This window comes from Haemaphysalis longicornis, unplaced genomic scaffold (genome assembly GCF_048455015.1).
Source record: "Haemaphysalis longicornis isolate Haplotype H1 unplaced genomic scaffold, Haemaphysalis longicornis Haplotype H1 scaffold_5, whole genome shotgun sequence".
Classification (NCBI taxonomy): Eukaryota; Metazoa; Arthropoda; class Arachnida; order Ixodida; family Ixodidae; genus Haemaphysalis; species Haemaphysalis longicornis.
In genome coordinates this window covers 159649249-159710995 of record NW_027526385.1, presented here as the reverse complement: position 1 = coordinate 159710995, position 61747 = coordinate 159649249, and the positions used below count along the sequence as shown (strand labels likewise).

Below are 61747 nucleotides of genomic sequence, written 5' to 3'. Positions count from 1 at the left end.
ACCTTTTCGTTCGCTTGTCCGCTCATTCTACTTAGTTTTTTGCTGTGCTTACGATCGCTGACGTACTTCAATAGTTCGGAGTAGCCTGCCAGATCGTGTACGTGATCGGACACGATGCGCGGAGTGAAGTTCAGGACGCTACACGCGTTTGGTGCGCGGAAGCGTTCCATGAAACTCGTTCGCATGGCCAAGAAGAAGGTGGGCGCACCGCATCACTAACGATAGTGTCCGTGCTTCCAACGACGTATTTCCTGCCCTGTCTGTGCAAGACTTCGATGCTGCAGAGTGTGTCCGGCGTCTCGAGCGCATCGACCTCTGCAACCGCGGCCTCTGTCTCCGGTCTCGCATCAACCTCGACAAGCGGGAACGTATTGCGTATAGTTCACTTGGAGACACATTTCCTGACACGCGAGGAGGTCGAGGCAGCGAACAGACAACGTGCTGCTGTTCAAAACGAACTTGGTGCTATGCGGCGACCAGAGGAAGTTTCAAGCCACGGAGCCCTACCCTGTGCCCACCATCGTTACAGGTGAAGGTGGGAAGTTTCGCTTAGCGCAAATGCAAATAGTCCTGTGGTCCCTGATGCCCATGGAGCAGCATGTTTCATTGATTGCTGTCGAGGACAGCACTGCATGAAGCTATGCTGAGGTACAATGAGGGCTGCTACAGGGCTATTCGAGAAATATCCGCGTCTGTGGGGCTCGTCACACCAGGCCATCTAGCCCTCCAGCGAGCTGCTGAAAAAGACGCCCTGCGCATGAACAAGGCCAGCAAACGAAAGCAGGAGAAGATGGAAAAGCAACAGAGGAGGAAGACAGTGCGCCAAGACCCCTCTAGCTATGCTGCGGGGTCCTTTTAGAAGTGAAAATGAGTACACAAACTTTGAAGGCCGTTTTCTCAAAATGAACTTTTTCCCTTTTGTGACTGCTTATCCCAGTGATAATATCTCAAGAAGTGCTTGTCAGATTTGCATCCCGTTTTTTTTTATTCTGTTCCTTAATAAATTTTCTAGGGCAAGACAAGCCCGTTTTCTGAAAATTTTTGTCTCTTGATTTTAAAAAAATCAAAACAAAATCATGTTTGCATATTTGATCAGCAACACTAATTCTAGTGCTGTGCTAAAATTTTTCTGGGGAAAAATTTAGAAAAAAGGGTTCTGTCTTGCCCTGGGGTACATATTCAGGAATAACCATAATGAATTTTATAGTCGCAGCACGCTTGGCTAATTCTCCAGGACTGGGATAAGAAGCCCATACAAACCACCATGGTATTCCCTCATAACTTGAAAACTAACCTACGTAGCTTGATGAAACTTTGCACATTTTCTAATGTTGGTGCTATAACAATGCCCTGAAAATTTCATTCAGATATCTCAAGAAACAAAAAACTTAGCCTTCAAGGGTAAGCTCCCCCCTTAAAGAAGCTTATCTTAAAAGCAAAAAAAAGATGTACTGCAAGTGCCCCCTACAACTACTCAGTAAGTGTGCCAAGTTTTCTCTTCCTGAATTATAGTTATCTCACAGTAGAGCAGTATTACGCTTTGTGTGCTTCTTACAAAGCGGCTTTAAGTGGCACGCAATGACTGCGTCTCAACGCACATTATACCATGTTCAGTGAACCAATTATGAGGCTCGCCGTAACCGCAAACCAATGTTTTTAGAGCTACCAACCCAATGTCACCATTTACACTGGTGTGCAGGTCACACAGGCTTTGAATAAATTGCTATTAAGCAACCTGTAATGCAATTGCACTCCACCCGCCTACTTTGAAAAACCTGTAACCCAACTAATCCACACAACTCATTAATTCAAGAGCCTGCTGTACTGCCTCAAATTTAAAAGGACCGCAATGCTATATCTTGAGCACAATTCATCTTCGTGCTAGCTGCAGGCACCACTCCATCCACAGTTGCACTTTCATCATTTTCAACTGGTCAATGCAGATTGCCACACCAAACATCTCTACCTCCTAGTTTTTCTGTGTTGTCTCAAAGATCATTCTGCTATTCCCAATGAAATTTTCTACTAAGAAAACCTCAGGCGATCCATTTACACAGGTCATACACCTTTCAAGTGTTCCTTAGAGACCTCTTCCAGTTTTTTGTTTTTCCATGCGGGTGGGTTCAAGTGGGGCAAACAGGCAACTGTAAGTGCGCTTTTGCCAAACTAGTTTTGCGTGAATTAACCAAGGTTTCCGCAATGCCTTCCTTTGCGTTGCTCTTTGAGGATGAGTGCTTGTCTAGTAAAAAGAGAGATCTCATATAGATTCCTACAGCTACAAACAGCAACAAAGTTTTCTTGACCAAACAAGCACCCACCTCTTCTATGTTCCCCCTCTCCCCCTGAGCCCCCATTCACTAAAGAGCTATTGGGGATTGCAGTTGGTATGGAAATGGCGGCCAAATGCCATAGCAGAGCATCTGCAAGCCTTCCGCTAGTCGAAAAGCACTAACGTCCTTTCTTACACAAGTTTCTCTAAGCATGGCAGTATTATGAGTGTTCCAAGACCTGTGCAAAATCACCCCTTGGCCTCTGCTGCTCTGAGAAGCACAAATTGATATTAACGCCAGCTTTACCTTGATAATCATACGAGAACCAACACAAGTGGTGGATGTGTCTCAAGCACTATTACAATCAGACTTCGATTAGACTAACCACTGCAGACTGGCACGAATCTGCCTGAAAGTGGCACAAGTACAGAGTGTGACAGTGTACAAAGAGTTCAGGCTAAATTCGAGCTTTGAAGGATAAGAATGCAGAATATGATGGCAGGTGTGTTACGTGCATGCACACCTTTTCCCTCAATCCGCTCTGCACAGGCGATGAGAAGTTTCCCCTCTCGAACACTGGATTCGCAATTTCACTCATCAGAAGGATCTCATTATGATGACGATGATAATGAAGATGAGTCGTAATGCAAGTAGAATCTTCGTCAAAATTTTCTAGGCCACGCCAACAGCTTCTACGCTACAGAGTTCAAAGGTTCAAGTATGACCAAATCTTTTATGACCGTTAGAAAGAAGGTTGCTTTAGTCAGCAAAGTGGAATAAAGCGTTTTAGTCCCACTAACTGGGTAAGACTGAATTATTTGCGGTCTATTAACACCCGGCATGCCCTAGAAACTTTTGCCGACTGTAAATCCTATTCGCTAACACTGTAACGAAAGCAGCAAGATATATATGAATATGTGACGTGGGGGAGGAGGTGAAGTGCTTGCCTGGACAGCCTCGGCAAGCGTGGTGGCGTCTTCCCCGTGGGGGACCGTGACAACCCCTCCCGGTCCCCCTCCGTTGGACACGTCAGCAGGCAAGGTGGGATCCAGCCCTAGGCGCTTCATCTGTACTGCCAGGTCAAACAGGTAGTCGTAGCACTCGCACCTACGGGCGAACATAACAAGATTCACCCCACCCTGTGAAGCTGCTACACCACTCAGCCCCAAATACCGTACTTACCCGATTCTAACGCACACTTTCTTTCCGGAAAAATAGGCCGAAAAATCACACGTGCGTTAGAATCGGATACGAAACCGAAACTGCCGAAACAGCGGAAATTTCGTCCCACCCATTGACATTGCCTACTCAAGATGGCACCAAAGCTCTTAGCAACGATTTTTCGGGCACAGGAAGCCTAGGCGCCTAGGCTTTTCTATCGGCATTCACACAAATCGTCAAATCGTTCCACTTGCGGGCTTGATAACAGCAGTGGCAGGAGCGGCAATGAAGGTGCACCGCTTCCACGAGTGGCTTACAAGTGGCGTTCAAAACGAGTGGTCGGCTGAAGCGTGCACCTATGGAGAAGCTCACCGGATGGGCGTGCGGGGCATGGGCCACGATCAAAACAATATAAAAAAATCCTTGATTTAAAAACAATATAAAACACGAAAACAAACAAAGGCTGCACCTGACTCAAGGGCAAGGAATTGGCTATATGCGGTGTTCAGCCATTAGGCCATCCTGACTCGGGAAGTTGCGGGTGTCCGTCCGAGCACAGCATGAAACAATGCAAATGGTTCAACCCATCCATTTGCCAAGCAATCGGTAATCAAAGAACAGCATAACAAACACTACTCACATGGTCTTGGCCCGTTGCCAGGAGTCCCCCCAGACGTAGACACCATGCCTACGGACCAGCACTGCACAGGTGTCTGGGTACCTCTCCATGGCCAATCGCATGCTCTCCTGCAAGAAAAGTGAAGGCTGGTATCTCAAACTGCCACCCATTTTTTTTCTACAGCAGCCGTCGGTGGTAACACAACATGCTCCACTGGAAAGCAAAACTTTGAAGGATTGCCGTGCTTTTTGCTCTACAAGTCTTGCCTTGTTTCTGAAATCAGGGGCAGTGCAACTAAAGCGCTATCCATGGAGGAGTTACAACTCGTACAAGATGTGAACTGGCAGTAGAATTTTTCAAAACGATGGCTAACATGTGGTGGGAGTTTTGCACTGGAATTACACTATACGATTGGCTCTGGCTGCGTTATAATTCGCAGGCGGCATGGTAGGCAGCTGAAAAAAACCATCTCATGAGACGTCTTAAGCGGTAAGCATCAGAACGATGCAGTGGCCACTACCACAGTCACAAACATAAAAGCAGAAATGTTAACAAGTGCAAACTGTAGTTTTCTGAAACACTGGAATATTATTGTAATAAATACTAAGCAATTAAAGACAGAAGTGAAAGCAGGCTCACAAAGACTAAATGATACAGAATGTATAAATTAAAGAACATGTTTGTTTCCTAGTGCATTACAGTCGAGTCACTTTTAACAATATCCAAGTGCCAAGGAGATCCCATCGTTTTAACAGCTAATTTTTATAAGCGGGTTGCAAATAAAAAAGGCAACACAGAACTTAAAACATTTTATTTGGACACAAACAAGGTTGTACAACTACTTATTTGCAGAAAAGAAGCCATAGTAGGTGGGCTTTGTTTGCTTCTCGCAAAGCACCTACAAGAGCACTTGTAGGTGCTTCACCTAGCTGAGCAAAAGGTCCTTGGCGACAACGAAGACCCTGAGGGACTGTATCATGCGTTGGGCTTCCTGCGAAGACGCTACCCGAGTAGGCTGCACAACCGCGTCGACAGAGTTGTCACTGTCACCACTGTCCGCAGCCTGTATCTGCGCAACGATCGCCTCTTCAGTGCGGCACTCGGACGTTTCCAAAACATCGTCCCTGACCTCCCTTCCGCGGAAAGATGGAGGCAGAGGCACCCAAAGCGGTGTGCACGTGACACAAAAACTGAATGTGCAAGATAACATTGCTAGCTCACGAGCGGGTGCGGGGACGATGCCAAAGCGGCAGCGCCGAGAGGAGGTTCGGAAGGCAAGCTGCTCGCCTCCTCCTCCGCTTCCTCGTAAGCCGCGCACTCAACTCATTTTCCAAGGGGTGGAAGAGATGAGGCGCATCGTGGCTCATGGTGCATACCGGTGGCCGGCGATAGCTCACATTGTTGATGCATGCTGTGACTGGATTCAAACGTTATATCCGATATTTATGCACTGGAGCATTGTAATAAGCAGTTTATTTTGCCATAGAATGCGCACAAAAGTGGACAGTGCCATAGCTGTCATCATTATATTTAATATGTTGTTATACATGGTATTGCTATCAGACTCGACTGTAGTAGGCATACAAGTAACCCTGGCATCACTTCCTTAGTTTGGACAGCATAGCAGCCAGCATTGCTGTTGACGTTGATGCTGTCTTGGCAAAACAATGTTTCTTGCGTGCTTTGTTAGAAATGGAACAAGGCTTAATATGCTGCTATCTGCTGAAATAGCAACGTATCCATCTAGACAGGGACACTGGAACGCAGCCTCGCTGTTTTAGTTCTTTAGTTCCCTCCAGCATCATATGACAGGGCACAAATTGTCCGCCGTTGCCATAAGTGCCTGTCTAAGTCTGGTTGGCAAAGCGCCTCTGAAGCTGTGGGACCATAGCACCTTGCCTGTGGCAACAGATCACTAGGGTTAGTTTTGTTAGACTACAACGGGCACACTAGTGTAGCCTCAGTGTAATACAGCCAATGCATACTGAATTACACTGGATGCACTAATGTGGCCCGTGTAGCAAAATATGCATCCATGCAGCCGGTGTAGGCAACAAAAGTAGCCCTACTGGTGCACTGCAACAGGCAAAGAAAAAAAAAAAAGAGGTATTGCACGTGCCAGTATCCTTCCACTTGTTTTCATTGCCAGCGAGATCCACACGCATATGGGTTTAAGCATGAAAAAAATGGAGGGGGTTAATTGATTAGTCCTTGCCCTTAATTACCGTTTTTGATGTTTTTTTTTGTATCCGCCCTTTTCAGTTTTTGTAGCTGATGTCTCACTGCAAAAGGGGTGATGAGATTACCGACAATTGCACACATGTTGGCACCACATTCAGGAGAGCATGCGCACATGTGTTTAGCACGCGACTGTTAGGCTTCTTTCACAGTACTAGAAACCACGCGCTCCCCTGTTCGCTCACTAGTAATACAGCAAAACCTCGTTACGGCAGACATTCACGGGACCTGGAAAACATGTCACTTGTAACCACGGTCTCTTGTATGCAATGTTGCAAACATGCAAAACATAAGAAAACCAACTAAACCGTTTTAGTTCAAATGTCTCTGATAACCACGTCTCTTGTAACAGCATTTCTTGTAACGAGGCTTTGCTGTAACTAGATAGTACTACAGTGTTTGTCGGAGGTTCTTAGGCCAAGCCAAAAATTCCCAGGCTGCAAAGAATCCAAAGCAGAGGCTTTGCTGCTGAGCCCAGTTGGATGTTGTGTCAGAAATGGTGAACGCATTTGTGTTTGCCCTGTCCGTGAAATATTTCATTTGCACTATAAGAGCCACTTCCGAACATTACACGGACAGGAAGGGGGGGGGGGGGAATAGTTTGTTGGACAGGTGAGATGATGAGGCAACACGTAAACAAAACTAACAAAAAAAAATCTCATGTATTTCTTAAAAGCTATTGCAACAACTGAGCTGATCTCTGACACTTACTGCACAAATTTTAAAGGATCTTTTCACTGACAGTAAATTCGAGCAGTTTGTTTGAGACTTCAGTACCAATGGGCAAGAAAGATAGGTTAAAACTGTTACTTGAGCCTTCTAAGCTGTCTACATTGATAGAGTGAAAGAGGAAATGCAACATTCAAGCCAGCATGATGATAACTGTTGTGCATGAGTGAGCAATGTTCGAATATAATTTATGTAGAAGGGAAAGTTGAAAAAAAGTTATGGCACAGTGCAAGGTTGAATGGGGGTCCCATTCCAAGGTATCAAATCTAGTGAAGAAAATCTTAATTGCTTCTAGGGAGTTACAGTCGAACACAGATATATCGAACATCTGTACATCGAATTATTATCTATATCGAACAGTCTGAGCATCCCCTTGGAAACATTATGCGAAAGTATACTGCTGTAGTAGGCGTGTATCGAACTCCTGATCGCAAGCACATTCAATAAATTGAAGTCTGCTCTTCTCCTGATGGTATGAATGTGATGATGATTATGACTTCTTGCGGGAGAGGCCGCGCCTGATGAGATGGATGGAAACGACTTTATTGATAGCCTGGAGATGAACGCTTCAGAACGGCGCGACGTGGGCCTCTACGCCATCCTGGTGGGGTCCTCTACCCGGCGTCAACTTTTGCTACTTCTGCGGTCCATTGCCCGCGAAGGCGCCTCCCCATTGGCGAAAGTCGTCAAGCTCCTCCCACTGCCGTGTGCGTCACGCATCATTGACCGAGGCACAAGTGATTCAGGCGTAAAAAAATCGCACGTGCAACGCCGATGCGCACGAATTGCGTGCAAAAATGCGACATCACAAAGTTCACAAAGCATCATGTGCTGCCAGGCAAGTGCCAATGGAACTTTCATAAACCAAATCTTTTGGAATAAAACACAGTTGTGTGTTGTCTTCATGGACATTTTACGGAACATGCCCTCTAAGCGGTCTGCTCAAGCATTTCACGCCACAGCACTCACCTTGAGGTCCCGTTCGAAGGGTGTGTTCTCGATGATGGGCACCACCAGCTCCTCATCGTAGCGGTAGCTCAGTCCCGACTGGCCCTTCTTGATTCCCTGCAACCATTCATGGGAGCAACCTTGAGCCACTCAGCAACATTGAAAGCCCGACCGTGCTCTTGAGCCACCTCAAGCGCTCGGAGGCAGTAACCACTCGTAACATCACATCGGAACCTGCACCACTACTTTACACGATTTCGAGACAATGCCAATTAAAATACTCCTCAGTTGAAAAGCGGCTGCGACTGCAATCAGCTGTCATTGTGCGTTGCAGAGTCTGCAACATAGTGCTTGGGAACGCAAGAAATATGTGATTAGAATAGGCACATTGAAAAAGAAAGGGAGTCACAATTTATAATTTTCCTTGCTGACAAAGTTAGGAGTCCACTATGTAATGCATGCCTTCAGCACTAACCTGCCAATTCTCCTACAATCTCCATGCACTATCAGCTCATGCAGTCATCACGCCACCTAGTTCTGTCCGACTTACCAACATACAAAATTAGCAAAATGAAACACCTCCCCGAAAGTAATTCACAGCCCAACATGTCCGAACTGTGCGACTGTTGAAGCTACGTAGTCACGGGTTGAGCCAACAATTCAAGGTTGCCTCTTATATTTTTTCTTTTAAAAAGATTTCGCCCACAACTTGTCCCGTCCTAAACAAAAAATTAAAGCCGTTCCACTCAATGTGCAAGCTGGTTGGAAGTGCAGAGCAGTGATTCACCATAATGGGTAGTTGCGCTGTTATCCCCTCACTGCTACCACCCAATGCTATTCAAATTTCCCGCCTTCGCATTGCTCGCGCCCCCCCCTGTCTGAAACTGCGCAGCGGGAGTTCTGGTTCTGTTCTTTTTGTGCTTGCTTTTCCTCCCACACATTCCGCCGTTGTACTGCCCCTTTTTTCCGCTTGCTATCATAAAGCCAACCCAACGAGCGTTCCTAACTAAATGAATGGGGGGGGATGCCGGTTAATTACGTATATTTTTCCTCAAATGTGCCCACAGTTTTCTTTGCGCTAAACAACGCGGAGATGCATGACAAGCGCCAGTGGTTCATGAGCTTTGAATGCTTATGACTATATAAACGGAGGCTTTCAAAGCCACGACGACAGAATGCCGTGTGGCTCTACGTGGGTCCAGCGAGTGAGCTACGATGACAAGGCGAGCCCCTGAAGTGCTCTGCACTTAATAATCTCAGCCGCAGACATGGGTCAGCCTCCCACCTTGATCATCTCCTGGTGGGTGATGCGGAACTCCGGACCTGGGTACAGTAGTGTTGCAAGAACTGCTGCCTTGGAATGGGTGTGGATCACTGCACCAGCCCCTGCAAAGGCGGGACAATATAGAAAGTTTAGACCAGCACTTGCTGAGTAAGGCTCTGCCAAGAACATTAGTGGCAACCGCCCGACAGAACCTCTTCACTCACAAAGCCTACCTCCAGCAAGTGTACTTCACCCACACAAAAGTCAAACCTAGCTTAATCATTGAGCAAGTTTTCACTTTCGTGTAAGTGCAGCCCTCTTTGCTTAGGCTTTTCTTTTTGACAACAACAAAACTCCACTGAGTTGCAACAAGCTGCCACCAGCCGGCAAGCTTGTGGTAGTGCACTGTTGAGATTTGCGGTGTGTGTTTGGGATAGTTGGTAGGTCGCAACCAAGCAAAAGTTGCACCGCAAAAGTTCACAAGACAGCATGAGAGTGCGAAGAATGAAACAGATGCAGTTAAACCTTTCTATGCAGCCGAACCTTATTGTGAACACTGATACAGCAAAATTACTGAACATGACGAAGAAAATTTGAAATTAATTTGGCATACTTGCCAACCTGATTCGTAAAATTCATAAAACCCGCAGACCCGCGGGCACTGCACCTTAATTTTTTTTTTTTTAAGTTTAAGAAGGTTTATGTTCTGGGACAAGTGTCCTCACGTTTTCACAACCATAACTGAACACCGCCAGTATTGAACAGTAATGATCCACTACTGCACTGGCCAGGAGGAACAAATTCTGACATGTAGGCTTTCAAAAACACATGGTAGTACTGTCGCGGCTTTGAGCCCGTTATTCCACTGCAAAGCAACTATCACTGTCGTACCACAGGTCGTGCTGCATCGGACGCAGCTGTCATACAAAGAGTGATGAGAACACGCAAACCCAATTGGCCCATGAACAACCTGCTATAAACAGGCTTGCCAAGATGGCAGCGAGTACTTGATACTGAGGCGTGGCCCATCCAGAGAAGACAGTGGATGATGACGATAACAAGAGCACGTACAGCCTTCTTGGGCACCCGGCGCAAGGTACCACAGTGTTGTTTTAATACATGTTCCCGCTTTTTTTCTTTTTTCGAAAATCCGTAAAATTTCAGGCAAGATTCGCAAAATCTTAAGATGTGTCTAAATTCAGACATTTTACAAAAAATTCGGAAGAGTTGGCTGGTATGGGTTGGTTATGCTGAACATCAATGAGCCTTGCATCATTTGTAAAGAAATGGTATCTATAATGAATTAATTTTACCGCATGGCCAAAAACTAATATACAGTGTAGACTATTTATAACGTAACCGCTTATAGTGCGGGACCGGGTATAACGCGGGTTTTTGCGACCACCGGTTTGCCTCCCATAGAACTCAATGCATAAGCATACCGCTTAAGATGCGGTTGGCCGAAGCTCAATACCGTTTATAGTGCGGTTTTTCGGCGGGTCTGCTGATCGACCGGCACAGCTGAGGCATCGTTTTAGGGTAGCAAAAGAAAAAAGAAAGGATGAAATCGGCCATCTAACGCAGCGTGCACCCCTTGCCCTCCTCTAACGTAGACACCCAAAGAAAAAAAATAGGCACCCTTTAGTTCGTGCGCACCTGATAACCACAACTGACCTTGCTTGATGCATCTCGGAAGATAGCGACAGTCTCCCCATCCGCGCGAGGCAAGTTGATTTTATTAATCGTGAACCGCATGGCCCGTTTTCGCGCACGAATCGTCCACATCAGCGTTGCGCATGAGGTTTTTTTTTTTTTTTTTTTTTTCGTGCTCGTGTCGACGATTCCGCGCTCGCGGTGGCTTCTTCGCGTGGCAGTGGGAGGAGCCTGACGACTTGCACCAATGGAGAGACGCGCACCTAATGGCGGGAGATTCGAAGCGCTCCGAGCCGGCTAGCCGCGCCAGAGATGTTTAGGCTTACCACCGCGGTATTTTTTGATGGGCGCTTTCACAAGCAGCGTGGATGGCAGTTTATATTCCACTTTTTGCCCACATTATTAGCTCCTTTCTTGCATGAGCATCTTCGCTTGCGCCCCGTGCGGCATTTTAGCGAGCGGTTAGAAACGGTCGCTGGAACTTACTGGAACTGCCTGCACCGCTTCACGGCCAGTGCCGACGCCATGTTGCAGCCTTTTACCGCGCCGCCCACACCACGCCAGTTGTATCCGCGCTGGCGTGCACTGCACGTTTTCGCGATATCAAATCTACCACGCGGTTCACGCTTTAGAACGTTGTTGCTGATAAGCCACCGCTCTTTCCCTTTCCGAACATTCGAGCCGCGCGAAGCCGAAGATTTCCGTTGCCCTGATAAGCAGACGCCTTCGGCGTCGTGAACACAAGGTGGGGTAAAAAAAAAAAAAATCCCGCTGGCGATCTTATCACGTCTTGCGGCATCTGTTCATAGACGCTAAAAATGCAGCCATGGTCTCAAAACAAACACAACGGAAGTTAAAGCCGCGCTCGCCGTTTGTGAGACTGCGCTTTTGCCCTGCAGCAGCGGCTGATGTTAAAAATAAAACGAAATATAGACCGTGCCTTCGTTTTTAAGTGCTGTGCGTTTCAGTGATGATAAATATAGGTTGACTTGAGAGATAGGTGGCGATGTGGTTGAATTCGCGCGTGTTTTGGTTATAGTGCGGTACCGCTTATAGTGCGGATTTTTGCGGCTCCCGCGACATACGTTATAAGCGGTCTGCACTGTTACAAGCAAGTGCGCAAAATCGGAACAGTTTTGAAGAACTGTTCCCTTAACTGAATATTGGCCTCACACTTTGTTGATTGCTCTTAGAATACAGTTAAACCTCGATGTAACGAAGTCGGTAAAATTCGTAATTTACTTCGTTACATTGAAATTTTGCTACATAGAAATTCGCGGTTATAATGAAGTGTTCATCCCGTGAAGCGTTTCCTGAAAAAGAAAACGTGGCGCGCAAACACGGCCGGCGCACTGTTTGTTTCTATCGGTGCTTAATCGTCTACGCGGGCATCAGCGTGATCCTCATGGAGCGTTTTCTTCCCGCAAAAACGCGCCCCGCAAGCCACAGGCGCGCTGACGCAGCCGCGGAGACCACCCGCGCGATGCGGGTAGCTCCAGCGACCGATTCTAACCGCTCGCTGAAACGCAACTCGAGGGGTAAACGAGAGGGGTATTCGAGAAAAAAAGCGGATAACGTGGGCGAAATTTTCACTGTAAAACGTCATACACGCCGCTTACGAGAGCGCCCATCAAATATCCTTCGCGGCGGCCTTATCGTCTAGCCAGCCAGCATCCCCGAGCGCTTCGAAGCTCCCGCCGTAGGGTGCGCGCCTCCCCATTGGCGAAACCATGGCGAAACTGGCCAGGCTCCTCCCACCGCTGCGCGCAGCGCGAGTCACTTCCCGCCGCCGGCACGCAATCGCGGACGCCGGTGTGAAAAAAAAACGCGCGTGCAAGGCTCATACAGATTCACAAATGCTTGCTGGGACGACGAAACCCAACAAGCATGAGCGAACTTGAACGAAGTGCAAAGCGGCGGCTTGCGGCGGCGGCGGCAACGCCAGTGGCGATTAGGCTTACCACCGCGGAGGATATTTGATGGGCGCTTTCGTAAGCGGCGCGTGTCACGTTTTACAATGAAAATTTCGCCCACGTTATCCGCTTTTTTTCTCGCACGCCCCTCTCATATGCCCCTCGAGTTGCGTTTCAGCGAGAGGTTAGAAGCGGTCGCTGCAGCTACCCGCATCGCGCGGGTGGTCTCCGCGGCTGCGTCAGCGCGCCTGTGGCTTGCGGGGCGCGTTTTGCGTTTTTGCAGGGAGAAAACGCTGCGTGCGGTTCACGCTGATGCCGATTAAGTCGTAGACGATTAGGCTCCGACAGAAACAGTGCGCCAGCCGTGTATGCACGCCACGCAGTTTGTAGGCAAGGGACTTAATCAAAGACTCCGTGGCTGGCTGCATCCGCGGCATTGGGCGACCCGTGTCGCCGTTCGCGTTTTATTGGGACCCCATTTCGGCGCTTGCGTCTCCCAAAATCTACTTCTACAACTTAAATATCGTGCCTCGTTCTCCATGAAACTTCGTTACATTGAAATTCCGGCAAACGGGACTTCGTTACACAGAGGGTGAAAATACATGGTGTGCATACACTTGAAGTTACAAAAAATTCAGTGGTTCGTTACATCGAGGGTTTCGTTACATTGAAGTTCGTTACATCGAGGTTTAACTGTATGCAGGAATACTTGTTTTCCACTGCAGGTGCAACATGGGGGTGTGGGTAATATGCAAGGGTGGGCTACATGTACAAAAATGAAGCACCTACTTGTAATGTATGACAAGGTTTAAAATAGTGCCCTTTACTTCCATTCCATTACGCATGAAAGCAGCATGCTGTGTGCTGGGCTCAACTTCTCTTGTACCTCTAGTAACTTAGGTGCCTGCTTGCATAATGAATGTCGGGTGTAACGAATGACTTCTCCCACCCCAAGTGATTTTCAGTATATAGCGAGGCCTCCGAGTATGTTTGTGTCATTCCCCTCCGCATTACTTGTCCCTACAACCGGCGTTCATGCTATGAAAATCAGTACCTACTCAAATAGACCTCAACTTCTCAAAAATTTACCTCTCCCCGTTTTTTGGTGCCATTCTGTCACGCTGCACTACGATGTTCACCCAACTATGGTCATCCACCAGCACAGAGTTCCTAAGTATACACCAGTTGCAAAACACCGCTTCAGAATCCGGGCCATGCGAGCATCTCTGCTTCCTTGTTGAGGAAGAGGGGAAAGTACAATGGCACGGCGCCTAGCTACACACAAACACCGAACTTTGACAAACGTTCACTCAGCAACACAACTCAATAAAATGAAGCTTGCTTTTCGAATTTGCAAACACTACATGAGGCAATGATTATGAGTCCATGTTTTCTTCCCTTCATGACTCCCGGCAGCAGCCAAAGCTCTTGGGTACCACTCCAACTCGCTGTCAACAGATGGCATTCCATTCAACTTGCCCCGTGCTTGCACCTGTACAGCCCCAGTGCAGGTGAAGCAACCACGATCCTGTGGAGCCTATGGGGAGTTTCGCAACTGGTGTATGCTGAGCAAGTCTAAGTGCAGGGTGGAGGTGGCACCCCCCAGGGCTCACCCCTCAGTGCGTAGGCGTTCATGAAGAGGGGCGTGCACTCGCTCTTGCGCAGCTTCTTGTGCGGGGGAGGCCCCGCCAGGAAGCGCTCCTCCAGGTCCTGCACGAACAGGTCCTCGGGCGCTATGCGCTCCTTCTGCACCCCCGAGGGGGCAATGTAGATCTCAGACCTGCAAGGAGACAACAGGAGAGGATGCGATAAACAGGGTGGGTGGGTGGGTGAGGTGCAGATGGCGAGAACAACGCCACATAGTATTCTACTTCCAGGAACACCAAGTCAATTGCTCCTAACAATGATGAAAGAGCATAGGGTTGTGCTCCTCCTGCTTGCAAATGACTTCGCCTAAAGATAGCATCTAATACGCAGCATGCAAGTGTGCTTCAGAAAGGTTGATTGTTGACCCTAAAGCTTGACGTTGGTCGCTTGAGAAAACAACATTTACCGCTTTGAAAACAGTGCGGAAAACATGAATAATGTAGGAGACAACCACGACCAATGAAATTTCAGAAATTTACTTCTCCCTGCCTTTTACATTATAACGCCATGCTCCTTCAGCCACAAATGCCACACTGCGATCAACCTGCAGTATGATGCTGAGTCGTTTATGATGATTTACCAGTGCTATGATGACTAACTCAGGCGGCAACACAATAACCACACGTTCATATCTGTGCTTGTGGTTGTCTTCTACTTTGTCCAAGTTTTCTTGCACTGTTTTTCAAGCAATAATTGACTGTTGGACCAGTTGGAGAAGCGCTACCAAGAATAAGAGCGCCAAAATCTCGACACATGGGTGTTTTTGATTTTCGCCTCCATCAGAAAAGCAGCCATCACGGCCGGGATAAAACCCTCATCCTTGAACTCAGCAGCACACGCCTTAGCCACTGAGCCACTGTGGCAGATAAGTGCACTACAACTCGTCTATAGTTCATATCACAAGCTAGCTGCAGCACTGTGGAGGCTACATTGTTGTCCCCCTCAGGGCGCCTAACTCACCACGAAGGAAGCGACAAAAGGCGCCGGGGTCTTGCAGTGCCACTTGCCGAGAGGGGAGAAGGGAGTGCCCTTTCAGGACCCCCTTCACGGCGGATTAGGCGCCCTCAGTGGGCGCACTATTGATAACAATGTAGCCTCCACAGTGCTGCAGCTAGCTTGTGATATGAACTATAGGTGCTTCCGCAGTGCAGCTACACAGCTGTTTGCTCTGTAGGAAACTAGATCGGCCCAACGGGCTGTAGAAAGAAGAACGCTACGGGTCACGCTTAGCGATAAAACATAACTGTGTAGATTAACGAACAGACTTGTGTTGAAGATGTTCCAGTTCAAGCCATTAAGTGGAGAAAATAAATGGACTAGGCCAGGACACGACACGCACATGACAGATGAAATGCAAGGTCTCGAAAAATCTGAGATGGGCAAAGAGGGAGGTCAACGGTCACTGACCCGTGCCGAATGCTGACCCCACCGCCCGTGCCCGTGACCCATCCGAGGTCGTAGAACTGCCGGCATAGCTCGGGGATCAGGTTGCGGGGGTGCTCCTGCACAGAAAAAAAATACACATTACGCAAAACATGAGGAAACGAGGGCAACAATCTCTGTCCGTGCAATATACCAAGGATGTCGCTGTAAGATGGCTGTAACGCACACACCCTCCACAAATGACCCCTAAATTCCCATAAACCCTTACACTGTTGGTACTCCTACCCTCGCATTCATGGCGCAATTCTCAATGAACACCGGTCTTGCACAAATAGTGCAGAGCTGTGAGTCTGCTTCTCTCGCCGGCCAATGCTCTGTGTCGAGAACCTTTCCGGTTGAACAGCATTTAGCTCAGATTGAAACATGAGCACACATGCCTACACCCTCAGAAACACATGTCCAGCTTCTGGTCTTAAACCACCACAGAATCCCGCTCTCAAAATGGGCCTAGTCTTTCCTTCCGAACAAGGCATTCCTCCTCCTCCTCCTCTCCAACATACCGAATAGAATACATACATAGAATACATACAAATAGAAATACATATTTTTTTTCTTTTACGTTAAATAACTAGTCTTTAGTAATACACCTGAATCCAGCCAAGCAAGAAAGCATGTTGTGTTATGTTGCAACAAACCATAAAATAACACAATAAAAATTGAAATTTCACATCATTAGGCAAAATTGACGCCAGGGCCCGTTTGCCCGCACGCATAAGTTCCCGATTAAGTTCCCACTTATGAATAAGGCGCCAATAAGTTGAAGTCGGCCATGGCAAATAAGTCGGTTGCCAGAAAACCCGACAACGCTACCTTAACCGAGCGTTTGTATCCGTTTCGGGCAAACGAATTATTACCTAGACAGCGCTAAAGTCTTAGTTGAGAACTTATTCCCACACTTATCGCGGTTGGGCAAACGGGCCCAGCAGTAGAAATGTGGTGAAGTGTCAATTTCGAAGTGCATTCCAGTATACAAGCGATGCCATCCAACAAACACTCAAGGGCCACCTATGTGATTTTGTAAACCCATAAGTCTGTTTAACAGCAAGCGTGTTTAGCAAATCATAATTCTTCGCGCTCGCAGTCAAAAATACCAAGAAATTGCCGATCAAGCGCACCTGAGAGCGGGCCTAGTTGCGACTGCCTAGCAGTTAGCAAAACCAAGAACATGCCTGGCGCTCGTGTGTGCATGCCTCACGACGACCGCCCAGCGTCCCCTGCGTATGTTTGTCAAGCCAAGCATACCCACTTAGAGAGATTGGCCAAGATTGGCAAAAAAAAAAATTCCAGCGTTTGCCATAATTGTGGCAACACTCGCTCGGAACGAGAAAGACACGTCATAGCGTACATCCTTCCAAGGTGATGTCCAATGATTATCACTTCCAAAAAAATGAAAGAAGCTCATACTTATAGCAACAATCACGGAGTAAAGGTCATTGCGGCAGCAAAGAAGCAAATTGGCTGAAATCGTGGACTTAACCTTCATGATGGTTGTAAAGGTTGCGTACAGCTTCGCTACTCTTAAGTTTTGCGCGTTAGTGTGACCTTCATTCATTCTTTCTTTATTTTCCTTAGTAGCACGCGGCTGATTGCCTAAACTATTACTGATGGGTGGCACCACCAGCCACTTTGTTGTTTGTTTTGCTCCTTATTTTGCAATGTTATCAGAAAAGAAAATTGGTGACGCTGGAATCAGCGTGCGAGATACTGCAAAATGCCGCCTCCAATCCCACTTGTTTAAAATGCACTTCAGGAGACCTCTGACCGGTTGATTGATTGTAGGGTTTAACGCGCCGACGCAACGCAGGCGATGAGGCGCGCCGTAGTGGAGGGCTCCGGATTAATTTTGACCACCTGGGGATCTTTAACGTGCGCCGAAACCTCGTACACACAGGCGTTTTTGCTTTTTGCCTCCATCAGAAAAGCGGCTGCCGCGGCCAGGAATCAAACCCTCTGACAGGTCATGTAAAGGGCAAAGAACATTGTCCTTTATCCTTTTACATCATTATCCTTGAATTCGCAAATGCAAGAATGGTTTGCGAGTCTGTCCAGCCAATTTGCATGTTTCTTATCCTCATCCAATCAAGGCGCATTTAAAAGCGACTATCCCCTTGCGACATGCCCCTCGCGAACATTGGCGGATACAGAGGGGGGGTCCGGATGTCCTGACCCCCCCCCTCAATTTGGGAATTTGTACCCCCTAGAAGATGACCCCTGAGGTAGTAGAAAAAGTCTAGTTGAATATTTTTTTTTCTATTTCTTGTATTTGCGGTTTGAAATATTTCAGTGAATAAAAAGACTACTATCTTCATCCTGCTTTTTATCATCATCATCATCATCACTGGTAGAAGATGACTCCCCCCTCAGAAAAAACCTGGATCCGCCCCTGCTCGCGAACTTGGTTGACGTCAACTACGACACCACACTGCCCACAAGGTGGAATCTAGAAGACTGCAAGTGTGTTTACCCTATACAAATGAACATGTACAAGCAAAAAGGGTATGTGTTCACCACAAACTACGATGAGATGAGTGTTTCGAAGACTACGATAGAACCTTGCTGCAAATCAGCACGACATAATTGCGGTAATTCATGAGGTGGTCAAAATTCCCGCGTTTTCAAAGCATGTCTTGCAGCGCTCTTATACAGTTGCCGCACTGCACATCCCCGATGCCTCTCCAAGGATCAAAGAACAAATCAGCGCTTATAGTGATACCAGCGAGCCACAAATGTGCATGCATCAGCAATGGTGCTCCGATAAGCTGGGACGGAAAGATAAATGTTGCAGCGGCCGCCTGCTCTGTACGTTCCAAGCAGCCTCACCGCTCATGCCGTTCTTATCTCGACATATCTAACTCGCCGAGCAAGAAACGCAATCACCGGCGATTCCTCCTCGGCGTCGCACAAAATGCGTACCGTCCTAGCAATGAAGCTGCGCGCGAAAGCGTACGTACAGTGCGAATCGATGTAGCTTCTATTGGTGACTTCGGTGCGCAAAAGCGTCGACAAGAGGCCGTTAACTAATAGCTGTAAGCCCATGCCAAGCGCTCCGCCACACTCCTTATCTCACGGAGTTACTCCGGTGCCCAAGTTGACCCCCGCTGTAGCGCCCGCGCGGGCGACAAAACGCACGCGCGCCAAACATTACCTTTTCGGGCACATCTTCGGGAGCTTCGGATGGCATGACAGCTATTACTGGTATTGTAGCGGCGAACTATAAAAGTTTCACTACGTAAACAAGCGCGTACTCGCGCAACAATGCGAGACTTCGCCGCACTCGCGCCCGTGCGATCGCGTATTGTCAGCTGTTCGCGGTGCGGATTTTCGCGAGCCGCATCGCCGCACTTCATGATGCTGATAGCAGCAAAAGGTTTTGCAGATGTGGCGCCCTGGAGAAGGACGGGAGAGATCATAGACTTAATATGATGGCATACGTGCGTACGAATTTTAATGAGCGACGACAATCAGTGGTGTTTTCACCTCCGATACCTCCGACGACTGTTTTCTGCTGAAAGAACTGCGCGCGTTTTTTTTTATTTATTACTGCACTCTTTATGACTGCACTTTACAACACTACCGACAGAAAAATGGTAAAACAGTGATTTTAAAAGGAGATTTGCTAAAAGTTCTTTTTCTGAAGTTAATATACAGTCCCGTGATAGAGACCCGTAACGAAGATTCCACACTGTGGCGGCACATGCATTGATATGCATCGTCTGCTAACGGCGGAAATGCCTCGCGCAACGATTTACTTCCGCTGGCGCGGGCAATTCAAACATCGTTGTGGTCGACATCGGTTCGCGTGGCGCACGCGCCTTCAAAGCTCGCTCGCCGCGGCGATGCTCCCCTTTTACAGCAGCAAAAGAGCGTTTTCTACGAGTCCTAGCAAACCTTGGCTCGTGATTCACTCGGAACAAAAAATCTTGGAGGGAAATTAGCGCATCAAATAAAATCGCATTGAGTTAGAATTCCTTGCAGAGCTGCCAAAAATCTCCATCAGTACCCATCCTCTCTTTTAAAGACGATAGTATTTCTTGGGCTGCTTAAAGGAGCCATGAAGAGAAAATAGAACTTCATTTAATTTGAAAGAACTAGGATTCAGCATCTCACTCAGCTCCATTACAGCCACAAAAGATGTTTTTTTAATGAAAAAAAAAAAAAGCAGGAAGTATTTAAAAACTTTCAAGTTTTGCGCCACAGTGACATGTTACGAGCAAGAATGACATCATACGGGCCAACAATAAAACAATTTTCAGTGCGTTAACTGCACGTCAGCATTCAAGTGATGCGGTCAAGTGGAACTATAGAGGCCCCATTGCAGACGTCCAGTCATGTGTCGTCGCGACAGGTCAGTTAGGCGGCCGCCAATCGCACAAACAAGGTTCCGTGACGTCATAGAAAAGTTGCGGGAAATTGGCTAGGGGGTTGCGACTGCTTCACACGTTTTCTTTAATGTCTCCGTTATTTTCCCGAAGATTACGATGATATTAGTATCATTGTTATTGGGACTAAGCAGTCTTTCTAATAAACCCAACTTGTATTTTGTCTTCATGGCTCCTTCAAACGCAGAAATTTTGGTCTGTCTGTCCGTATGTCTGTCTGTGACTCGATTCAGCCAGCCGGCCAAAGTGAAACAGATTCTGCGCAATAGCGGCTACAGCCAAATCTAAACATCTGAGTCCGGTGGCAATGTTCATACTTGTCAACATTCTTGAACAAGAACAAGCCATTACGCAAATATGTGGCCGAAAATCAATACATGAGTGCTATTTGCAGTGTCCCTTTATTAAAAAAATTATGGATGCTTGGTTTTTGCGATAGCAAATAAAATACTACAAAAAAATTATTCCGTCGCTTCCATTTTGTCCGCGCCACTATAACTTCTGGTGGCATCTTAAAGGAGCACTGACACCAATTTTCGGCGTTAATATTATTGCACAGTTCGCTTCCTTCACTCAACAGAATACCCTGACTGAAATATGAGCGGCCTGCGACGCGAAGAACATAGTTCAATTGCATCGCATTTATCGCGCCGACGGAGCAGCGCGCGGAGCGGCATTCAGCAAATTGACATCAGCGTGACATCACTCCAGGAGAGGAAAAAGAAGTGACGCGACAGCGCTCGCCAAAAACTCGTGACGTCACTTCACGCGCGCGGCCCCACGAGCGGCGAGCGGGCGCAACACCCTCTCAAGCGGGCGCCGGTGACATCCGCACAAAGCGGTGAGGTCAAACCGGGAGGCTGTCATATGCGCCGTTCGGGATGAAAGCGCGGGAATTTGAAACAAACGATTTTCAGGCCGTTCAATTTAATTAACTATCGCGCGCTGAAGTATTTGAAGTGCTGTTTCAGGTTCGCCAGACCATTAAGCATCGATAAAAGCAATAAAAGTGTAACATAAAATTTTCGTGTCAGTGCTCCTTTAAGAAACCAAATGGCAACAGTAACGAAAGGTTCCACTAGATAGGTTCCACGTTCTGCTTGGAACGCACATGGAGTAGGGCAACGTGGTTTATAAACGTTGAAGTACGGTACCTGGATTCATGTGCGTCTCCGCCGTGTGGCAGCGCTGGCTAGAGCACAGCACGGGCCTGATTTTAGGGCCCGAGCCCGGCCCGAGCCCGCTTTGTGAAGCCCGAGCCCGACCCGGGCCCGTAACACCGAGCCCGGGCCCGGCCCGGGCACGGCCCGGGCCCGGGCATTCATAAGTGAGCCTAGCCCGGGCCCGGCCCGGGCCCGTTGACTCAAACCCAGGCCCGGCCCGGGCCCGTCGACTCAAGCCCAGACCCGGCCCGGGCCCGTCAACTCAAGCCCACGCCCAGCCCGGGCACGGTCTTTTTTTTTTTTGAGCCTACGGAGGGCCCGCATGTGTGTGACCAGGCCTGGTCTTCGACGTTGAAGAAAATTAGTTTATTACATTTGGTCGAGTGTCTTCGTAGCGGGAAATCAGACGGAGAATCTGTCTGTACAAGCACGCCCTGAATTGTAACGAAAAAAAAGGTTTAAAAGTACACATGGTTTAGCTCACAGTGTGACTCACACCGTCTGCAGTTCACGCCACATGGGTGTAATAATAGCTTGTATTCTTACACGAAAGACACCATCACCTTTGATGACCAGACTCTCGGCAACTTCATGTGGTTGTTTCGGTCACAAGTTGGTATTAATGAAATTTCTTGCTCTCCATTTGAATCGACGAGTATGTGCGTGCGTTGAAATATTTTCCCTGGAGTGGTTGTTAAGCGGTGGTGCTTCTCTAGCACGCGAGTTTGATTTCCAGCCACGGCAGCGGCATTTAGATTGGTTCGACATCTAAAACACACGTGCACAGCTCCAGGCTGGCTTAATTAATTCCTTCCCCTCTAGGGCATTCCTTGTAACCGTATCTTTGATATGTTATACACCAAAAATATAAAATCTTGATGCAGTACATGAAATGTCATTAAAGTTACAGTATAGTGACTATCAGCCCTAGCAAAACACGTTTTTAAAACAATGTGTACAACTAACACCAAGAAGCGCGTAAAAGTATACTCCGAATATTCAATTTTATGCTGTTTTCTACACTTCACGTCGGAACTATTAACAGCCGGGCCTATGAATTCAAGCCCGAGTGCGGCCCGGGCCCGTGGCGTCGAGCCCGAGCCCGGCCCGGGCCCGCGGCACTGAGCCCGGACCCGGCCCGGGCCCGCCGATAATCGACTTCGGGCTGCCCGGCCCGGCCCGCGGGCCGGGTCGGGCCCGGGCTTTCGGGCCGGCCCGGGCCCGTGCAGTGCTCTAGCGCTGGCATCGAGGCACCCGACTTGCAGTAGTGGAAGGCGGTAAATTTAAATTGACTCGATCAAACCTCTAGCGTGTTATCTTGGGAAGAACAAGACGGGAGAGGAACAGCACGAGAGGTGAGCGGGAAAGAGAAGGGAGGCATTTACTTGGCAGGAGCACCAGTCGACTGTTGTCTTCCGCCAATATTTGCAACAAAAGGAGCAGATATGCGGCCATTTCTTTTCCTCCACGTCTCTTGTATTTGCACTACACTAAGCCATCATCACTGTTCTGTTATGTTCTTTTTACATATTGCTATAGATTTTGCCAGGGGAACAAAGGTGTCAACTTGAAAAAAACTTGTTCTGTAGAGCTGCCTGGTTGATCTTTTGTAATTACAGTTCTAAATACAGCGAACAATGTTAAAACAACAACAACCAATGCCGCCATTACACGTTCACCACTCAATTGCCCTGTTATGCTTTCTACATAAATATATTCATAGTACAGTTGAACCTCGTTATAAGAGACATGGATGTAAGAGACAAATGGGTATAAGAGACACTATTCACCCACATGGTTGGCTGCCCTATCTTTCCCATTAAATTGACCTCTTTTATAACAGACATCGGATGTAGAAGATTGGTTATAAGGGACAGGTGATCCTGGAACTTTAATCAATAATCTCCCTTGTAACAGACATTTTAACTTCAGATGCAGAGCCACCGGTCACTAATTGCAGTTGCTTCCATTCTGGAAACACAGGTGGATGAGAAACGCCTGCAGTCACTATTTATTATAATTTCAGCAAACACAAAGTGGTTCAGTCAGCTATGAAATGACAATGAGAAGCCCTGCCAATGGAAATGCATCTTACAGAAGTGGTTGAAGCTTACTGCCATCCATTGGAGCGCGATTGCACATGCGGGCTCTCCCACTCACGTAGCTCCCAATCAAGAAGCATCGCAAATGTTGAGTCCTGCAAGCATAATGAATAGCCTGAGCACACAGCGGAAGAAGCTGTGCACCCTGGCTATTCATCAGGCTTGTGAACTCAACATCTACGATTCATCTTCCACAAACAGTGAAAGAAGAAAAAGCTTGTAGAATCGGTTGTAAAAAACAGTGTAAGTACAGTCATGAAGCAAAGAAAGATTCAGAACTGTTTCATAAATTCTGGGGGCCAAACATAAATTAGAATGCATCTTTTGAAACATACTGTAGCGTTATTTTGAGCTTGTTTTAGTCATACGGTGCCCACATTGAACCTAGGGTCTGATTAGTAAGTGAAAACATGGTTCCCTGCTTATAAGAGACATCTCATATAAGAGACAGAAACTGCTCCCCGGTACGTGTCTCTTATAAAGGGGTTCAACTGTACCAGGCTTTCTTCACTACCCCTAACAACACCATTGTGCGTGTCCACACGCTTACACAATTACCATAACTTCACTCGCACCAACTGAAAAATAAAGCCATTCAACTCATCAGCACTTCCTAAGGCCATATCATTGTGGAACAATCTTCCCAATTGTATGACTGTATCAGTTCTATCACTGATCCAGCTTCAATTTGCGAACATGTGTGCAACCATTGTCTATAGCACTAATATCACTTTTTTCTCAGTGATGTTTGCGCAGCTCTGCAAACTTGCCTACATTCACACTCGTTTTTGTTGAAGTATACCTGCACTGCTCTCGCATTTTTTAGTAGCCTTTGTATGTGTGGCGATATATATTCTTAGTGTATATGTGCGTGTATTATACACCTAGGCCTTTCGATTTTGTTTCTTAAATGCCCCTGATGTACCTATAAGTTTTTTTGTTTTCCCAGTTTTCTGTATATCGGCAAGTGTTTCCGTTATTTTTTATTTTGTGTGCAAGCTGATACACCTGGTTTTGTCGCTTCTATTCCAGTTATCATTCTGTATTACTTTCTGTGTACTTTCGTTGTTGTTGATCACCACCCTGTTATTATTTTGTTTGGGCCCCCTTTACTCAATGCTCCCTTTGAGCCTGTACGGTATCATAAATAAATAAATAAACAAATTGAAAAATAAATAAATAAATAAATAAATAAATAGGTCTCCCCATTTGTGCCTCTAGAAGGTTGTCTATAGATGGGCCTAGATTTTGCATTAGAGCAGCTTTAACATTACAAGGGCTTATTACAGAACTTGCGCTTTTTCAAGAAACAGAGCCCGTAGATGCATGCCAAAATTTCGCTCCATGGAACTTGCAATGTTTGACAGTGTTATTTTGAACCAACCGCCATGTACGAATGTGCGCAATTGGCATTGGTAGCATGCTTCCTATGTAGCAGTGATTTATCCCTCTGCAATATATACATCAATCCATATGCTGTGCACTTTGTCCCACTCTTACCAAGTTGTCTTGAACACTTACTATAACTAGCAGCCATGGCAAATAAAAAAGTTTAAACGACAGTCCTTGCCTTCAAAATATGCATTTGCAGTGCTTGTCAAGTGAGGTACGTATATGCTTATGGTACCTTTTTTCTTTTCTATAACAGGCTCATTTCCTCCCACAGCAAATAAACATTCCCGCATCCAGCATACCCAGATGTCCTTTTATGGAATCTTGTAGATAATGTTAAAAGGTCGCAGAACACCTTATGAAAGGCATGTAAAATCAACCCATAAACCCAAAGTAGAGCCTGAACAAGGGAAACACCACGTGGCAATGGGCTCCACACAGCCACATAGACAGAATCAGCGCTTCATAAAGTGCAAAATGTACATGGACGGCACCTTCTAAGTTATTAAGAGGCTCCAAACATTGACTAATGAACATTTTGAACCTGCCGCCGCTGCGACTGCACTATAACTAAACATCAGGTATGCGCAGCTGAAGTGACCACGTGTGTTTAATGTGACGGGCCTTTCTTAGCCTTTTTATTTGCCCGTGTTGAACAGTTCTGAGAATTTCACAGGCAGTCCAGAACTGCTATCGCAACAACAATTCTATCCGAAAAAAAAAAAAAAAAATGCCATGGCAGCTTTGAAGCAGTTCTGGGCAGTATGAAATGGCAAACAAAAGACACCGCCTGTGCCGTTAGGAGTGCTTTTTTTATTCCTCGACAAGCTGCAATGCTGAACTGACCCCCCCTTCTAGTAATCTAATCTTAAAGGGGCAATGGAAACAAAATAAAAGTTCTGGGCCACCACCAAGAGAAATGACTGAGCGATTTTAATGGCGGAGTCTACGTAGTTACTTTGATTGTGTCACTTGAAAGTGGCGCCCAGTTAACACACTAATAACTGTGTTCTTACTAGCCCATATTACACCATTCCTCCCCATATTCCGTCACTTTAGTGTGAAATTGAAAAGTTTTTCAACATTTCTCGCAGTTTTTTTGGTTAGGGGGGGATATTTTTGTTATTTTTTATACTGGGTGCTTCAGATTTGCACATGAAGTGTATTTTAGCATTCTGAGCAAAAACATGCAGCCAGTTTTCATCTATCTGGTGTAAAATCAGAGTTATGCAGCATGTGATGCTGTTCCGTTTCGGGCAATTTTTTCATTATCTACCTATGATATACTCGAATACTTTTTGTCTATTTGTGCTCTAAAAGGACCAGGGAGGGCAACTATACTACACAAGTAACTTTAGCATTGTTTCTGCAAACACTGTAAACCTATCGGGTCATCAATTGCCAATGTTTTCATACAACGGACGCCATAAAATCTTGCGCTAGCAAAATTATTGTGGATTTATTGCACTGTTCAGTTCATAAGCTTTCAAATGCAGCAAGAATGATGCAAATCTAACCAGTACATCCCAAGATATTGTTCCCGACAGTTAAAAGCTCTTACGGAAAAAATTGTTTCTGAGTAAATAAGGCACAAGTTTGGAAAGATGGGCAAAAATGGTCAATTAGGTGACTTCAAATCGTTACACCTCTGTAAATACTTATAGTACAGCTATAAAATTTTGCAGGTATATTCTTTGGGAGCTGTGGACTGCAAATAAAATTAATACAGAAAATAGATTTCTTGGAAAATTTTTGGTCCTCAAAACCAGTGTCCCCCCCCCTTAAAAGACATTTTCATGGCTGGAATTTAGCTGAAAAAGTTGCCAAAGGCTAGTTTTTCCTAACTACACAAAGTTGTATTTCATCTTCACGGCATTCTTAAGCCCAATTTTATCTGCGGCAGTAACCCCAAGTTGCTTACCCATGAAAGCTGCCACACAAGGTGTTATTTTGTGCAAAGAACAACAACCTGATAATGCAACTTCTCACTCCACAGGGTGTGACACCTGCATTCTACAACATTGCTGCCAGAACGACGCATAGTACACGCTTTTACAGTGCACTGGCCCATTTGCTGTAGTGTCTTTAGTTGGCTGTTTGTATTCAACTTCTTGCATAAATTTGTGACTTGCTGGGTAGGCTTGTCACAGTAAGTGTAGGCGGCGCAAACACTGCAAACGAAAGCACTTGACTACAGGTGCGAAAGGGACGATCACCCATGTTGTCAATGAAAACAGAAGTCGCCAAAAGACAAATTCTAGTGGGAGTGCATGCAATACCAAACTGCCGTGAAAGCACCACTTTTCTGCCTTTAGCACTGCTTTCAGTAGCGTTAACAGAATATCGGCGCCATCCTGTTCACTACGCAGGGACTCCATTGTACACAGCAGCTTAATGTACCCTCATATGCCACACCCTGTGAAAATTTTGAGCAGTATCAACAAAGCATTCGCATAAACAAGTCCCAAGATTCAAAAGATGCTAGCACGTTACAAAGATGATCAACGTCGTGATTTCCCTTTTCTTTTTGTAATGTTTATGCACCTCATCTCCACACGCACAAAAAAAGGCAGCAGCAAGTAAAAAAAAGAAGCAATAGAAGCACCCACATACAGTATTTCAGTTACAACACTAAGGATTACTTCACCTCCAGAAAGAAATGAAAAGAACACTGTCATTATCCATGGTAAGAACCTCGGTTCCAAGAACGTGTCTACGTACAAACAGCACAAACAGGCTTCATAAGAAACTGTACCCGGGGAAAACTTTCTGTGGTAATACAGTCAAGGCTACAGAGCCGAACCACGCCGTTTCGCTGCACAGCTGGATGTGGTTTAACAACCATAATTTGCTAGGTGCAACCTAAGCAATAAAACACATACAGTTTTTATTTTTTAGCCTTTGATAGACAATGTCACTAAATTATTAGCGAGAATATGTGAAACAGACAGCATTATGTTTTAGATTTTCTGTCTTTTTTTTTTTTTTTGTACTGCGGTGCTCGCCACTGGCGCTGCATGGATTCTCTTTAGAAAAAAAAAGCATGGCGTCATCGTCGAGCCGGCCCATGACAGCAGCTCCATTTCCGTTTCCCTACTGCAGCTCATGATTTATTTCGGGCATAGGATTTTCAAGAAGCTTGAGGGCCACAAGCTGTTAAAACACAAACGAAGCAAGTTGTCTACAACGTATACGCCTGAGTGAGACTGACGCAACCAGGACTCTCCGTCGTTTCAGCATTTCATTCTGTTAGCCAGCTTGACGATGTAAGCGAGCGTACTGCCGCACAGCTCAAGGCGGATGTTCTGAGTAGTACCCTGAAGTCCCCAAAGTGTAAGACAGCTTTTTTTGGCGACTGGAAGACCGCCTAAGGTTACCAGAAAGTCCAGCGGTACAATAGCTTCACCCTTCAGCGCACTGAACGCGATCCAAACGGGATTTGACTTCGCGCTGTAGTGTGTGCGTGCTGCTCTTTTGGTAAACTGCACCCGCTATATGTAAGTACGCTAAACACAGAAGGATCACTGCCCATTTTGCAGCCCCAGAAGAGTTTACAAATATCAGTGCATGCCTTCAAAACTGCAGCGCTGACAAAATTCCCGTAATTTCTGGACGGTTTAGAGTTGGATGGTATCACCCACGGTGTAATTTATTAAATCGGTCCGAGCGCTTTAGTCAAAAAGTTGTCTTGTGCTTAGAAACAAATGAAGCGTGCAAAGAAGACGCCAATAGTATTCCTGCGTGCTCGGTGATCGTGGTTCACCACACTCAGCCACGGAGCTTATGCAAAGAACCGAACTGTGAAGCAAATACTTATCTGTCATGCTGAAACTGAAACCAGTTTATCGGGAACTAGTTTGGCGCAGTAACATAAAGCAGATAGCTCCCCCCCTCTTCCGAGTAGCTTTCTCTCCAATGCCATAAAAGTTATCCCCAAGTATAGTGCACCTGCATTACATGCAACAGTTCTTCATGCTTTCTGGCTTTAGCTGCTACTGCGAAACACACATCAAGAGGAAAAAGGGTTGAAATATAGTGACTTCGTAGTGTACATAGGTTGACAAATTTGTTGCTCAAATTTGCTTTTATTTGTTTTATTTCACATCTAATTTTCACTAGAATACACTTTCCATAATTCTAAGTCGCTTAATTGGAATTTTCAGTTAAATAGAAGTCATGTGCTGGCCCTGGCAATTTTACACGCTCAATAATTCGAAGTCAAAACCAGTGAATCAGTTAATTGCAAGTTATTCCGAATAAAAAGCATCAAGGCGATCGTCCTTTTTTGCTCATTTTTGTCGCACATGTGTTTGTATGTATCCACCGTTTTCTTTTCGATTGTATTCTTGTTTTTGCATACCTGCATATCAAGTTTGTGTTTTAGGACAAACCAAAAATGTATCATGTTTTAAATCTGTGTTAAGTGTATGTTATGAAAGTGTATGATGAGTTTTCCTCTCGTTGTTTCCGATGACATTTGTGGGGCAGAAACCCCGTCAAGCTACGTTTTTGTGGCTTTTTTGTTTCTGTCCTGGCATTGTTTTTATGAATGTAAAAAGAATGCTGAATAAAGTGAATTGAATTGAATAAAATTCAATGTTTGTAAGCGCAACAACAGGACCGTGTTCTGCACTGATGTCCACGCCATCACAACTGAGGCAGTGCAGAGTTGATCAAGAGGCAGGCCAGTTGAGACACGCGCCAGCGCATGCATCTCCCTGTTTTGAAGTTCTCAGCTTTTTCTTTTTTTCCCTTCGCATAGCGCCACGTGAACCATTTGTGCAGTGGACGCTTCAGGTTTCTATTTTGAAGATAAGTTGCAACTACCATGGCCCTCCGTGCCACACAGTCAACTTGGGGACAAAAGTCGAAATTCTCAATGGAATCAAGAGGGGAGACGTGTTGCGGACTAATAACGATGCTGCTATTGCGCCTTTTGTTTAATTCAAAGTTCAGTTAAATCAAAGTTTTTCGCAGACCCTATGGACTTCGTATTAACAGGAGTCGACTGTATATATTGTGAAGCTTTTTCTTCGTTCTTTGCTTATTTACTTGTTGTCTACTTTTTTTCCTTTGTTTTTCATAGAAGTGATAAGTGTGCTCTAGAATGCGACCAACTAATGTGCAGTTCCCTCAAGCTCTTTTGCCGTTGCTTCATGCACTGTCAATAACAACGTTACCATTAACAGTAAACAAATGGAATAAATGCCACCCAGAACAAAGCAATCGGCTGACCTGCCAGGAAGTGACGGGCGCCGGCACTTGCACGACCGGTCGGGTGGCTGTGGCTGCGTCTCGCGCCCTCTGCTCCTGGCTCTTTGGCTTGGCTTTGCGCTTGGGCATCGGCTTGATCAGCAGCACGGGAAGCTCTGTGCCGCTGCCTCCGGCCGGGGCCCCTGGTGGAACAGGACGGGAGAAGGCAGCGTAAGAGTTGCAGCCGTGCCAGCGAGAACCGCCCTTCTCAGCCTAGTTTTTACCCAGGGAATCTAACTGAGGTGATTCCCATTGAACTGCCTGATTTTTCATGTTTTGTCCTGGAACAAAACATGAAAACGTTGTTGTTTAGGATGCTGCTGACATTAGCTTTGTCACTCAATGGGACACTTAATGTTCTTGCATTAAAAGTAGGAGTGTGCGAATGCCGAATGGTAACTTTAAATTTGAATATCGAATCGAGTACGGAAAAAACTCCGAATATCGAATCGAATATTGGATATCAATTTTTTTTACAGGCCTCGATTTTTCATAGGTCTTTGTGCAAAAGCAGAAGCTACATCGTCGCATGTTCAGGAGGCATGACGTTCTTCTTCGACCCAGAGAATGCACTTTTCAACTCGCATCGGCGGTACTCCAGGAATCCGGAATGGGCACGATGCACAGTAAAAAAAACTTGCTTTGCAGCTGCAGTAGTGCAATTATACGCAACGGCTATACAGCCCCTCACAACTCAGAAGTGAACACTTTGCAGGCATGAACAATGGGATGCGAAAACACGGCACAACCACAATCATGGACCACGATGAGGCACTTTCTTGGAAGCACATGAACAGCGTGAAGCGTGAATAATACATAGCGGAAAAAAAGCTCGCAGTACAGTCGCTGTGAACAAGCCTGCGCTATCCACTGTGGTCTAAAAAACAAGTAAACACGCAGTAACCCTACACGAACTGCATTAAAAGCAGCCACGACCGCTTTTGATTCTAAACTAACGGAAGTGCTGTCGAAACGGCGGCGGTCTTTACCGGAAGCTGCCCTAACATGCAAACATATGGTCGCAGAATTCAAAATGGCGGCCAGATTCGATGGCGACGGCTTGAAAAAAAGATCTTATCGACACAATCGCACATTACGCCGTGAAGCGGGGTAACATTTATGGCCTCTGCAAGGCGCACTCGTCGAAAGCGCGATTTGGATGAAACTTGCCGAGCAGACAGTGAAGCAGCAGTGCGTTAGGGTGCGCCGACATCTCTCGCTTTCGCAAAGCCAGGGAACCTTTGGAAACTGGAATAGTAGATATTCGCGAATCGAATTATTCGCGGGGGTACTATTCGGTTCGCATTAGAGTATTCACACACCCCTAATTAAAAGTGAAGTCTTCTGGAGAGCCCACAGCCCATCTTATATAGAAAGTTACCCTTTAGGTAAAGATTCCTGTGAACTCCGAACTCCTTTAGGTGAAGATGCCTCTAGATTCCTCTGAATTTGTTGCTATGGTTATGATGGTGGCTATGATGATGATGATCGGGTTGCCATCATGTACGCACAGTCAAACTCCCTAAAGACTTTTGGGCGAGTCGGTACTCCATCGCAGTCCTGTAAAGCGCAAAACTTTAGACGAAGGACAGAGAATGTTGACGGAAACGAGCACTTGCCATCCTCCTTTGTCTGGATTGTGGGTTTTACATGTCTTCAGGCCATATTCTTGCCTAGAACTCAGCATACGTCTCACTCGACCTCGCACTCAAGTGTTTTTTGCATCTCCCCTAGATATGCTTTTGTCAGACACAGTACATGCCTGCCAGGTTCCCCCGAGATGGCATTAGGGAAATCTGACTGGGGGGGGGGGGATCGAAAAATTAGTAGCAGCAGAGTGGAATAATTTACACGCATTTTCAATTTAGTTACACCAGTGTGGGATCTGAACTGCTTCGTTCAAACAACTAATGAAGTGTGCATCCCTGGTCAAGTGCTAAATCTTTGGTGGGGCTGATGCCACCTTTTTCAGGAAGTCCTGGTAATACCATAGAGCGTAACAATGTTCCCACCTGTGACTCCTTGCCAAAAGAACGTGACTGAGGGTTGTGTTAGACAGGATAATGATGAAAAAAACTTCATCACGCAGAATGGAAGGTGTTTCTGCAGCTCGCCGGTAGGATGGGTGCTCGAAACTGGGTGCAATTTTTCTTTACTACTCTGAACTGCCTCTCACCTTTAGCGCTTCTGTGGTACTAAGCAGTTTAACTTGTGCGCATGGCCGACTACACTTTTTCACCTCTTCACTGATAACGATGTCAATTGCTGTAGGATTGTCTTAGACTGTCGGGTAGCTTCGGCACAGTGAGGAGACCAGACTGGGAGAAAGGTTTGACCTGACACGGGTGTGCATTTGGGAGGTTTTCGTTTCGGCCGTACAGGCGTGCAAAACAATCAAAATTCGAGAGTCTCCCAGACGATTTGGGAAACCTGGCCGGTATGCACAATATCTCTGGCCACAAGACAGCCATCCTTTTCTGATGGAGGCAAAAAGCGAAAACGCCCGTTTGGAAAGACTTCAACACACATTAAACACCACCGGGTGGTCAGAATTAATCCGTAGGAGCCCTCCACTACAGTGCGCACCATGGCGCCGATGTAGTTTCGGCCCGTTAAGCCCTACAATCAATCAATCAATCAGACAGTAGTTTTGCGCACCTGTGGGCATGCTGCCACCCCCGTTGGAAGATGAAGATGTCCCTGACGCCGACCCATTGCCGTTGCTCATGTTGGCCTTGGCGTCGGCCAGGGCCTGCTGCCGCAGCTCGGTCATGCGCTCCTCGAACTTGAGCCGCATGTACCGGCGGTCCTTGGCGAGCCGCACATTGGCCGACCGCTGGACGTGCGCCTGGATCAGGGGCAGGGGCAGCTCGAACAGGGACTGCATGTCCCGCTGCACGCTGTGCGGGCCCCGCTCGGCCACATAGCGCACCACCACCTCCTCGGCCAGCGACTCGGACAGCAGCGCCCGGCCATTGCTCAGCAGGATGCCCTTGGACGGGCGGCCCAGCTGCTCCTGCAGGTCCACCAGGTCTGCAGCCGGGGGGCAACGTTATTGACATCAACATCAAGGCAGCCTGTCGACACTCAATTCCAACCACAATTACTCAGAATCATGCAACTTGATCTGAGGCTCCAAATCACCTCACTCCTCCACCCAGGTCTCTCTCTTCTCCAATGTTCCATTTCGTTATTGGTACCACCAACATCATCATCATCAGCCCGATTGTGTCCATTGCAAGATGAAGGCCTCTCCCAAAAATTTCCAGCTACTTGTGAGTTTGCCAAATCCATTCCTTGCCCCCAAGTCTTTTAAAGTTCATAGCTCTTTTGAGTACCTGGTCTTCCCCTACATCAATTACAACCCGTTGGTAGCCATTCCATTTAACGGATGGTCTACCTATTGTCGATATTCCTTCTGTTAGTTCCGTTGTTCATTCCTTGTTGCTCCCCTGTTCCACATGCCTGATGCAACTCCATTTTTCATGCTACTTGGCCCCTTTATGGTCTTTCGGCATTTGTTAGACCGTTTACTGGTGTTGCAGCATCAACTTCTCAACTGGTGAGAATGGACTGAGTAGAAAGGTTGTGGAAGAGAGTAGTGGAAGAGATGAAGGATGAGAAGGAGGTAGTGGTTTACCCACACAAATGTGTCCCACAACAGGAAGAACATGCTTGTGGAATTGCATCAACCGTTGTGGGGGACGGTTTCTGATTGCATTTTTTCATATATAATACAAGCTAGGCTGGCTCCTACCCAAATTCATTTCCCCTAACTGTGAGACTTGCACGGAAGCTAATGACTATTAAATGGACTAGTGTGCAACACTTTTTCAGTTCTTTTTTTTTTTTTTTGAAATCTGGGACGCTTGCAGAAAGCCGACCAACACAACCAGTACTTAGATTATGGGGTCGCGAAGTACCCCAGCCAAAAATTATAGCTGTATGCCCATCAGACAACTTGGAAACTCGCTCAAAAGATTTTGCCCCCTTTCCCGGTCCTGACGTTCTTTGAACATTTGAATTACGCCATTACAGCTTTCTTCAGTTGGAGCAATGAACACATTCAATAGCAACTTTAGAAAGAAAGCCAAAAAGGCAAAGCACAAATGGAAGGCATATCTGCATCTAATCACACAGTGCCGCCCTATGCTGTTGATAACTCTACCTTTCACAGTGCTTCCGGACGCAAAGGAAACAGTGAGAGCGTTTATCGCAAGTGTTGTAGAGCCCTTTTAACGATTAATGTTGCCCAGCAGTATGTATCAGTCAGGGTAAAGGATTCCCTTGTATAGATTGCCAGTAATGTAATGCCATAAAAGGTGATGTGGATAAACAAATAAATAAGTGAATAAAATGGAAAGGTTTCACTAATCAAAGAAATGGAGGCAGTTTTGTCCTCTCAGAACACTTATTTACATTCTAAGTATGTTGGGACCGCTTTCTAACCCGTCCCTTCCAAAGCGGAATCGAGCCTGAAATTTCCTTCACTATTTCTTTGCTTACTGTAGACAAACACAAAGTTTGTGAACTGAGGCTGTGCCTCCAGCTACTGTGATGCTTTGTAGGCAAGATATGGTGCTACCAGGCCACAACTGAAATAAATTAGTTCCTATGTTTTGAAAAGCATATACTAAAGCTGAGAGCTTTTCTTTCAGAAGTCTCCACAGGGAAAAAAAAAGCATGTACTTTGAAAATTTCTGCCAGATATGGTGCAGGCAGATTTCTTGTAATCTCACAAGCAGTGGGTGGCGTCCCTGCTATCCTACTCACTTTATCTCATGAGCCTAGAGATTGCATAGGAAACATTGCTCATGCATTGATGAATCACTGGGACCTTCCCAGTGAGTTCTCATGGCATCCAGTTTAAACTGCCGGGGCAGTGAATAGAAAAAAATTTAACCAGTGGCAGATATCATTGAAGACAGGGGTGGCCTCTAGAAAAAGTGTCAGCCTTACAACTTGGCACAAAATTAATGTCAAAAGTGTTAGTTTCACATCCAGTAGCCTCCAAATGAGAAAATAAGCCTGTGATCCTACGCGCACATTCTTGCCTTCTAACAACCGTACCACGAGGAGTCGCACAATTTTGTTAGCTTGGGATGTCGTTCGCACCACAGCAAAGATGTATGTATTCATAACACAAGTTCATGATGTGCAACGGTCAACCAAGACAAGATTTCACGCCTATCTCCAAGTCAGAGTTTCCCACAATACACCTACTTTACTCAATGGGCTGCAAGAGGAAAACGTTTATAAATGAGGAAGAAAACGGAAACAGCAGTTGCATCACTTTGTTCCTAATACAACTGACACACCAAGCTTTGCTAGCACATTCACGGCATCATTTGCCATGACACAAGAGGATATGGAGCCAAATTTATAAAGCGAACGCTTTCTTAGTGTGATCTCATTCCGTCAAAAAACTAATGCATTTCCTAATAGACCCGTTGGTCGACGGGAAAGCTCTGAAAAAATCTCTAGACACACAGCGCGTGCGCAAAAGAGGGCTTCCATTGTGTCAAAACTGTTACTAGAAAATCGCAAAAAAGGAGCACTTCTCGATAAGACGATACACGCATCGATCCACGAAGAATGAGTACAATGTGTACCTTTATCTCATAAACCATCTATTGGTATACGTTTAGATCGTTCATAGATGCATTTGCTTAGTGCGCGAAAAATCATCGAAAATGGGCTCGTTCTGCGTTTGCGATTTGGGTTTTTGAAGGTTTGACGATCAATTGAACGCACTTTAAGCGAAGGCTTTGATGCACTTTTGGCGACAGTTTTCATCCACTTTTGACGCAGTTTTGCATGTGAGAAAGCTTTCAAATACTTCTCTCAACTTTCTTTGGGAAGGGTTGGTAATTTTTTTAACGTCAGATTTGCATCAACACAATCGGAAGCTATTTTGGAGAGGTCGTAATCAACAGTCACTGATAGTCTTCGTCGAATGCAAGCAGAGCCTGTTGAGGGTGTTAGACAATCTGCATTGAGAGTGAGCAGTGTCATTCGCACCACGGGCACGCAACAACCGTTTTTTCAGTTTAATAGAAGTCATTTGTGAGTTTCTAATCAACATCCTGGCGAATCAGCCAAAGAAATGTGAAGGAATACATCTTTAGTGCAACCGCAAATCTCGTTTGCTGCACCTGCTCAGAGCAGCTTTTTCTTTTCCTGTTTACAAAGTAAAAGTGAATTTGCCGAGCGAATTTAGTTTGAAGAAACCTTTGTAATAAGCAAAATTCTATCAAATTCTCCACCATCCCGACGTTAGGATAATTGCAAATAAATTTCAGTTGTTCACTCGAACCATTCAACTTTCCACATCGAAAATTTACGTCCTACGAACAGTTTCTGCGACACAACTGCATGTCGTAATCATTATTTTTTTTTAGCATATCCCAATTACAATCATCATTTTTGGATGACGAGGGGTGTGGTAAGTCCTGCAAGCTACCGAATTTATTCTGGGCGACGATACATCTTAGCAAAACACAAAGTAAATCGAGCAAGAATTCAACAGAAACCAAGGGCTACACTTTTGTTAAACGCCTACACTTTACACCAATAGTTTTTTTTTTTTTTTTTTCCACGTCAAGAACGCACGCAGGTAATTGCGGTCGTATTTGCGGTACTCGACCCACCAAACTGCGATTAACAAAAGTGATGATACCATAAAGGTTCTTTGGGGCTTAGCTGCAAAGTACTTAACTCTGACGCTGCTGAAACGGGGCGAGTAAGGGGTCAATTATCTTTTAAGATCACAGCCCTAGCAGACGGCTTGCGCGATCGAGCGTGTGGCGCACGCATTTCGCTCTTGCTGACGGCGGTAGTTGTATATAAAGCCCCCCGCTATCGTGAGGAAGTACTTCAGTGATATGTTACTGCGCGCAATCTGTCACGATTAAGGTTGCCCTCAAAACATTTAATGCGCGAAATCAACAATACTGTGGCCGCAGCACGCACTAAATAGCAGACGCTACAGCGAGTCTCCCGTGATCAAGGTATTAGGTTTAGCGCCGCGCCGGCACCAAAGCACACACTCACCGACAAACTCTCGCCCGTGCGTTCTCCAGTATTTGCGGGCTTTCTCGCTGACCGCGAGGAGGCTGGACACTTTTCCACTCTCGAGCTTTTCCTCCATGAGCAAAAGAATCTCATCGTAAATGTCCTCGGCGATCGGAGGCTTGCAGCGGTCGCGAAAACGCGCCACTCGGTGCGTCACAACGGCGTCCACAATCTGCGCCATTTGGCGGTAGTTTCTCTGCTTTTTGCTTGGCCGCAGGCTGTAACTTGACATTTGCGACACTTTACGGCATGCTGAAATGGGGGCACAGTCCTCCAAAGAACATATTTGACTCTGCGTGAAATGGCGATAGGTTTAAGGACACTGCACTGACGCCGACACTGGAACATGTTTCCTTATTTGGCCGCACCTGAGCTCGGAGCGCTACGCAACGCACTTCTTCGGATACGTTTCTCGCTGCCTCATTCCCTACATGGAGTTTAATTGGAGTTAATTACGCTTCATACATAGAAAAACGAATACGGGGACGTTTTATGCGCAGTAGTTATCGTTTTTGCAATGTACCAACTAGCCCAAGTTTGTGTTCTTCATACATTCTATACAATAATTGTATGAAACTCTATGCTGCACTCATTCAGGTGGTGCAGCACTCGATATTATTGCACAAAAAAACAAGAAAAACCCTTATAGTTTGCCCGAAAGATAAAACAGGTACTAATGAAAAACTAAAGTCATATTCAGGCACTCTCAGCAATGTACTCGCGACCAAGCTTACTTCCGTCAATAGCGTTGCAAGCAGACTCAAATTTTAAGGGCAAAGGCTGCTGCACCCCGGGGATCCTTTCCCCCGGGGTGCTCCAGCCTCGCCCGATCGCGGCTGGCTGGAGCGCCCCACGGAAGTGACGTCACCTGTTTTTTGTTATTATTTCTTGGATTTGGTCGTCGTTGTTGATCGCCGAAACTACAGGTTTTTCCGCTCAGTTTAATCCAATCGCCATACAATTTAATCCAAGCGCCAGTCAATTTAATCCAAGTGCCATCTAATTTAATCCAAACGCCATCTAATTTAATCCCGGTGCCAGTGAATTTAATCCAGCTGCCAACCAATTTAATCCAAGCGCCAACCAATTTAATCCAGCTTTTGGAAGGTTGTTCAGGGGTGTCTTGTGCGGCATTAAGCGAGCGTTGCGGGCTTTGATGCGCGTGGTGTGATGAAAACGTGGTGTTCCTTGATGTCTTACGTGCGAAATATGATATGCGCGTAGCCTAATGGACATTTACTAACATCCGCAGATCAGGAGAGTGGTCTCGTTTGATCCGTAGGTGGCGTGGTGTGATCGTCTGCGAGATCGTCAGAAGTGTCGTCTGCTCGCGTATTGTTACCCCAGCAGATTTGCCAGCGTATTTTTACGCGAGCAGACGACACTTCTGTCGCCCGCAGGCGATATTTCTGACGATCTCGCAGACGATATTATAATTCGTAAATATTGCTTAACACTGCATAAAAAGCATTAATGAATTTTTACCAACGAAAAGTCTTAAAGCATTGTTACGCAATTAAGGAGCAGACGATAATTCTGACGCGAGTTACACTACGCTGGCAAGTCGGGTGGCGTAACAATTTTGGAACAGACGATATGTCTAAGAAACTCGCACACGATCACCACACGCCACCGACGGAGTAAAAAGACCGCTGTCCTGGCCTGCGGGTGTTAGAAAATGTCCCGAGGAAGACCGAAGAAAGCGCCGGGTGAAGGAAAGAAGAAGTACAACTCCGTTTCAAATGCCGACAGAGCCCGAATAGTTGAGGTTTATCGGTGCGGTGGCGACTTAAAACTCCTCGCTGAGACGCTTGGCATAAACGTCAAGACGGCTAGATCCATTGCAGCAATAGACCGCAGCACCACAACAAAACGTGGCGGTTCGTCAAAGAAGTTCGACGTGACCTTCGTACACGCGTTGACCGAGATTGTTGACAATAACCCATCTTTCACGCTTTCTCAGATTCGGTCTGCCCTCGCCGAAACCATGCCAGACCTTGAGAGTAGTTTCTCCAGCATCGACCGGTTGTTAGATGGCCACGGCTATTCCCTGAAGTTGGTCACGCTCAGACCGGTAGAGAGACACAGCCCGGAAGTCAAGGCGAAGCGCCGGGAGTACGCAGAATGGCTGCAAAACGATGGCACGACGGTGTCACGCTACTACATTGATGAGACCAATTCTAATGTGTGGTGTGCGCGGAGTTTTGCAAGAGCGAAGAGAGGTGCTCCGGCTGTAAAACTTGTGACGGGCACCAGAGGGGCAAATGTAAACATCCTGCTCTGTATGTCGGCCAACGGCATCGTCCACTGGAGTATCGCCGACAAGGTACACTGGGCAGGCTTCAACGAATTCCTTGAAGAAGCGTCGCAGCAAGCACATGAACAGGACCCCGACGGCGAGGCGGTCTTTATTTTTGACAATGCTCCAGCCCATCGACGGGCGGAAGTGGCGGCTTTGGCCGTGAGCCAACACACGATCCAAAGACTGCCGCCCTACAGCCCTTTCTTCAATCCAACTGAAGAGGTGTTTTCGAAGTTCAAGTTCAATGTCAAGGCCTACCTAGAAGAACATCGACAGGCGCTCCTGAACGCGCCAGCAGGTGTGACAAAAAAACAACACCGGCGCTCCATGCTTGTCAACGCTGGGAAAGAGGCCATTGAGAACATCAGTCGCATTGAATGTGCAGCGTATGACAGACACAACTTTTCGTTTGTTTGCGCTGCCATTAACATGGAGAATATGTAACCACATTCAGTATGATCGCTACATATTACACCTCGAGATATCGCGAGGTGTCGTAAGACTGTTCAATTGTTCCTTGTGTGCTGTAATGTGAAAGACCCACTAAATAAATTATTTCACATGGTCGAGTCATATAGCCGTTATGACCACATGCAATGTTATAAGATGTGCGGATCGTGTGTCATGAAAACGAGTAAATCAAAGGGGCTTATTTCATATCCATGTTTTCATTTCATTTCATATTTCATCCATTATTTCATTTCATAGCTATAACCGGGTAACGGCAGAATCGGGGGGGGGGGGGTAAAAGTGATGAGATGTCTAAGTGATTATTTACCACTCTCAAGTCTGACTGCAACTACAGGTTTTCCGGCTCAGGTTAATTGAAATGTCCATAGAATATTTATTTCAAGCGCCAACAACTTTAATTCCTTCGCAAACAAAATCAATTCAGGTACAACAAGAATGTTCAGGAGAGTTTTGGGCGAAATTGGGCACAGCTTTGCGGACTTCGTTGCAAGTGGTGTCGTGAGAACGTGGGGTTTGTTAATCAATTATGGGCAAAATGTCTTATGCGAACAGCTAAATATACGTTTACCAACACGCGCAGGCCGTTGCTGTGAGCTGATCGTCTGCAACAGTGCCGTCGATAACACACGTCAGAAGTACCGTCTCATCTTCGCGTAACAATGCCTTCCCAACTTCCTTTGATAAATACACATTACATAAATGTCCTTTGCATTTTGATTTACAATAATTCAATGCTTTTATGCAGTGTTAAGCTATATTTACGAATTATAATATCGTCTGCGAGATCGTCAGAAATATCGCCTGCTGGCGACAGAAGTGTCGTCTGCTCACGTAAAAATGCGCTGGCAAATCTGCTGGGGTAACAATACGCGAGCAGAGGACACTTCTGACGATCTCGCAGACGATCACCACACGACATTTACGGATCAAACGAGACCGCTCTTCTGATCTGCGGATGTTAATTAATGTCCATTAAGAACCCCCCGTTTTCATACCACCACGCTCATCAAAGCCCGCAAAGCTCGCCTAATTCCTCACAAAACACCCCTGAACAACCTTCCAACAGCTGGATTAAATTGGTTGGCGTTTGGATTAAATTGGTTGGCACTTGGATTAAATTCGCTGGCACTTGGATTAAATTAGATGGCGTTTGGATTAAATTAGAAGGCACTTGGATTAAATTCGCTGGCGCTTGGATTAAATTGTATGGCGATTGGATTAAATTGAGTGGGAAAACCTGTAGTACGAAGTACCATACCGGCCGTGCAAAGTGGCCGTGCCGGCACGCATGTTTAGGTCGGCTGTGCTTTTCATTGTTGACGATGAAAAGCACGCGCTTTTTGTACGCGCCGTAAGCGCAGGCTGATAACTCTCCTCCTTGGTACATCGGCTGTCGTTCGGTGTTGTATTATCTACGGCGCACCTGCGGGCAAGGCAAAACCACTCTGAGTGGAGGATTCGGAGGATATTGTGTTGCATGTTTAAATTCGCCGGCTTTTGTAACCGCACTTCTTTCTTTCTTTTTATTTTGGAAGGTGTATGCGCGCCCCATCTGACGCCATCAGGTTTGATCTGCTGTGGCTCAATAGGGAAGAATGGGTCTACATGTGTCCTCAAACGTGGGCACTGGCTGAAGACTCTGCCGGCAAAGGTCTAAATAGTGTTGCACGAAGGCTGCTTGCGCTCCCATTTAGATTATAGAATCTGTGGCTTTTGTGGGGAGAATAGGCCGAAGGAATGCCTTTGAAGGCCCTCATTTGACAAGAGTTCTCTTGGGTGTAGATTACTGGTGCCCAGTGCACTTGATCTTCCACTCTGGTGCACTCTAGTACGCGCCGCGGAACACCAGCGTTTTTGCGCAGCAGCCTGAAATGTTTTGAAACCTCACCATACTTTCTGTGCATAAAAAGACCAGCAGGTGCCTTATTTTGGGGAGTGAAATCAGCACAGCCGGGACAAAAGAGGCCTGAATTATATTGGATGTGACAAAAAGATGTTTGGAGTAAACGCGTGTTAATATGCCTCTTTTCGTCGTGCCTACAACTCTGTATATTTGGTCATGTTGTACCAACTTTTCCGAGCTTCCAAAGTTACAAGGTACACGTACTGATCACAAAGTGTAAAAAAATTTGGCTTCTGGCACAAGCACAACTTTGCCACCCTTGTTAGTGATGGCCTGGAAAGAATCACGCCGAAGCAGGAAGCACCGACCAATCCAGGAGATACACTGTACTTCATTTCACCAACTTCACACACCGTTGTGCTGGTAACTAATAAACAGCGAGAGCACAGCGCTGTACCACACGCTGGTAAGGGCAGCAAATGTAGCGCCAACAATAGTCTCCCACATAAACTGTGCCCACAGCTCCTGTCAACACCAAATTGATAAAAGCGTTGTTGCACATAATTTGTATACACAAACGTCATGTAAGTAGTGCGCATGTTGCTTCTGGTCATAGCAGCAGCTGTCCAACAGCCTACCACTGCAAGTGATGAAGAACCGGCCAACCATGTGACGTTTGTTGTCCAAAAAGAAAGAAGCATACATGCCTTCGTTTTCTGACAAGCAGCTCTGGATGCTCATCACGAATTTGTTCCCCCGCAGACTGGATGCTCTGGATGCTCATCACGCTGAAGTTACCCCGCAGTCAGAGCTGCGTGCGCATCCGTTTACGCGTATACGTGCTGCCACGTGCACCTGCAGCTGGCAGCACGTGGCAGCAAGGTTCCATTCTACCAAGGTGCCGGTTTAGCGCCGTAGTGATAGGATTTGGCTGCTGCTCTGGCGAAATGAGTTCAAGTACACCAGTGCCACCCGCCGACGCCACGTATATGTACGGTCAGTTTTCGCGTTTGATATTACACCTTCGTCTTAAAAACTGGCGAAACTTGCACTAAGTGACGCAAGGCGAGCTGGAGGATTTCTTTTTAGATCCTCCTGAAGCCCTGAAGGACACACCACCACGTATTGCGAAATTTGTTTATGTACGTGTTCTGTCGTCGCTTCTCACTGTGGCAGTAGTAGTCATCGTCATATCCATTTTCCGCATGCATGACTGGCTGACCCGGATTGCTTTGTCCGCAGGCTTTCCCATTCCTCCTAAAGTGAAATGCGTCGGCACGCGGTAGAACCGGCTTCGCGAGCTGGGCGTCTGCGAGGTGTCTTGTACTCATCCTTGTGGCGCAGATGTACGTGACTGTTTCCCTGGTATTTTCCCCAGCACCACGGGCAAGCCAGGTTGATGCCGCACGCTCATCGCAAAACGCGTGCACACGTGCGCGGTAAACGGCGGGAGTAACTATGGCATGATGTTTTCTGATGACGCCGCACACATTACGGCCAGCAACGTATGGCGGCTGGTCGTAATTATTATTCATTTTATAATGGGCACAATAGCAGTATTGTCGTAAAAAAGAACTGCAGCTAAATTATAAATCCTAATTGTTGTATACATGTTGCAAGAAAATCGGAAATGTAATAGTTATATCCCTTCGCTCACCAGCTGTACAAGTTGTACCTGCCCCATATGAGCCTTCAAATGCTGATTAGTCTCATGGCCAACACATGAGCCATACATGCCCAACTGTTCCCAAAAGGACTAAGCAAACACACAACCTCCAAGAAAGCACATCCGGCATTGGGAAGAAACATTTAAAATCGGCTCACTTTATTTGACCAACAACCAGTACATTTTGCTTCTATAGCCCACAAGACCATCGCCAGTACTGCATTATGGCTGAAGAACTTTTCTGCAGTTGGCTTTGGCAACAAGCAGAATGCACCATTATGAACTGAAAACACATATGACAAACCACAGCTTTTACCAGCCCATTGGTTGCACTGGGTGTCAAGAGATAAAAGGGAAGAACCAGCAAAAATGCTTTAATGTATGCACAATGATCAAACATTAATTCAGAGTGTAGAAAAACATCCCTTCCAGCATGTTCGGCTGATCAACCCATTTGTGACAGCCTTATCGAAGTGAAGGCAAGAACGAGTCCGTGGCAGGATTTCGATGTGGGCTTTAAGAACTGTAGTCTGTCTGCAGTCGTAATTAATATTGTGCGCCAAACACCCTAGTACACTGAGTGCAGTGAACTTCAGCAATGAAAGTAGTCATAAGAAATTTTTATCGTATGGTGACTGTTGCGAATCCTAGTAAACCGTTACAAGCACCTGGCATGCTGGCAAGAGAGAGGTAGAGATAGTAAAAGATTTTTGAAAGGAGAAGAGGCCAGCCTGAGAAATTGAACTTGGGCCTGCTACTTAAATCCCACTGGGGCAAGGAAGGTACTGAATACTGAGGGTATGAGAAATGACAGTGAAATCAACCAATGAACTTTGTACACTTAAAGCATGTACGGGGCGCAGAAAGAGACTAATCACTGCATAATTCGCATAACTTATTTACCGAGCATAAAAAATAGTTCCGCAGTTTGTGAAATTTCACCACATAGACCCAAGAGTCCTGACAGGACAAGCAGCGATTTGACAGCTCGATCTTGCTTCTTCGTGTCAGCCCACGTGCCAAAAATCTTTCGTTCAGACAGAGGGTAAGCATTCAAGCGTAGTAAGGCTGCTTCAAGGTCTTTTCACCCACTAGTATACCTTGGTCAAAAACTATGCCAATGATCAATTGTCTCTGTACAGCCTTACACAGAAGGTAGTCTGGGCTGTCCTCGCGTCCGATTGTGTGCAGATACTTTCAGGTCAATGCTACTTTAAGCCGCAGCCTGTGTAACAAGGTTTCATTGACTTCTGTGAAGTTGAGGGGCATGAGCGAGCCAGAACCTTTGCTCGGGATCAGTCCTGGGGAGCTGTTCCTGTCAATTCTGTGGGTCAGACCAATGCAAGGCAGCAGCTTGTGCACGGGCTCTGTAGAGTATTGCGTTGCTATCTTGTCTTATGATGTGTGTAGCCAAAACAGTGTATATCCTTTAGCCGGCACAAGGCAGCATTCCCTTCACAGAAAATTAGTTCTATAATTGTAATTACACTAGCTAGTTTCTAATAATTTTTTTTAAACAAAGAGCACGACTACAAAGTGTAACAAAGGGAAGGGACAACAACGACTTCGAGCTGGTGCCTTGTTTGAAACGTATGACCCATATAAATACCATGCACTTTATAACATCAACATAGCAAATACAGCACGACGCCATGCTGCAACTTTTCTGCTACGACCCCCATGAGCACTGCCAGCTTTCATGTCCGCAACAACCTCGTTAAACTCGGTTTCCCCTTGAGAACATGATTTTAGTGCTAAAGATGACAGACACACTTTAGTGGTGCTTGCATCTATCAATCAAACACCAGCAAACGTCAGTTAATTTGAAATGATACGGGGTAAACTTGGAAGCTGGCACAACTTGGTGGGATGGGAGTGGCAACAAAAATCTGTGCACAATACAGCCCTGTTGTGGCATTTTTCAGCACGGCGACAGTTGTCACACCGCCCTTGTTAACCTATATTCGAATCTCCTGATACCATGGAGAGACTTGTTGCATTGGTGGCACACTGGAATTACCACTGTGTTGAACCATGGAGCCTGCCAGTTGCCATTCTGCCGATGGAAATTTTTTCTGGCGACTGCTGCACTGCCCTGCAGTGCTTCATGAATTATTTCCTGTTGGCACAGCCACTCCATTCCACGCAGACAAACAAAATGTGCACAGGCCGCATGCAACAGGCATGTGTTTGTGTTATTGCGTGGGAAGCAGGTTTGCCAACGGGTACCAGTCGGCTGCGCAGTAGCACCGAATGTATGCTTAGATGCAGATATACCTAGCGGGTCCACCTTGGTTCATTCCACGGAGGCAAAAGCAACGCTTTCTCATGTTTCTCTGATGGTGCTTTTCAATGGCCTCAACTATGCATTGCATTAAACAACGAGACAGAGAAATATTTTATGGATTTGCGAGCAGAAGGATGTTAGGGCTTCCACCCCGTGAGAGCCGTTCTTGGTCCAAATGCACTGAAATCCACAAGCGCCGTCAAAGTAGCCCACCCCGGACTTCACCATCGCTACAGTTACATATGGATTTTTTTAATTATTAGTAACAATTAATTATTAACGGTGACTCTACACGGCTAGTCAGTGAGTGGAAGTGGTTTGGTTTGTTGGGTAAAAATCAGAACAGACTGCTTTCACCACATGTTGTGAAGTGGGCGTGACAGTGACCCTGGCTCGTCAGTGAGCAGAAGTGGTTTTACCGGTTGGGTAAAAATCAAGCATGACTGCGTTGAGGGGCAGATGAAGAGTGTGGAGCACGTCAGACATACTTTTAGCCTGTGCGATCAGTGTACGTGCTTTGTGCCATTGTGAAATTTAGCAGGTATATCCTGTGTATTGTTTTTTACAAGTTTGTCCGACATAACTTTATACACAGCGTTAAATCATTCATTCCTTTTAAAAGCAACACGAAGCCAGCAGGTGAGAAAGAAAAAGGTATGCTAGTAATACTAAAGGAAATTCAGGCTATTAGCAATGGTTCAGAGCGACATGCAAACAATCTTTGCTAGCATGCACAGTAGCTGACGAAATACTGAAGGGTAACAGTAGCACATGCACACGTGATTGCAAAGAGGGTTATGGCATGTACAGGTAAGTGTGTAAGGTTGATTTAGTGCTAATACGCTGCGTGCACACGTAAATAAAAATACCCTGCAAAAAAGATGAACAAGGCAACTGAGGTTAGATCAAATAGAAACAACAACTACGCAGAGTCACCTAGATGGTATGCTTAGAATGTAGATATAACAGTTCAACACAGCACGTAGCATCTGTTATTGCTGAAGCCACATCACCTAGCCTGTCATAAATGGGCACGATCACGTACGTTTGGCGACATCGTAAATTTTGGAGCACACGAACACAACACACACGGAAAATGCCACAGTAACTCACGACAGATATCCGGCGCATTTTTTGGCCACGCTTGTAACGACAGGGATCACGGCAAGTTGAAGCGAACGAACGAAAACTAGCTGTCACTGCGACGCACCATTGCTAACTGATGGGGCTCTAGATTATTCACGTATACACTCCTGCAGCGACACGAATCTGGACACTTGCAAGTCGAATACGGAGCAGTATCAAAGTATTTGCCTCGCGTTGTGATACCGACACAACACCGTGTATAACGATGACTGTGATGATAGCATCGATGACTGCGGCGCCAGCAGCTTCACACAAACAATAAACCTCTGGAAAACTATGACGCACCACACACATCGGTCACGTTTTGAAGGCAACATGGTGCTTCGTACTTTACTGCACATTTCGGGGCAACATTTGGTTCTGATACGTACGTATTTGATATGAAAACATTGCGCTCTGCGCAAGCGCTGACCAGCACTTCGCATTGCTGCCACGAATAGTCATCGGACTTTGAAGACTGTGAATTACTGCAGAAGATACAAGCGCGGTGACACAGGCTTGGAGCTGAACACCTCATATGAAACGAAAACACAGCGCAGCACCGCACCACTCGTGAGCGACTCCACACAACGCCGACGCTCGTAACATTCTTGCTTGCCTCGGCACCGCGCGAAGCCGGAATATTTGAAATAGGCCAACGGAACCATGGAGGAAGAAAACTTTTTTCCTCCATGAACGGAACAAACTCGGAACAGACAAGCCCGTACCAGAGTGAAATCTACCCGTACGTATGCCAATACGGGGCCAAAATTCCTCTTCTCCATTGTCAAAAACAATAACAAACTCGAGTTTCGCAGAGAAAAATATAATGCAAACATCTACAAAGCATGTCTATGACGTCACGGTAACTAGGTGACGTCATATTAAAAGACAATAAACTCAGGCTAAAAATAAATCTTAACATTGTAGTATTAGTGTATCACTGCCAAAAATATATGCAATACTATTGAAGTAATTGCAGTGTAATGCAATTACGCAATTTTTTTGTTGACGTACGTCACTTCCGTGGGGCGCAGCAGCCAGTTCGGGGGGAATCGGCTCGGAAGCCCCGGGTTGCAGCAGACGCAGCCAATTTTAAGACGGAAATCAGAGGTGCCAGGCGTACATTTTACTTCAAATTATCGTGTAAAAGTTATTGCACGTGAAAATGCAGAAGGTCCCACAACCATATTGCGGTAGAGGGCATTCAAGGTAACTTTAGAGTGCTCCGAACATTCATTTAATAGTAAGAGCCTGAATGTCCAACGAGACGAAAGATCCACCGAGTCTCATGGTCAAATCGAGCCTGAATGTCCAACGAGACGAAAGATCCAACGAGACGGAATATCCATGGTTGGACCTTTCGTATCATTGGATCTTTCGTCTCGTTGGACCTTTGGACGCTGAATCCTAATGGTCAGACAACGCTCCTCCTGATTTTGCACACGGCGCGAACATAATACAGACACACACAACACTCTTTCCAGAGTTCGTGAGGGGTCGGTAGAAGCGGCGCACGCTGAGTCGGAGAGAGGGGGAGCTGATCTTGGCTACGGGCAAGTTGCTACACGTAGGGTCTTTGCAGCCGCCGAAGTTTGAATCACGCCGACAGTGAGGCGCCCGCGATCCGCCCGTTCCCTGGTAAGTTGCGGCTTGTCCGAGGCAGCTTTCTTTTATACCGGGGGACTCCGCGAAACTTTGCAGGACGCGCGAACATGGTAGCGGCGCGCAGAATCGTAACACCGACTACGCCTGAAAGTTGCCTTCACTGGCAGTTTTCTGTTCAAGATATATGCTGGGCGGATTCGCCATTGTGCTTTGTGTGCTCTGTGAAAGAAGACATGCCGCATCTCTTGTGCTACTGCCCGCAGCATGCAATCCAACGCGAAACAGTGAAAAGATTTCTTGTGCGACTGCTACGCCGAAACACTGGGCTGCGATCTAGGCCCACCAGAGGCCAGCAAGCCGTTCACTCTGACTGAAAAGGAGCTGCAACACAGCTCTCCGCAGTTCGGCAGCGGTGCACATCGACTGCGTGTTTCAATTGCATCTGCTTCTGCAGGTGATGCATTCCGTTTTGGGATATTGCTATGTGTTGTTTGCACCGATGCCGAACGCACTTGTTCACTTTGTCGATTTTTGTTTTTTACTGTACTTGACTGATCATTGTTCGCTCTAGTCATGACGAAGGACGATTGATGATCTTCGGCGGGACATTCGAGCGGATCTCCGTCGCCTCCGTGCTGTAAAGGACGGATTGACTGAGATAAATAAGCTGAGAGAGATGATACAGAATGTTTTGAAAGAAAACCAGGAACTCAAGGCTGAAAATTCCAAGTTGTCCCGTAGAATTGAGGAACTGGAGCAGTACTCGCGGCTGAATAACTTGGAAATAAAAGGCGTCCCCCTCGACGGAGAACCCATCATGGTGCTAAAAAAATTGGCGCACTCGCGAAGGTAGAATTAATGGAGGCCGACATCGATGTATGCCCACTGCACGGCATGATCAGTCAAACATCATCGCCCGCTTTGTCCAGCGGACAAAAAGGATCGATGTACTCGCAAAGGCCAGAAAGCTGAGAATGACTACCACGGACCTCGGTTTCGAGTCATCTTTCCCTGTCTACGTTAACGAGCGCTTAACGAGACAGAGCAAACAGCTTCTTGGTGCTGCGGTTCAGAAGAAAACTCGCGAGGGGCACGATCAAATGCACAGCATTTCCGAGGGGGTGCGCCGGAAAGTCGTATCGAGGAAGGCACTCGAAGCGAGGCTGGCGCAAATGGAGGTCAAAATGGCGACGAAGGGTGACATCCCAACAAACGATGAAGCAGGTCACGAGGCAGAGGGGTCGGCAGTGCTTGACCCCGAGAAGGGAAAGGAGGAGAACAAAGACGCCACGCCGGAAGACGATCTCGAGCTGGCGCTGACTCAGCCGGTGCGGGAGCAGGTGGCCGCGCCGGGGGGCAGCCAGGAAAAGGAAGAAAGGCGCATGGTGATCGTGGCGGGGGACTCCAACATGCGGTACTCAGAAATGGAGATTAGAGGCCGGGTGAGAGAGGACGAGAGAGTGCAGGTTGGCGTGTTCCCGGGGCAGACGGTCAGGGTAGTGTTAGAAAAGGCAAAGGATAAAATGTGGGAAAATATGCAGGGGCAGAACCTAGTGATTATCGCAGGAGGAACCAATGATGTTCTGCAGGGAAGGGGCGCGGGAGTGCGCAAGCAGCTAGAAAAGGGGGTGAAGGAACTTCGGGAGCTGTGCCCACATGTGCAGGTCGTCGTGAGCACAGTACCAGAGATAATTGGGAGAGGAATACATGTGGAAAGGGAAGTTGTAGCGGTAAGCCGAGACATACGGGAGCTGGGCAAGGAGCTGAGTTTCGCTGTCGCAGACATCAACAGGGATGTCCGATGGATGGGCCGGAAAAGGGCGTTCCAGCGTGACGGAGTGCATTTCAACGGGCAGGTGGGAGCAGCCATCGGAAGACGACACGCGGCGCGAACGGTGGCTTTTTTAGGGGGCCCATCGGCCTTTGAGAAGATGGCGTAGACAAATGCAAGGAGCGAAGGGAGATAGCGGGGTCGGTGCAGATCGGTGCAGGCAAACGAAAGGGACGACGACGGCGTGTAAAGAAGAGAGGGGCGAAACTGAATATCGCGTACATAAACATGCAGGGTGGCAGGAAAAGAGAGAAGTGGATGGAGATTACTAAGCAGCTAGAAGAGGAAGATATCCAGGTATACGCTGTGACCGAGACGCACCTACGGGACTTGGAGGAACCTCCGGTAATCGGAGAGTATGCATGGGAAGGTTGTAACAGGACGGCTGGATTGAGAAAAGGCGGAGGAGTAGGTATGCTGGTACGGCAGGGGACTAATTGGAAGAGAGTGAAAGAAGAATGTAAAGAACATGTGTGGATGAAAGGGATAGTGGAGTGTAGAGAGATGGCTTTAGGGGTGTCTTACCTGTGGACGGGTAAGGATAGCAAAGAACAAAACGAAAAACTGGTGGTGTGTCTAAAAAAGGACATCAAAGATTTGAAACGTTCCGGGGAGGTACTATTGGTAGGGGACATGAACGCCCACATTGAAGATCTAGACGGGTACACCGACTTCAACGGAAATATAATGCTAGATATGTGTGAGTACCAGAAGCTGATCATAGTAAATAGGGAACAAAAATGCGAGGGTCAAATAACGTGGGAGTGTGGTAGGAGACAGTCGAGTATTGACTACTGCCTTATTTCAGAGGGACTTTATGAATGGTTGGATGGCATGACCATAGATGAGGAAGGGGGCCACAGTCTGGGCAGTGACCACAAGCGCATAAACCTGAGTTTTGGGAAACTGGGGGGCGAAAAAACGGGTCGACCGGGGCAGCGCACAAAGTTAAACAGCAAACAAATTGCGGATATAGCCAAAAGCATAGAGGCGGACATAGAAAGAAATCCTGGAGAAGAGTGGGAATATGACAGGCTCATCAAGACTATGCAGGAAAAAATAGTCAAGGCAGAGGGGGCCAATCGATGGAGAGGAAAAAAAACACCCAAAAGCTGGTGGAACAAAGAAATAAAGGCGGCGATAGAGAGGCGTAAACAGGCGTCTAGAGAGCACAGGCAGGCCAAGAGGATGGGGAGACATAAGGAGGAGGTGGACCTAAAATGGGAGCAGTATAAGAAAACGAAACAGGAAGTGCAGCAATTAGTGCAGGCGAAAATAAAGGGGGACAGCGAGCGATGGGTAGCGCAAATACGAGGAAGGGGTAGAGACGCGCCGAAAAGGTTTTGGAACCATGTGCAGGCATTAGGGAAACGTACGAGTCCCACAGAAGGCGGTGCTATAGAAAACGAGCAGGGGCAGATGCTCAAGGGAGAGGAAGCATTAGCATACCTGCACAAAATCATCACGGAGAAGTTCAGTAAGGTGGATGAAGAGGCCCCGCAGCGACACAGAGATGTTGCGGCGGGTAGGCCGAAATGTCTGGAGATAGATGGGGACAAGCTGAAATGGAAAAGTGCAGAGGAAAAGGTCCCCAAGAATACTGCGGCAGGCACGGATGGGATACCGATGGAGTTGATTAACCAGTTAGGACCAAAGAGCAAGGGAAAGCTACTGCAAGCCATCAGAACAAGGATAGAAGAAAAGGCAATACCGGCCGCGTGGCAAATGAGCAGGATGAACTTAGTGTACAAGGGCAAAGGAGTCAGGACAAACCCAAGCTCGTATAGGCCAGTAACCGTCACGTCAGTGCTGTACAGGTTAGCAATGCAGGCAGTGAAGTTCGAACTAGAGCAGTGGGTGGAAGAAAATAGGATATTAGGGGAGCTTCAAAATGGGTTTCGAAAGGACAGAAGACTAGACGACAACTTATTCGTGGTAAGCCAATGCATAGAGGTGGCGAAGATGCAAAACCGACCTTTGTGGTTAGCCTTTCTGGACATTAAAGCGGCTTATGATAATGTAGACAGGGAGCGGCTTTGGAGTATCCTGGAGGACGAGGGAGTTGGGGCAGAATTCATTAGCTTACTCAGGGAGCTATACCGGGAGAACCAAGTGCAAATAGTGTGGGAGGGGGAAACATACAATAGGCCTGTATACACCTACAAGGGTCTGAAACAAGGATGTCCTCTCTCTCCGCTGCTGTTCATGATCTACATGACGGGGTTAGAAAGGAAGCTAGAAGTCAGCACGATGGGGTTCGACTTATCCTACATGAAAAACGGGCAGGTGGTGGAACAACGGGTTCCGGGACTAATGTATGCAGACGACATATTGTTGATGGCGGACAACCAGATAAGTATGCAGGGCTTGATGGATATATGCGGTGAAGAAGCGACGCACCTAGGGCTATCCTTTAGCAGAGAAAAATCAGGGATCATGGTCTTTAATGACGGCGAGGAGCACAAAACAGTATCAGTGCAGCAAGTAGAAATACCATTGGTGAAAGAGTATAAATATTTAGGAGTATGGCTGAACAATAGCGAAGATTACACGCAGGCGCATGAGGTTCACCTTAAGACGAAAGGAAGACGGAACGCGGCTATAATGAAGCATAGAGCCCTCTGGGGACACAGCAAATACGAGGTGGTAAGGGGAGTCTGGAAAGGGGTCATGGTACCAGGATTAACTTTCGCTAATTCGGTTCTGTGCATGAAGTCAGAGACCCAAGCGGGCCTGGAAGTAAATCAGAGGGCGGTAGGCAGATTGGCCCTAGGGGCCCACAGTAAAACTACAAATGAAGCGGTACAAGGGGATATGGGCTGGTCGTCTTTCGAGGCGAGGGAGGCGCAGAGCAAGATAAAGTTTGAGGAACGACTTCGTGACATGGAGGACGAAAAATGGGCCGCGAGGGTGTTTCAGTACCTGTATTTGAGGAGCGTGGACACGCGGTGGAGACGGAGGACCAGACAGCTGACCAAGCGGTACGGAAAGTCGGTAGGGGAAAGCGGGGTTTACACAACAGTTAAAAAGCAGGTAAAGGCAGCAGAGACGACGAAGTGGGCAGAGAGAATGGAAGCGAAAAAAACCCTGGAGACTTATAGGACAGAGAAACGGCAAATTAAGAAGGAGGGATTCTATGGCAATACGAGAGGCAGTGCGTTGCTCTTCGAGGCACGGGCAGGGTGCCTGAGAACCCGGGCATACACGGGTAGCTACAGGCAGCAGGATGAAATGTGTGCATGCTGCGGCAGTGATCGAGAAACTATAGACCATGGAGGAAAGAAAAGCTTAGGAGAGGCCCTGACGTCACACCCAGCGCAGCCGGAAACGCCATTTCTGTAAGTCGAATGGCGGACCATTGGCCCTCCATGCCATTGGCGGACTCTTTTTGCCTCTCTCTCTCGGTGCACCTTCTCCGCCTCCTCCGTCCTGTATCGCCTCTCTTGTCGTCTGCATCTGCCAGCGCCGAGCCGGCGGAAATCAGCTGATAGGCAGGTAGAAGGCCGTTTTGCAGCGCGTGACCGTGAACCTAAACGCGCGGTTACACTGTTACACGTCTTCAGTGTGGCCGCAGCAGGTTTGCGAAGCGGCTCGCTCTAACAATGCCGCAATGCTCGGTGCTAGGCTGCAAGTCGCGATCGGTACCCAAGGAATTGGGCGTCACTTTCCACCGGTTAGTGCATCATTCCGCTGACAAGTATTGCTGTACATTGGTGTGCATTCATCCTTTGTTTGCAATCGCCGCCGTTTATAGGTTCCCAAGCGATGGAGAACGACGCAAACAGTGGGCGAACGCCGTGCGGCTAACGGACTGGAAAGTGCCCAAGTTTGCGTTGCAGTTTCACTGGCAATCCCAGAGATGACTAGTCAATTAAACGGCCGTTCTATATATATAGGTAAGCAGTACTTCATGCAGATTTCACGCTAAAAAACTGTGGAATGTTTTTACCGTTGTTCGCGTGCCTTCGATAGAATTTTTTGCGAAGGAGGAGGAGGAGGAGGAGGCAAAACGTTTTATTGAGTAAAAAAAATGAGAGGGTGGGTGGCGTCAATAAACTTTTTTTCGCCAAGTTTCAACTTGTCTCAGTGTCAATAAATTCAAGGTGATATCAGTTGAAAACGTTCATACACTAACCTCGCAGTATGAAGCGTTGAAAAGCGAAATCCAGAGCGAGACCACAAAAAGATCCAGATTCCAGATCCAGCACTCTTCCAGTCAACAGACGGACACCTACTAAGGTAATAGGACGATGGAATTATATCAACTGGGAATCTACCTTGTAACAGTTGCAAAGGCACTGCCGCGCATTGCCGGCCTAGCAAACTATATATTGCAGCGGCGATAACCAAAAAATTGAGTTGCGAATCGTTCGGTTGCAAGTCGCCTACGTACTGCACACCGTGTATCACTTCCCGAAAATCTACCTGATGGGTGTCCGCACGTACGACGGGACGGCGCGTTCACGATATCTGCACTTCAATAGGCGCGTCGTGATCGCGACCGAAGCAAAAGCTTGACGCGGTACAAGGTGCACTTGCAAGTAGAAATTAAATGACATATTCACATCGGCGCAGCTGTCGCAACTCGCAGCATCCTTTTCGAGTTCCACAAGACCACAGCGCAGCAAAGCGAAGCAGCAATCTTCGTAATCGGACGACAAGGCAGGCGCTGCCTTTCCTCCATGACTGGCGAACGGCGGGCAGGTTGTTGCTAGGACGCCGTTGCTAACGCGACTTCCAATGGCCGCCGAAAACACGTGACTTCCTCCACACTTTTGCCAATGCGCGGGGATAGCTGGGGGCCTCTCCTAAGCTTTTTTTTCCTCCATGCTATAGACCATATTGTCAGGAGCTGCACAGAGATACGGCCACCGCGGGGTGAGGGGGAAACGACGCTGGCGGAGGCCTTGGGATTTGGGGCGACGGGGAACCTCAACTTCAAGGCCATAGAGGTGACGAAGAGGCGACTGGAGTGGTGGTGGAGGAAAAGCAGGGAAGGGATGGGTACGCAGGTGGAGTAATCATGCGGACGAGAATTTAGAGCAGTGAGGGGAGAAAAAAGGGGGGTGGGGGCGATGAGTTTAAAACAGAAAATAGGGAGAGATGGGAGGGAGGAAGCAAATCTATAGGTTAACGTGGGAGTAGGGCATGTAAACGTGATAAAACAGGCAAGTCGGTTGCTGACAACCGACGCCCCGATTCAAAGGGAAAGCCACTAATCATCATCATCATCATCATCATCTCGATCGCGGGACCCGTGTCGCCATCTTTCGGAGGCGCGGGACAACTTGTGGCGCTTTCGAAACAAACCAGAAATGAGTGAAGGATATAAGGCGCGTTCGGTGCACCGAAATCTGTGTCGGTTCTGTGGCTCAGTCGGTAGTGCGCCGGGCACCTTGCGTTCCGCCCGTGGCTTCATGGGTTCGAAACCGGGCGCCGGAAACTCTTATTTCTTTTATAGCGTAGTGGCCTGGCTGCGGACTACGACAAGGCACGCCAACGCCGCGTGACATTGTGTGTTACTAAAATGCTATGCATTTAAAACAGGTGAATTGGAAATTTGCGTGGACCGCTGGAGGGAAGGTGCACGCGCGGAGAGACGAACAGGCTCCCGCCTTGCGCATTGCTAGCATGGCAGACCTGGACAAGGTGACCTCGTGAATGGTCTTCGTTGACATGACGTTGCCATTACAGTGTTCATTCGCAAATTGCAGTTTCTGAAGCAAGTGATTATCATGATGTTTGTGCTCTAAATAATTTGTTTAAGGATCGTCCTAAGCAGTTTTCTGTGTTTCATTTAAACGCGCGGAGCCCCAGGAACAAAAAATATGAATTGTGCAGTCTATTCCAATTCATTTCCTTCACTTTTGATGTCTTGCTCTTTATGGAGACATGGTTGTGTGATGAAAAAGCCCCAAGTTTCCCCAATTACGTATATAACGGGCTGACGCGTTCACATGGCAGGGGTGGGGGCGTTGCCATTTATGTTCAGCAAACAATACCTCACGAAGTAGTAGCAGAATTTTCTTTTATCAACCCTGACATCGAATGCTTAACTGTGAATATGGGTATCCGTAGCGTTGTTGTTATTTATCGCGCACCCGCTGGGAACAAACTTCATTTTTTTTAATTTCTAGAAGACCTCTTTTGCCACCTTTGCATCAACCGCAGGTCCTTTGTAATTATGGGTGATTTAAATATAAATATGCTGGTAGATGACGCTCCATCCCAACAGCTTACTGAACTTATTAATTCCTTCGCTTGCACAAGCCTTATTACTAAGGCAACACGACTCACTGGGATAACCGCAACGCTATTGGACTTGTGCATTTCAAATGTGCATCTACCTGATATCGCTGCAGTTCTCTTATCACTTGACATAAGTGATCACTTGCCTATTTTTTGCTTGTTTCCGGTATCACGAAAAAGTGAAAATAAACAACATGAGCTGACGCGTAGGATTGATGAACACAGTTTGAACCGATATGCAATACAGATGGGAGGTGTATACTCATTGAAAAAGACCCAAACACTGCGTACAACAAGTTCTTTGAAAAGCTTTTTACATATTATGACTTAGCATTTCCTCTAAAGCGAGGTAAAGCAGGCCTTAGTAAAACACGAAAGCCCTTGATTAGCGCAGATTTGTTGAAAAAAATTAAACGGAAGAATAACATGTATCATTCTTTCGTAAAAACTGGAGATAGAAATAAGTTCATCTCTTATAAAAAATTTCGAAATCAGTTAAACGCTGAGATAAAAAAGAGAAAAGAAGATACTACGAAAACCTATTCTTCAAAATTAGTGATGACCCAAAAAAAGTGTGGAATGAGATAAAAAATCTGACTTCAAAAAAGCATAGTAGCCCTACGCTTAGTATAGAAACGTCCACTGGAGTGTTGACCGGTGACAGTGCTGCTTCAGCAATGAACACATATTTTGTAAATAGTGCTAATTACGATGAAACGCCTCTTGCTGATGTTGATGTACAAACACTCTGCTTGACCGAGTTTGCGCTTATGAATTCAGCATCCCTAACACCTGTCACACCGTCGGAAATTGAAACAAGGATCAACAACATTAGGAATAATGTGGCCTCCGGTTTCGACGAGATAAAAGCAATTCCAATTAAATATGTGTCCGACATCATATCTCCAATTTTAACCGCCATCATAAATGCAACTTTTGAAACTGGAATTTTCCCCGACCGTCTTAAAATAGCCGGATATCTTCTGTACATAAACGCGGCAACGTAAAGGAATTATCAAACTATCGACCGATTTCTGTTCTACCTGTCTTGTCGAAAGTATTTGAGGGTGCCATAAAAAACAGATTAGAGAATTTTTCAATAAACATTAGGTAATTAGCAATAGGCAGTATGGTTTTCAGAGAGGGAAATCAACGGAACAAGCGCTACTAAGTATCAAACATGACATTATACTTAATTTTGAGAATAGACTGTACACTCTAGGACTATTCGTTGACCTACGCAAAGCATTTTATTCTCTATGCCACGATGTTCTCTTGACTAAATTACAAAAATACGGTGTTCAAGGCGTTGTGCTAAAATTAATTGAAAGCTACTTAGCTAACCGCAACCAATTTGTGAAAGTGAACCAAGCGTCGTCATCAGTTTTAGGCATAAAAAATGGTGTACCCCAGGGATCCATACTTGGGCCATTGCTGTTCATCATATACATAAATGACCTGTGCCATATTTCTGACTCCCCCAAATTTATGATGTATGCCGATGACACTAATACATTTTTTACAGCATCTTCGCTTATCCAACTCCAGAAGATAGTGAATGCTTACTCAAACAATTATCTTTATGGCTTCACATAAATAAGTTACAGCTGAACGCGAAAAAAAAACAAAATACGTAATATTTGCACCTATTAACAAACCACTGGATAAAAAAAATGATATTGTCTTTTGTGGACCTAAGCTTGAGCGTGTAAAAACGGAAAAATTCTTAGGCGTGTGGTTCCAGGAAAACTTGAATTGGAACACTCACGTCGATAAACTAGCTGTACAACTTAGCAAATCGATTGGTTAATTATACAAATTGGCACGACTTATTCCTTTATGGTTAAAGGAAGTTCTGTATTACACGTTGTTCTAGCTAGCACCACGACCTGTAGAAACTACAGCAGACTAACTATACTTCAGAAAAAGATTTTAAGGCTATTCGAAGGATATATACAATCCCACCTCGACTTCCTCATACTAGCCCACTGGTTAAAAACATGATATATTGCGAGCAACCCAAGTTTAATATGTCAAGTTATTACATTACATCAGTAGCAAGAAATTACACGTTAGCGACACTTGCGCCCTCAGTCCGCATTATACTTTTCTAAAACCGCAATTAAAGAGACCACTCACTAGAACTAACTATGGCAAGCAACACGTAAACTACCAAGTTCCTACCCTTCTAAATAAAGTTGGCCACCTCATCGACCTTAGTAATATAAGATTAAAGAAGAAATATAAAATACTACTAATAAAAAATGACATACAATTGTTGTAATGTTTCAGATTGTGTATGTAAACAGCATTCTCGAACTTGTGTTTTTTTTTTCAGCTGCTTCACTTTCGGGCAAAATTTGTATTTTTTGTTTGCCTTCAGTATCATGCTAAAATTGTATGTTTTGATTTATTACGAGATGTATGCTTTTCAGGGACTGTGCTTTTTTTTGTACATGTGTGCAAATCTGAAATTGTGTTTTGGGGTACATCAAAGATGTGTGCTGTGTAACTTTTCCTAATATGTTCTTCTTGCCAATGCATAGCCGTGCAAAACTGCCATCGGGGGAAAAGCCTCTGTCAGGATTCTAGCCTTTTGCTTTTCCCCCGGTCTTTCAGTCATTCCGCCCTGTATGCGGAAAGAAAATAAACTTCAACTTCACTTTATAACTGCATCGCTTTCTTGGTCTGTGACAAAATCACGCTGACACGGCGCAAGGGACAAAGGCTAATCTTTTAACTTTTTTGTATGATTCGGGATTGCTCGAGGTTCTTTAACCGTGAGATCCTCAGTTTTTTTTTCCTTCTAATGCTCTGAATATTTATACGCTCAGAACTGACCTCCTTTTTCTTCTTCCTCTTATTCATTTTTACTGCGTACTTGTTCCCACTTTCTTTTCTTTTTTCGCCTCACTATATTCACCCCCATCTGAAGTAGCAATTAAGCCCCGCCATTTGTGTGACTAACCTCTTCAGTATTCATTAAAGCCATACCTCGGCAAAAATGGGTGCCCCTCATTCACACTCACAGAGTAAAATATATCTTTCCTCACGCACTGACGCACCCTCACGCTCACCAGTCGCTCTCACAAATCGTACTCTCTCTCTCACGCTCACAACGCGCCGTCCACCACTCGCCCTCACTCGCGCTCACGCTCACCACTCGCCATCACCCCTCGCACTTACTCGCGCTCACCATTCGCCGTCACCTCTCGCACTCAATCGCGCTCGCGCTCACCCCGCGTCGTCTCCCGCTCAAGGCCAGCGACAGCTGACGGAACAGGCAGAGCTGGCCTTCAGCTGCATACCCGGAGCCCCGGACTAGAGGCCCCTTATTTTAATAAAGTTATCTCTCTTTCCCGTAGCACGTGAGTGTGTGCAGCAGACATTCCATGAGTCATGAAATCGAATAGTATTACAGTCAAATCTCAATACAACGAATTTCAAGAGACCGCTAAAAATAGTTCGTTATTTTGAATAATCGTTACAGTGAAAAAATAAAAAAAATGAGCCGTAAAAATTGCGAACGTAACGTAACCCACCATTACTGGGAACACCTGAGCAATCGCGTTAGCCTCTAACACGGGTCTGGAAGCACGTTTATTTGAATAAATCGGTGATCATTGCCTGACGTGCGCCACTCAAAGGCTGCAAGACGAGCGATTCGAAGCTGTCCACGTTCTTGTGCACTGCCTCGGTGGCATTGGTGCACCTGCTAAGAAAAGTGCGCATTTTTGCTACGCACTGCGAAACATCGGCGTTAGACCCGGCTTCTTGGCCTTGGCTTACGGGCCCTGTCTCAGCGTCGTCGCCAGAGCTCGACGGCTGTCGCAATGAGGTGTTGCGTGCGGGACCCGGGGGGGGGGGGGGGGGGGGGCAAGTGTTTAGACCGCCGGCTGTGTGTCCGGTCGGTAAATAGAAACACGTGTGTGCTCCGGCGGAACCGGGGGGACAGCGGGTCGCGGCTTCAGAGGAGACCGAAGGCCGGCTTCTCGGAACCGCGCGGCCGTGGCGGTGCGCACGACTCGAGACCTCCGGAGGATGAGAAACAAGGGGGAGTCATCCTTGGGCAGCGGTAGAGAACGGCTGTCCACGGAACGCTCGTCCGGACGACAAAAGGCCTGGGGCCTTCTTCGTTAGGATGTAGCAAAGAATAAACGTCCCTTTCATCGTCACCGGTCCGCAGTCTGGCCTACTTCGCAACAGATGAGTCCGGGCAGGCCCAAGCTCGCAGGGAGGTCGGGCGTACCTCGGGCCGTAGAGTGGCCAGGGCGCGAGTCCGGAGCAGCGAGTATAGCGGACAGGCCCAAAGCAGGTGCTCCAGGTCCGCTCGAACTAGGCACGTTGCCCTTCTCCACGTGCGTTCCATACGGAACGTGGAACCTGTCTAGAGGAACCTTTCGTAACTGTTTTCGTTTGATTTCTTCAAATGCTGCCGAAGCTATAGTGGCGTGGGCGACCGCAGGCGATGGAGTGAATTTTTTTTTTCTGCAGTGGATGTAAAATTTGCTATCGCAATAATCAAGCATTTCTGAGTTTTTTTAAAGGAACATTGCGAGTATCGTTTATGCATTGATTTATTGCCTCATATTTGCGTAATGTGTTGTTCTTGTTCAACAATGTTGAGATCTATGAACATTGCCACCAGACCTAGACCTTTAGATTTGGCTTTGGGCAGACCAAAATTTCTGCATGTAGGTAGCCCAAGAAAAAGTATCGTCTTTAGAAGTGCCTGGTTTACGTTGCATTTTCAACAGACTTTTACTCCGGGGTATTTTAGTAGAATCAACGATTACTCGAGTATTTCGACTTTGGGCGAGGACGAGTAGCCGTTTCACACAGCGAAGTTATAGAAAACTGAGCTCGCCGGCCATGTAGTCACGCAATTCCGTAACGTGAATCCTTTGTCTTCGGCGCTGTTCGCAGCCTAGTGCTTCTTTTTTTTTTTTTGATTTCTTGCTTCCACCCTAAGTTCACTTTCTTTATAACGTGCCTCTGTTTGGAATTCCTAACTGCGGACTCTCTTCACATGTTCCAAGAACTACAGAGGCGACAGCCGATATTTGGCTTCCAACATCACGTTGAACTATGCGGAGGCCATTTTTTGTAGCTTTTAT

The 61747-nt window shown here is 46.6% G+C and overlaps 1 protein-coding gene across 1 annotated transcript; it reads right to left on the bottom strand.

Annotated features, from left to right (window-relative positions):
* Nucleotides 1-3216: 3216 nt before the first annotated feature.
* LOC144138798 (uncharacterized) lies at nt 3217-37595 on the bottom strand (the record flags this gene model as incomplete). The annotated part of the gene is given in 9 exon segments (XM_077671268.1): nt 3217-3377; nt 4072-4178; nt 7987-8082; nt 9251-9351; nt 14409-14575; nt 15850-15944; nt 30157-30317; nt 32833-33207; nt 37228-37595. Coding segments are annotated over 9 exon segments (1516 nt in total), but the record flags the coding sequence as incomplete, so codon positions are not given.
* Nucleotides 37596-61747: the final 24152 nt, after the last annotated feature.